Source organism: Helianthus annuus, chromosome 10 (assembly GCF_002127325.2).
Source record: "Helianthus annuus cultivar XRQ/B chromosome 10, HanXRQr2.0-SUNRISE, whole genome shotgun sequence".
NCBI lineage: Eukaryota > Viridiplantae > Streptophyta > Magnoliopsida > Asterales > Asteraceae > Helianthus > Helianthus annuus.
In genome coordinates this window covers 77964229-78036317 of record NC_035442.2, presented here as the reverse complement: position 1 = coordinate 78036317, position 72089 = coordinate 77964229, and the positions used below count along the sequence as shown (strand labels likewise).

At 36.8% G+C, this 72089-nt stretch overlaps 4 protein-coding genes across 6 annotated transcripts; 1 reads left to right on the top strand and 3 right to left on the bottom strand.

The window, feature by feature from the left end:
- Window positions 1-19968: 19968 nt before the first annotated feature.
- On the bottom strand, window positions 19969-26912 carry LOC110885407 (alpha-L-arabinofuranosidase 1). Its single transcript, XM_022133097.2, has 19 exons — window positions 26216-26912; window positions 26056-26142; window positions 25281-25489; window positions 24803-24857; window positions 24412-24614; window positions 24069-24190; window positions 23836-23983; window positions 23552-23621; window positions 23200-23345; window positions 23078-23123; window positions 22937-22989; window positions 22708-22852; window positions 22135-22253; window positions 21623-21694; window positions 21439-21542; window positions 21197-21262; window positions 20907-21105; window positions 20299-20445; window positions 19969-20202 (listed from the first exon to the last, which is right to left on the bottom strand). Exons 3-19 carry the CDS (start codon window positions 25470-25472, stop codon window positions 20050-20052), a joined length of 2040 nt encoding a protein of 679 aa, XP_021988789.1. The 5' UTR covers window positions 25473-25489; window positions 26056-26142; window positions 26216-26912; the 3' UTR covers window positions 19969-20049.
- A 34-nt stretch (window positions 26913-26946) lies between these two features.
- Window positions 26947-30454, bottom strand: LOC110885406 (adenylylsulfatase HINT1). Of its 2 annotated transcripts, XM_035978574.1 has the most exons (6): window positions 30315-30429; window positions 28726-28850; window positions 28539-28596; window positions 28000-28089; window positions 27628-27745; window positions 26947-27217 (listed from the first exon to the last, which is right to left on the bottom strand). In XM_035978574.1, the coding sequence occupies exons 2-6, from the start codon at window positions 28770-28772 to the stop codon at window positions 27150-27152; spliced, it is 381 nt and encodes a 126-aa protein (XP_035834467.1). In that variant the 5' UTR covers window positions 28773-28850; window positions 30315-30429; the 3' UTR covers window positions 26947-27149. The 2 variants fall into 2 exon arrangements, with proteins under 2 accessions (XP_035834467.1, XP_021988786.1); XM_022133094.2 differs by lacking the exon at window positions 28726-28850 and having other exon boundaries at window positions 26951-27217; window positions 30315-30454.
- A 3542-nt stretch (window positions 30455-33996) lies between these two features.
- Window positions 33997-36596, top strand: LOC110885405 (protein PLANT CADMIUM RESISTANCE 10). 2 transcript variants are annotated; one of them, XM_022133092.2, is made up of 4 exons: window positions 33997-34149; window positions 34631-34829; window positions 35397-35623; window positions 36290-36596. In XM_022133092.2, the coding sequence occupies exons 2-4, from the start codon at window positions 34637-34639 to the stop codon at window positions 36455-36457; spliced, it is 588 nt and encodes a 195-aa protein (XP_021988784.1). In that variant the 5' UTR covers window positions 33997-34149; window positions 34631-34636; the 3' UTR covers window positions 36458-36596. The 2 variants fall into 2 exon arrangements, with proteins under 2 accessions (XP_021988784.1, XP_021988785.1); XM_022133093.2 differs by lacking the exon at window positions 33997-34149 and adding an exon at window positions 34235-34524.
- A 1409-nt stretch (window positions 36597-38005) lies between these two features.
- LOC110885403 (serine carboxypeptidase-like 16) lies at window positions 38006-55637 on the bottom strand. The gene is made up of 14 exons (XM_022133091.2): window positions 55481-55637; window positions 55134-55282; window positions 54283-54356; window positions 41149-41271; window positions 40588-40690; window positions 40472-40509; window positions 40120-40221; window positions 39510-39596; window positions 39351-39425; window positions 39057-39128; window positions 38820-38968; window positions 38613-38732; window positions 38475-38529; window positions 38006-38217 (listed from the first exon to the last, which is right to left on the bottom strand). The coding sequence occupies exons 1-14, from the start codon at window positions 55618-55620 to the stop codon at window positions 38083-38085; spliced, it is 1422 nt and encodes a 473-aa protein (XP_021988783.1). The 5' UTR covers window positions 55621-55637; the 3' UTR covers window positions 38006-38082.
- Window positions 55638-72089: the final 16452 nt, after the last annotated feature.

The window sequence follows — 72089 nt, the reverse complement described above, 5'->3', positions numbered from 1 at the left end:
GATTTTTGGAGCAACCAGAGATTCCGGTTTGGAAATGGGAAAACATTTCTATGGATCTCATTACCAAGTTACCGCGCACTAAGAAGGGTCATGACGCCATTTGGGTTGTTGTTGATCGTCTTACAAAGTCAGCACACTTCTTGCCAATCCGTGAGAGTCTATCTGCTGACGATCTTGCCAAAATATATGTTGATGAGATTGTATCTCGACATGGTGTTCCTTTGAACATTATATCAGACAGAGATGCTTGATTCTCGTCTCGCTTTTGGAGAACCATGCAATCTGCCATGGGTACTCAACTTCATTTAAGCTCAGCGTACCATCCGCAGACAGATGGTCAATCTGAGAGAACAATCCAGACACTGGAGGATATGCTTAGAGCGTGTGTGATTGACTTTGGTGGTAGTTGGGATTCGCATCTACCTTTGATCGAATTCTCTTACAACAACAGTTATCACTCTAGCATCAATATGGCTCCTTTTGAAGCTTTATACGGTCGAAAATGTCGTTCACCGGTCTGCTGGAATGAGATAGGTGAAGCTCAGCTTACTGGACCTGAACTCATTCTAGAGACTACAGATAAGGTCAAGAAGATTCGTGAAAACCTTCAGACAGCTAGAAGCCGTCAGAAGTGTTACGCGGATCGACGACGCAAGCCCTTGGAATTCCAAGTTGGTGATCACGTCCTACTCAAGGTATCCCCTTGGAAAGGGGTGATTAGATTTGGGAAGAAAGGAAAACTTGCACCTCGCTATGTTGGACCATTCAAGATCGTTGAAAGAGTCGGAAAAGTAGCCTACAGGCTTGAGCTACCTCCTGAACTTGGAAATGTTCATCCAACATTCCACGTGTCCAATCTCAGAAAGTGTTTAGCTGATGAGAACCTCCACATACCACTTGATGAAATTCGTGTTGATAATACAATGCACTTCGTTGAGAAACCTGTGGAGATAGTGGACCGTTCATTTAAACAGTTGAAAGGCAAGCGGATTAAATTGGTCAAAGTTCGCTGGGAATCTAAACGTGGCCCAGAGTTTACTTGGGAACGTGAAGATCAGATGAAAGCGAAATATCCGCATCTATTCTCACAAGTTTCCTCTAAATAAATTTCGGGACGAAATTTCCTGAAGTAGGGGAGACTGTGACATCTGTGCTTGTGATATCATTTTTACAAACTCTGAACAATACAATATTAATAAAACAGTGTGTTTTGATCCCAATGTTTGTCATTTATGTTTGGTTTTTGTGCCCATGTTGATTTTTGATCGATTTTGAACTCTATATCGTTTTCTGGAAAGTTATACGCAAACTGATGCGTAAACACGATCAGTTTAACGCGACAAACACTCCGGAACATCATCATAAACTTAACATACCTTAAATAACCTTTACATAACTTAGAAATAAGTTTTAAAGGCTTTGGTATGGCAAAAACAAGTTTATTCGCTCTCAGGGACTATTTGCGTCAACTTGCGAAAGTCTGCCGTTTCGTAAGGCAACGTACAGTCCGGAACTTGATCATAAGTTAAACATACCATAAATAACCTAAACATGGCTTAGAAATAAGCTTTGATAGGTTCGGTGTGCGAAAACATGCTTATATGATCTTACAGGGACTAAAAGTGTCAAAAACGACGTAAGTTTGCATTTTCGCGCGTATCTTACGTTCTGGACACATCTGGACATCCAAAATTTTTGTACACACTAAAATATTTTTATTTTAGTGATCGCCATGCAAAAAAAACGCCATTCGTCGCGCATTTTGGATCGTACACATGTCCGTTCAAGTTTCGTCGTAATTAACCGAACAACGCGATCGTACGACCAAACGAACCGACATCCGTGATGTTTTCGAGCATATTTCAGGTCCCCTATGCTTTAACTTCATTTTAGAGCCTTGAAATGAGGTTAACGGGGTTTAAACGCATCGAAAAAGGCTTTAAACACGTGCAGGGACCATTTCTGTCAATTTTGAAACTTTGCTGAACCTGATACATGCTAGCGTAGCGCGAGCCCTAAGGCCTATGCCCTAGCGTTACGCGAGTGCCTCATCTGGGCAGAAACATCATTTTCAGCAACAGTTTGCAAATTCAGGGGCTGTTTGTGCAATTTCTTTGAGTGATTAGCAAGTTGTGTGTTCACCAAGGCTTCTAATCAGCTTGTAACACATGTATGGCTAGGATTAATGCTTAATGACCAAGCAAAACACTTGTGATGATCCTACTAACTCACCACAAGTATAAATAGCCATCCAAACTCCTTCATTCTTTGCTCATTTTTTCTCATTCTCTCTTCACATCTGCTTTGGAGCTCTCTCTCAAGCATTTGGGACTTTGTCTTCTTGTAGAAAAGATAGCAAGGACCTTAAGTGAGCTTCTTTCATTCTTTTTATTTCCTTTTTCCTTTTGTAGTGCAGAAAGTCAAACGTTTGGCCAACAGTTTGACTTTCGGTTTTGACCATCAATTGGTCAAGTCAAAGTTCAATTGAACTTTGAAACGTGATTGTAATCACGATAGCTATAATCCTTCGCGGTTATAGTTGCTGATTACCACGTTAGCTAGTTGTAGTGTCGAGTCAAAGTTTCGGTCAACATGCGTTTTAGCACGCATTTTGCAACGAAACTACTTTAGGGTATCAAAACACTTTGTTTTGATACCAAATCAGTAGGTTAGACATGTTTTGACATGTCTAACTCGACACTATTAGTTTGTGCTTGTTTAGGGTCGTAAGGTAAGCGGTCTAAACAACCGCTTAGACTTCCGAACCCGACCCGTTTGGTCGATCTTTAGGATCCGACCAAGCTTCGTTAGTGATCATAGTTTCATAGGGAATAACCACTGAGGTTATAACCTTATGATCACCTAGGATCGGTTAGTCATATGCTTGTTAGCTTGTATGCCCATAGGAAATGACCAAAATGCCCTTTTGAAGCATAAATCCGTATTTTGACTATGTGAACATAATTTTGACATATAATCTGATTTAGTAACATGTTTAGGGATAATTGGGCATGTAAGACTTGACATAGCACATAGTTAACCATCCGATCATAGTTTTACGCTAACGACGCCTTATAGTAGCTTATGTTACCATAATGTGTCGAAACGGGTCAGAAGCACTTAGGTAGGCCTTCCAATCAGAATGTTGGGACTAATAAATCATACCATATGAGTTCAATTACTCATTTGATTTATAGAACCTCATTCTATCCTATCTCCCGATTTAGGAGCCGATTATTAACATAGTTACCTATACTAGGTGCCGGTTGATTTCCGTGATACTTGGAGCTTAAATTGGTCTTATTCTCAAGACTAATTAGCAATCCCAAGTGAGTACATAGTTCCCCTCTTTTACCGTTTTCAAATACTTTGGGGTGATACACATGTACATACATGTTACTTTTGTGTATTTCATGCTTTTATGACATAAACATGCTACTTTCACCTAGTACATATATAGTACATGCTTTCCATTGTGTTTTGCTATGTATGTCAAGCATGCTAGCACATTGATTTGTTACACATTTGTTGCATATATTTACTTAGCATATGTAACACATTGTTTTACATGACGTTTCTGCTATGTATGTTTACTGAGCATGCTAGCACATTGCTTTTACATGAACATTTCTACTAGGCATGTTTACTTAGCATTCCTAGTACATGGTTTTCACATGCTACATTGGTTATGACATTTGGTATGTTCAATCGGGACAATAATACATTCATTAACATTAGCTACGCCGCTCGGACTTATGTAATGGTACCATAGGAATTGACAACTCCCGTTTCCGACTTCCTGGGTTTGTTTGGAAGTTGGGGATGACAGAATCCGACAACATAATTTAGATAAACCTTTAATTCGTTTAAGGGTTTGTCGCCACAGTCTCAAGGCTTGAATGTATGCGATTAACATTACTGCATAAATGTTTGTAATCATAAAGCATTGTTTTTCTGCAAAGCATAACATTTGATTTAAACTTAGGTTTATTCAAAAACATGTTTTGTACATTTTCTATGGGGTTGAGTAACTTCTAGTTATTCACCATACATGACATTTGTTTTCACATTAGACATCATTACATAGTTGAGTAGATGATTTCCTACTTGCTATGCATCTCATTGGTTTTACATGATACACATGACATTTTACATGGTTTACACATACACATATTGACATGGAACAAGACATTTTGGTTGGTTATTGATAAGTGACTTATGTAACGGGGCTATGTGTCATATGATAAAAGCATGGTGGATACGCCGCTGGTACTTCCTATATATAAGTGCTTTTATCGTATTATACATCGTTGGGTTATATAAACCACTTGGGCAACACATGAAACATTTCATACATAAACATGACATTGTTTTACAAATTACACATTTTTATACAAATTCACTTTTACTTGGTTATTCATTTAACCATGCATTATCATTTCATCATCATTTGATTTTCATTGATTTTCACATGGTTTTACAAAGGAAAACATTTTACAAGGTTCATGACTACATTTTATTAAACTCTCCTTTCAAATACAAGTCATGAATCTGCATAAACAAAACCTATGTATCTCACAGGCATTTTATGCTGACGTACCTATTTTTACATGTGTTTCAGGTGCTAATGCATGATGATGCTTGTGCTTCACTTAGGCGGACCCGGGCCTTAGTGACTTAAAAGACAGTTATTATGTTAGTTTAGTTGAACTCAAAGACAATGTAACTTTAAATTTTAATAATACATAACTTTATTTGCCATGGTTGTTGAAACAATAATTCTGTCGCCACTCACCTCCCCGGCGTTTCCGCCGCGGTTTGTTGTTTTACGCGGCCGGGGTGTGACACGTGATGCTCGGTTTACCTCGCGATTGTGGAAAACGTTTCAAGCTGCTCTTTGTACTACGCTTAACCTGAGTACCGCATTCCATCCTCAAACCGACGGCCAGACTGAAAGAACGATCCGTACTCTTGAAGACATGCTCCGTTCATGTGTCATAGACTTCGGTGGTAATTGGGACAAATACCTACCACTAGTCGAATTCTCGTACAACAACAGTTATCATACCAGCATCCAAATGGCACCATTTGGGGCTTTATATGGAAGAAGATGTCGATCGCCTGTTGTGGGCACGAGATCGGTCACTCATAATTAACCGGTCCTGAGCTACTACAAGAAACGACTGACAAAGTCCCCCAAATTCGAGACAACTTGTTGAAAGCTCGAAGTAGACAGAAAAGTTACGCCGATAGAAGACCGAAGCCCCTTGAATTTGACGTTGGCGACTACGTACTCCTAAAGGTATCACCTTGGAAGGGTGTGGTCAGATTCGGCAAGAAAGGGAAACTAGCGCCTCGATATGTTGGACCTTTTAAGATTCTGGAAAGGATCGGAAAAGTCGCCTACAGACTCGAACTACCGGAGGAACTTAGTAACGTCCACCCAACTTTCCACGTGTCGAACCTCCAAAAATGCCTGGCTGAGCATGATTTAATTGTACCTCTCGATGACCTTTAAATAAACGAAACACTACACTTCATGGAGAAGCCTGTCGAATTCATGGACCGCCAAACCAAGCAACTCAGACGCTCGCGCATTCCTATTGTGAAAGTCCGATGGGAAGGCAAACGAGGCGCAGAGTTCACTTGGGAACTCGAAAGCGACATGAAGGCGAAGTACCCGCAGTTGTTTAAGTGAAAGTCTAGAGAGAGAAAGTTCTCCAAAGTAATTCACGGTGCTGTGCAGCTTTCAGCCTAATTTCAGGACGAAATTCCCTAAACAAGGGGAGGCTGTAACACCCTGTGTTTTCGAAAGGCAAAGTCAAAGTCAAGATAGAAGTCAAAGGAAGAACAGATCGCTAATTGCGATCTATCACTCTTTGCTCAACTACTGTTTTGACTTCTTTGACTGTAGTTAGTCTATTTTATGTTTACGTTAGTTGTATTATGTGGAGTAATTAATTACAATCGAAATAATCAAAGTATATTTCTCAATACAAATCGCTTTACGACTGTGAAAAATAGGAAGTAACAATGCGATAAAGTAAATTAATCAATAACCGAACTAATCTAATCATCATCGAACTCGAAACTCGAATTATGCAACTTTGGTGTTATTATACGTGTGTGTGCGCCTTATGTGTTACTTGTGCATGTTTACGTTATGTTATGTGTGGTAATCAATCAAATCGCAATCGAAACTCAATCGAACTAAATCAAAATCGAATTATGATAATTGGTGGCGAAAAGACGGCGCGAAATATAGATGCTTGTATGTTAGATATAGTAGTTGGGATTAAAAGTAATTTGAATAGGAAACTCTACCGTATTCTCATCAATCGTAATCAAGATCGAAATATCAAAAATCGTCGCACCGAACACTCGAATCAGGCAGCTGAATGATTAGGCTACCAGCCGATCGAATAGCCAGCCGATCGGACTACTGTCCGATCGGACAGGCTGTCCGATCGGACAGGCTGTCCGATCGAGCTGCCTGACCGATCGGCCAACCTTTTACCTCTTTTGGCATCTTATAAATACCCCTGTCATTATCAAACTTTCTACTTTTGGAAACCTCTGTCCGACCAGCACGCTCATCTCACTCTTTCTTAGATTTATCTCGATTCCAGTAAGATTTCATCCTAAATCTTGTACTTTCTTGATCTACACACACTCCTACACCTTTCTATCTTTCAAATCTTATCTTTTAACCGTGAAATCATCAAGATTCAAGTGTTCTAGGATGATGTCATCATGGGTTCTTGAAGAACTTCATGTTTTGGCCTCAATCCACCAAGAATAACTTGGATCTAGCCGATTTCCCCATAAACAAACAAAGATCTTTCATAGATCTAAGCATATACACGGTGAAAATGATTGAAAGATGGTTTTCCCAACTTTCTTTCAACTCTTTTACACTCAATGCCTTCAAACCGATAGAGACGGAGCTTGTGCCGACTTACTAATCACCCTAGTAGTTGTGCGGTTCAAGAACCGGATTCTATCCATGAGGTTCACCAACTTCGGGTAAACGTTAAACTCCGTCCCGAACAGTTCACCAGCCGGATTTGGGTGATTCCTGTCCGATCAGGGGAACCAAGTAAGAACGAGGGTTCTATGGTTCGACGCGTCCTCAAAATACCTCGATAAAACGACAAACAATCAGAACAACCAAGTGTTAGACGAATAGGCTGATCAGGTCAGGGTGCTGACCGATCGGACTGCTGTCCGAACGGACAGCCAGCCGATCGGACAGTCAGCCGATCGACTGGCCAGCCGATCGACTAGCACATGGTCCCACACTTAATCAAATTATTTTGAAGTTGAGTATTGAACGAACTGTTGTTCGATCGGACTACCGTCCGATTGGATTACTCTTCGGATCATGAGATACTATACTTCAACACTTAATCGCTTTTCCAACATGTTCGACGCACTAGGAGTGCCACCCGATCGAACAGCCGTCTGATCAGGTGACACCCTGCTGAGAACTTGTTTTGCTAAGGTACCTAGCCGATCGGTTTGCCGGCTAATCGAACGACCGTTCGATCGACGACCTGAAAGGTAAGGATACTTCAATGTTTTCAAATGCTACAACAAAAACTTCAAAAGTGAAACCATCATACACAAACACATCTTACTCTAAGGAAGAAACAATCCACTCGAACAGCCATCCGATCGGCCTACCGACCGACCGGACAGCTGTCCGAACGGACTGTCAACCGAACGGTCAGCCGTCCAGTTGGACCACCGTCCAATCGCCCAGCTGTCCGACCCTCCAACACTTGTTTCCGTTTTACGCGTTGCTTATCGTTATCGAACTATTCAGGCTAACCCTACTCTCAAGCGCTCCCTTCAATCCATCAACCGCTGTGAGTATACTCGAACCCTTTTTGCTTTCGTACTTTTGGGTGTTACATACGTTACTTATTCTAAATCACAATCGAACACACTACGCAATTACTTTAAACGCTAACCGTTACCGCATGTATTACGTGACTAAATGAATGCTTGTTGTTATGTTTACACGTGGAATGCTGTCTACCTGCCTTAACGACGATAGTACTATAGTTTGGACTCAGCACCCGTTCACACGGGGGTTGTTAAGGACAATTACTTGCATGGATTACAGTGGTAATCATGTATTGCGAACTGCCTCGGGCAGTTAACCCGCAGTCATTGGTATCGATAGATCCATGTCGATAATTAACATGCATCGTTTTCCTCTGTGTACGTGCTGGTTATGCGTAAACTATTTCGGACTCTATTATGCTATTGTCAAACTTGTATGCTCACCTTTACATTTTATGTATTGACTTTATTTTAACGTATGTGACAGGTGTTTAAGATGCATATCTGCTAGGAGAGCAAGGCTAAAATAAAGCTCTAGAGCCCAATAAATAGTTGTCTGTAGTAGTCAAATTAAGGGTCTCTAGAAGCAGATAAACAATTGTTGTTTATTTAAATCTGAGTTGTCGGAACGGAAATATTTGCCTGGATTTTTGTCTGTAATAATTTGATTACTGTTTGAGATACGGTATGGGACGTATTATTTTAAATGAATGGTAATGATAATTGTTATGGAAACTTCTGGACAATCTGTTTCGCTCAGTGCTATGCCCTAATGATTCCGCCATCGGTTGGGGTGTGACATTACATAACTAACAAAGAATCAACTGTAACTAACAAAGTCTGTTTCTTTTTGATCGAAGTATGGAATACAATGGTCGGAGACGAAGGGGATTCATATCACTCGATTATGTTAGTTTGTACACATTGGATATGGGAGCAGCATAAGCGATCAACAGAATTCCACAAATCAAGTTTGTACAAGATCATTCTAAGCTTTTTTGATCTTTTCATTTTTTTGTTAAGACATTTGATTTGTTTGTGTTAATGTGTGAATAAGTTGTTTATTGTTAGTTTAGGTTTCTGATTATCATTTTTTTGGATTAGATGTCAGAAAATGTGTTATGTGTTAGGTTAGGGTTTATGACTTAGGGTTAGAATAGAAGAATTAGATTTGTTGATCTGATTCGCTAAGAATTGATTTGAAGAACATGATACGTGACCTGAACCGTTTGAAAGCTTTTGTTGTATTAGGACCATCATAACTTGAATACATGTAAAATGTTGGATTTACATAAATATGTTGTCATAGATATGTTGTTGCTGAATTTACATAAAATGTTGGATTTAACCTTTACTATATTCAGGGTTATATTATATATATTTTGAAAGTATGTGTGTGCATATTTACATATATTGTTTTGTGCAGAACACTACTTTGATATTATATTATATAGATATAATTTGAATTTTGAAATTTGAAATTCAAAATAGAGAAGGGGCTCAATAAATGCCAGGGAATTAAACCACCCTCTTTTCTTCTCTATCTCTCTCTCACTAAAAAACCTATCACAAATCATTTCAGATTGAAATCGGCTTGCTGAAACTTTCTCAAATCGGTAGTTCATGTTGCCTCCTTCACAAATCATGACATATTTAAAGTTAGATATCCTCCTCTCATATTTGATCTTCCTTTCTGAGTTTGTTTTTTAACACAGGTTTGAACTTCTAGGGTTCATATGTGGGTATCTATATAATCTCCGGTGAAAACAACCGTTTTTCCAGCGTGGAGGCGGTGGAGGAACCGGCTGCCGCGACATTATTTTCTGGAAACATGTTTACTTTTTCGTCATCGTTGAACTTCACAGATGGATTGTATTGATGGTAACTTTCTGTCTCGGATTTTCGTAATTCGTAACTTATTTTTAACAAAGATTGTTAATCTGTTTCATGTTTCAAGTTCAATTTTAGGTTTTGGGTGGTTTTTGTTTTTTCTATTTTTTAAAATACAAATATCTTTATTGATGTTCATTATGTTTTTGTACTAGGTTTTCTATCTTGATTTTAGGTCAATATCGATTCATCCATGATCCATCCATTGTTGTTGTTGTTTTTTCCCAAAATGTTGTTTTTTCCCACTTATTTTGAACAAAGATTGTTAATCTGTTTCATATTATTGTGAAATGAATGTTGTTTACTTTAGAAAGTCAAGTAGGATGATTGATTTTTTAAAATATTTCTTGTGAATTTCCATTGCAAATGAAATGTTGATTACTGTGAAATTCTATGCTAAAGTTAGTGTTTTGGGTGACTGTTTCTATTTTCGCAAGAATGCAAGTCGGTTTAAGTGAAATGGTTTGTAAAGTTGAGTAATGACTTGGGTGAAATATATGGACTGTGTTTCGGGAATGGAAGGATTATCTAAATGGGTTGTTCAGTTAATAGAGATTACATTATTCTTTTAGGTTTGTTTAAAGAATTTCCGACATTTATCTGAGACATGATCCGATATTTGATTACTTTAGGAACTTACATTGAGGCTAAAAGTATGTAAGGATTGTGAGGAGACTTTTGCCCTAGAAGTGTCCTTTCATTGGTGATGTCTCCATTAGAGGTCGTATTCTTGCTGGTAGTTGCCACAGTGTGAAAACGGTTAGGACCAATATTGTTCGTCGGGATTACCTCCATTATGTGAAGAAGTATCAGCGGTTAGATTCAGAGAGTCAAAACCCTTTGCTGCAATTTACCAGTGTTCTTATCCATAATTAATCCAATTTGCAAGATTTATGTGTTGTATGCAGTTATGATAAGCGCCATTTATGTGTTGTATGCAGTTATGAGAAGCGCATTGTTTCCAAGTGAAAAAAGGTGACCATGTCACTGTTGGATCAGTGCAGGCCGCCACTGATTGTTTCTCGATCTGATTATCGGGTAAGTTCTTCATACTTTACTTAATTTCTGGATACTTAAAACAAAAATCTCTACTTTCTACTGTGTTTGCTATCTGGATTTTTAATTTCGTCTTGTACTATAAAGTGATTGGAGGTTTAGGGTTTTAGTTCGCTGTTTAACAATGGAGGAAAATGGGTTTGATATCATACCTGCTTTAGAGTTTTACTTGTATTGTTTAAAACAAAACCCAAAAAAAAAATTGTTTCCGAGTGAAGAACCTATAACAAAACAAAAATTCTGCATTTAAAACAAAGCCAAAAAAAAAATTGGTCAGCCTAAAACCATACCTAAAATTAGAGTTAATTGCCTGGATGGTCCCTGTGGTTTCATGTTTTTTCATGTTTAGTCCCCATCTTTTGAAAATAGCAGGTATGCTCCCTATGGTTTGTTAATTTGTTACTCGGATAGTCCCCTAAGTAGATGTCAGTTAGTTTGGAAATAGCAGGTATGCTCCCTATGGTTTGCATTTTGTTACTCGGATAGTCCCCTGAGTAAATGTCAGGGGACTATCCAAGTAACAAAATGACAAACCATAGGGAGCATACCTGCTATTTCCGAAAGGTGGGGACTAAACGTGAAAAAACGTGAAACCACAGGGACCATCCGAGCAATTAACTCCCTAAAATTATAATGAAACAGAAGCAAAAATAAAATGTCATAAAAAAATTAATACGATTAAAGTATAAAGTATTAAAAAAGTAACAATTACATATAAAAAAGAAAACTAATCTGACACTTAAACTCTAATAGCAAGAATTAAGAAACTTTAACTTCAACTCCATGGAGGACTGAACTTGTCGATGTATGTCATTGATCTTTCTCATGAAGTCCGGGTCTCTGTCTCCACACTCTATATTACTCGCAACACACAGCTCACGAACGGAAGTAGTCGGCATCGCCCTCAGGTCTCTCGAAACTTGGTCTCTTGTCAGCAGACCAAGTTGCAGTCCGTTAAAACATCTCTTCAACTCTTGAAGAGTACACCTATCAGCAAAAACTTGCTCTTCGATTTGTTTAATAAAGCGTTGCTTGAGATCCTCAGATTGGGCAGAAGTATGTGACTCCATTTTAATGTATTTATAAGAACTAAAGCAAAACAATAACAGTTGTTCTTCTATTTCACTGAATGAATCTGGGTATAATGAAACAACATTTGAATTTGCAATGGTATTATATAGGATATGTAACAGCCCAAAGGTCAGATTTAAATGCAACCATTAAATAAAAATTTATATTTAAAAACCTGATACATTTAATGATTTAATAATGAAAAACGTGTATATGGCCAACGTGTCTCTTCATTTACCTTATCAAACATTTTAATGTAAAACCTTTGAAAAATCAATTTTAATGGCAAACCAAGTAAAATTAAATATCTAGAAAACCAAAGAACAAAATTTAAACTTTCAAAAAAAGTTGATCTTTATTAGCAGACGTCTCTTCGTTTACCCTATCAAATATTTCAAACACTATAAAGGATCATGATTAGTCTACTTGAAAACATCAAGACTTCATTTTTAAAAAACCCTTCATCCTAAAATAAAACGTCCAAAACCACTCACAGTCTTTCTAAATGGCAAGCAAAACCTTCTACCACTGGTCGGATACTACCGATCTTAAAATTGAATATTCAAGATGTTCACTCCATGAACAGAGAAAAGCTGAAGAACTCAACAAAAAGGTTGCATTGGTAAGTGATAAATATTATAAGCAGACGTGGAGTAGCATTGCACTGCTGGATGAAGTTGTCTCTTCTCCTCCATCAGAGTTTAAAGAAAAAGCAGAAGAGTTTATCACACATCTGCTGAAACAGGATCAGAAGACCTGTGATATGCTAGCTGATCTGCAAATTAAAACAAAAAATGAAATTGCATGGAAGAAGGTGAGATAAATAGATATCCTAGGAAGTGTTAATTGTAATGTTTAATTTTTAATATTTTTAAAACTCAGAATTTTGTAATACTATTAAATATCGAATGAAGAAGTGTTTATTGAAAACCCCATAATTTTGTAAACTCAGAATTTTCAAACTCATAATTTTGTAATGTTTATGGCAGCCAGGTACAAATCCGACATTTTCATCGAATTATAATCACCGTAACTTTTCATAATTCTGAAAACTTTCATTCCAGTACTATGGATATCATTTGTGATCTTTGTGCTTCTGAATGTTAACGGTATGTCGTTACTACTACTACTACCCATGTCAAACCTGCTCAATATAATTTTCACAACATTTCACCATTAATTCCTTTTCAATTTAAGATTTGAATTTCTTATTCAATTTCAAATTTGAATTTGAACGGTAACTGGGTTTGACTAAAAAAGTCAATACATTTCACCATAAATTCCTTCATAAGTAGTTTGTATTCTGTACATTAGTGTTAGATTTAAAGTGCAATAAATATAGATTCATTCATTTTTTATGATTCATTTTGTAGCAATCCAAAGAGGGGCAAGATGTTCATCTTGATCAGGTTAAAGCAGTGCTGCTGGAGTGTGCCGGGCACTTTGGCTTGTGTGCAAGTCTGGAAGCGAAGGGTAATAATAAAGTGGTTTAGTGATTTGGTGGTTTCATATCAATGTAGTTCTTTCCATTTACGTTTTTTTCTATTCGTATGTAGTGAAATTGGCTGAATTTATGAAATGTTTTTAGAGCTTTATTGGAAGAACCGAGACGAGAGGGTTTTTGAAATAAAGTATACGGATACAACCATGCTCCTGGAAAGTATTAAGGCAGAATGAAATCATACTGGTGGATGGTTAAAAGGAGAAAAATTGCGGATATCACCTTAGATAGCTGGAACAATTTTGTAAAACTTGGATTTTGTATAGGCTTCTGTGTAGTTTGTTTGTTGTTTTTGTTCTATTTGGGGTATTTGCTCTTATGTTATGGCTAATATAGCAGTTTTACATTAATTATGTAAAAGAACAATTGCATCAGCATTTCAATATTCATGTTTTCAAATTAGAAGAAGAGGTACCACCATCTTATTTTTCAATATCATAATATTTTTTATTAACCATCGAAATAGTGTTGTTAATGATGTTTTTTTTTATAGAATGTAAGATGTATTTTGATCTCATCCACTAAAGAAAACCCGTTTGTTACACTTAACTAAGAACAAGTTTTGTTTGGGCTAAATAAGACTGCTTTTAATGAAAGTTTGTGCATTGTTGACATATTGTTTTTACATTATGTAAATAGATGTCTATAATCCATAATTATGGTTTCAAATCTGTTACATGAGTTATTTACAGTTGTAGTACACTAAATATTTCATTTTTCTATTGAGTTGGTATATTAGGATTAAATACTGAACTGATGGAATTATAGCAAGTCCAGGTTATACTTCAAATAATGTTTCCTGGGTTCGTTATGCTTCTCTTGTATTGAATTGGTATACAAGTAACAAATAATGTTTCTTGTGTTAGTTATGCTTCTCTTATGTCTATAGTTAATCAGTCGACAAGTTTAATTTATACTTAACTTAAATGCGAATGTGAATTCATCAAATATTTGTTCACATGATAGTTTACATATTTACATAGACAAAAACTTTTATCATTATGGTTATTATAATACTAACACATACTGTCTTTAACATTATTTTATAAAGATATAGAATTAAAGACCAAAATTTAAATGATATATTATAATCTGAATTTGATGCGCCTTTTTTGTACACGCCTCTTTTGTACACGCCTCTTTACCCATGTGTTTGTTATGCTTCTCTTGTATTGAACTGGTATATTGGCAACAAATAATGTTTCTTGCGTTAGTTATGCTTCTCTTATTTCTATAGTTAATCAATCGACAAGTTTAATGTATACTTAACTAAAATGCGAATGTGAATTCATCAAATATTTGTTCACATGATAGTTTACATATTTACATAGACAAAAACTTTTATCATTATAGTTAGAGAAAAATGCAATTTGCATCCATGTGGTTTGTGTGAAACATCAACCTGAGCCCCTAAATTCATTTTTTCGTTTTTTGAGCCCCTGAGCTTATGAATTCATAACACTTTGAGTCCCTCCGTTAGTGTGCCGTCTGTTTGACCGTTTGAGCCAGGGGTAAGACCGTCTTTTGGCATATATTAATAACACTTTGCGTCCCTATGGTATGAGTGAAATATCAACCTGAGCCCCTAAATTCTTTTCTTGCTTTTTTGTTAAGAAATCATTGATTTAATAATTTAAATTAATTCTTTTTAAATAAATGCAATCTAATAACTAACTCTTTTTAAATAAATGCAATCTAATAATCAAATGTATACTATATATAACAAATTATTAAAGCCTAAATTGTATATTAAATGTAAACTTTTAATACGTACAATACAGAGACAAAACGTCATACCAACTTCGTAGACTTGACGGAACTTACAGACTCAATAACAAAAGACCGTAACATACAATACAGAGACAAAACGTCATACCACCACAAGCAATTGTGGATCTTTACTGACGGGTGCACTTCGGAATGTAGCAGATATGAATGAATATAACCCTAGTGTAGCTAATTACATATCTGCCACTGGGGTTATATTCATTCATATGAATGAATATAACCCTAGTGTAGCTCTTCGATTTTCCTTGAAATTCCAGAGCTCGCTAATTACATATCTTCCACTGGGGTTGTATTCATTCATATGAAATTGATCGTTTTGATCAATCAGTTCCTTATGTGCACCGCACCATCTTCTAGGAGGTTGTCAAGTGTTCTCGCCTTCGTAGTTGGTGTTTTGCGTAACTTTACATCCGCAGCCATTTTGTACAATATTTTCACAAAAAACATCACAAACAAACCTGAACAAAGCAAAACAAATCAACCCTCTGTTTTTTCAAAGCAAAACAAACAAAACAAACAAACATAACAAAGCAGAACAAAAACAAATCAAACAAACAGAACCAGAACAAAAACATCACAAACAAACCTGAAAAACTGAAACCAAAATACTCCAAATCAACCCATTCACAAAAAACTGATTATCATCATCATCATCATGCGGCATTCAGATTATCATTATCAAAAACTGAAACCAAAATACCCAAATCAACCCTCTGTTTTTTCACAAAAAACTGATTATCAACATCATCATGCGGCATTCAGATATCATTAACAAAAACTGAAACCAAAATACCCAAACCAACCCTCTGTTTTTCACAAAAAACTTATTATCATCATCATCAACCCTCTGTTTTTTCACAAAAACATTCACAAAAAACTGATTATCATCATCATCATGTGGCATTCAGATTATCATTATCAAAAACTGAAACCAAAATACCCAAATCAACCCTCTATTTTTTCACAAAAAACTGATCATCATCATCATGCGTCATTCAGATTATCATTATCAAAAACTGAAACCAAAATACCCAAATCAACCCTCTGTTTTTTCACAAAAACATTCACAAAAAACTGATTATCATCATCATGCGGCATTCAGATTATCATTATCAAAAACTGAAACCAAAATACCCAAATCAACCCTCTATTTTTTCACAAAAACATTCACAAATAATTGATTATCATCATCATGTGGCATTCAGATTATCATTATCAAAAACTGAAACCAAAATACCCAAATCAACCCTCTGTTTTTTCACAAAAACATTCACAAATAACTGATTATCATCATCATCATCATCATCATCATCATGCGGCATTCAGATTATCATTATCAAAAACTGAAACCAAAATACCCAAATCAACCCTCTGTTTTTTCACAAAAAACATCACAAATATCAAAAACATATATAGATAAGATGATGATCCAAACCTCTGTTTTGAAGATGAAGATGGATGAAGATGATGAAGACGGATGAAGATGGATGAAGATGATGATGATCGGTGTAAAACAGAAAAAATAAGGTACACAAGATTTGAAGATGGATGAAGATGATGAAGATGAAGATGAAGATGATGAAGATGAAGATGGATGAAGATGATGATGATCGGTGTTGAGAGTTGAGAGAGAGATTTGGAGATTTTTTGAGAAGTGTGATGATGATGATCGGTGCATTTGATATATATTTGAGATTATGTGGATATTAAGGGATAAGGGTATTAAGGACATTTCATACATGTCTTTAACATTACTTTATAAAGATATAGAACTAAAGACCAAAATTTATTATAACCTGATTTTTAGTATTTGATTTCGATCATTATTAAACCTACCCGTGTGGTTACAAGGATCCTACAACTAGTGTATAATAACAAAATCTCAAATGGCATCCCTATCTAATTATCAAATTTATTACCTAAGTAATAACAAAATCTCAAATGGCATCCCTATCTAATTATCAAATTTATTACCTAAGTCTTCGGTTGTTGCAGAACAAATTCTTAGCATCCCATGGTTCTTTTTCTCAAACATTAGATCTTCCTCAGTTTTCTTGTCTGGAAAATGTCTTTTTTACATATAGCACTTGAACGAGAACTTCTTCCCATGGTCTTGACTCCTCTTTGTGTCGTCTCGAATGTTTTTCTGGTAACCTTGTTTCTTTTGATCATTTTGGCCCGGCCCTCTACCTGATCAATACTTACGTTTGGTTCATTCAACATACATGGTGGTATATATATTCTTTCTTAACTTTGCGACACCGACCATCTGTTTAGCCAATGACTCTTGGGCTGCCAACTTGTTCTCGAATTCAGCCATAGATGGTTGGTTGTATGGCTGCATCAAAGCTTTGAACTCTGGATTTAGTCCATGATTAGACATTTCATCCTAGCTTCACCGATAGATTCGAGCCTCAGGATCTAAATCACATATTTCTCTACAAAGGGTTTTAATCTTATGAAATTATGTGGGATTTTAAGTTCCTTTTGACTCACCGAAAGTAGATTGTTTTCGAGAAGTTGAAGCTTGGCATCTATTTTCTTTGAGAAAAGTGCCACCAAGACATCTCAGGCTTTCTTGGGGATGAATAACTTTGACTCTTCACTTGTGAATCGCTCCATTAATATCTTTTCTTGGTTGTCCGGTTGAATCTCCATTGACAACTTCATACAGATCTAACCCTTGTAGATATGAACTCATACACGTAGACCACAAATTTTAGTTTGTGTTCAATTTTTTCATGCCTCCAGCAGCTTGGAATTCCGCCATACTTAATGGATTCTTAGCTCTGATACCAATTGTTAAACCAGGAAAAGTTTCACAAGTGAATCACTAATTCACCAAACACAAGAACCGGTTTTGCACAAACAAATGTGCGACACTTTATTTGAACCAGAAAACAAAGAACAAGAGAATACAGAAGAAAATCGATACCTAGCTACGGGTTTATATAAGCACCCTTCCATTACTACGGAATAATAATTTAGACCAACTCAAATACTAATTAAAATATTTAACCAGATAACTAGACTTGCACACGAAGTTATCTAACAAACAAATATTATTCCATAAGGTCTCCTCCATCCACCCAATGAGGCCAACCGATTCACCCTTATCTCTTTCCCAAGGTTGCATACGTTGTTCACTATTCCAAACGTCAAGCTATTGCCTGTCACTGAATATCGGGAAGTTGCTAATGTTGTTGCTGAAACATGTCGTCTTTTGTTTGAGCTTCATTGTCCTTTGCTTTATGCCACCTTTATCTACTATTTATTCACTAACCATGTCCAACATCAACAGACGTATTAAGATGGACATTCACCTTGCTCGGGAAAATGGTGATGGGCTAGCTTCACGTTCTTCATGTTCCATCAAGCTCTCACTATGCTGAAGTTGTTGGGAATTCTGAACAATAAAACAGGCTTGGCGTGCAAGGCTAAAGGAGTGGATAATTATAGATAGGGGTGCAAATGAGCCAAGCGGCTCGCGAGCTACTCGGGATCGGCTCGAGAAAAAGCTCGAAACGAGCCGAGCCTTATCGAGCTTGAGCCTCAAAACAAAGCTCGAGCCTCACATGTGAAGCTCGTTAGGCTCGTCGAGCCTTAGTGTAAACGAGCCGAGTCAAGCCGAGCTTATTTAAACTTGTTTACAAGCCGACCTCGAACCTAAAAATAAGCTTATTTAGTAAATGAGCCCGAGCCCGAGCTTTACTTATGGAGCTCACAAGCCTAAAAAGTCTATTATTTATATTATTTTTATTTAATATACTAATTAATAGATAATAAACGAGCCGAGCTCGAGCTTGATAAAATACATACGAGCCGAGCTCGAGCTTTGAAAACAAAGCTCGAATCGAGTCGAGCTCGAGCCCGAGCTCTCATAAGTTAATCGAGCTCAAGCTCGAGCCTGGCCGAGCTCGGGCTTGGCTCGTTTGCACCCCTAATTATAGATTATTAAATGTGATTATGATTTAATACTTAGTTATAATTATCATGTCCTAGTTAATTGATTAGATAATTATCTAGGATCCTAAATGAGTTAGGTTTAGATATCTTTAGGATGATTATGTGAACAATCCTAGTAGTCTACGCGTTAGGTTAGCTATATATACCGCGTATTGGGTAGGGATTTGTAATTAAGTTTTTGAGTAGTTTTCTTGATCTAATAATATTGTGGAGGATTTGTGTTTAGAAGAGGAGGAAAAGAGGTTAGAAGACTTGAGTCCACATCTACTCCAAAAGAGGACAGGCAGACATTTTTAATGAAATCATTTCGAGAAAACATACTGCAGACTCAAACGTCTACGTATGGTCTGCGTGGGGCAGACATAAGAGGTCAAGAAGAGCTTTTCAAAAAAAAAAAAAAAAACAAACACCCCTCAAGACAAGTGTATGCCATCAATTATTATTTCTTGATTTTTGTTCCAGTTTGAATATTTGGCTTCCTCCCATTCAAAGTGCGGGGGTGTAATAGGGATTTGTGTTAGGTTAGGGTAAAGCCCAATAGACTTTAGCCAATTAGGATTATGTGTGTGTTTATAATCAAATCTTTCTGAAATTTAATCTTACTACTAGAAATATGAGCTACTTTCAGCTTTTGTTTATTTACTGTATAGAGAATGCCTAGTACCTCTATATCTCAAGGAAATTCCTATTTTGTAACGTATATGAATTTGAAAGAGTTTAAACACATGTTGTCTATATATCTTCATTTAGTTTGTAGATCGTTAATCATGGTGATGTAACATGTTAACAAAAGTTATGCGTTCAGGTGACCTACTCAGTTAAATGCCTGAGACGACGACATACACTAGGATCGACAAATAAATACGTTTATTTATGCCAACTGTGCCTGTCACAGTTACATTTTATTTTGTAAATGATATACACTTTTATATTGATGATGCATAAGAAACATCATTTTTTGTATCAATCTGTGCGATATTTTGAGACGATATTTGCAAATCTAAAGAAGACAAAGAATTTGGAGAGACTGTGACACTGATGTCCTTACTTTTCTTGAATAAGCTTTTAACTGGCGAAACCTGCATTACATTCTCAAGAATAGTTACCAACTCATGACTAGTTGAGAACTTTTCTGGTAAAGCAAAAACAACGCACAGAAGATTGAGTATATGTACCTTGGTTGGATTTTGGAAAGAATTCTCATCCTTAACATTAGTCGAGGAGAGCACAGTTGTTGACGACTTAGAATAATTTATTAAGCGAGGATCGAACCCTTTAAAAGTTATCTTCAAATTTACTTTGTTACTCCCATAGTTTACCACCTGAAAAATGTATTTTAAAACGAGCAGATTAGGGTATTGGGGCAAAATGGTCGAACACGTTACTTCTTAATCAATACAACTATTGTTTTTCATCATTAAGATTCCCTATCTTTCTCATCGTTTATATTAGAGGTAGCAAAACAGGCAGATAAGGTAATGAGTCAAAATGGGCATTCTTTTTTTAGCCATGAGAACTCGTTACCAGAAAACTCACCGGCACTTTTGGTTTATATGTTTTATATAAATAATTTAGGTATTGAGTATGATAACAATAACTATATAAGTAAAAAAGTTTAGCTCATTTTTCTTTTTAACACAATTTAGGAGGTTGTAACTTGTAAGTGTGCTTGAACAAACTTTAAGCGATTTCGACCCTGCTAGCCCGTTTGACTCAGTTTCTTTTTCAGCTGATATTTTTATTTACACATGTGCCACATTAGAGATAAGAGGGTTTATTTTACCTTAACTCTTAAATACTTTTTATCATCTACCGGGTTCTGGAACCAAATAGCGGATGCCATAAGTGAGGTTGGTGTATCAGTTTGAAGGGTTGAATCAAGAAGAGTTGCACCATTTGACATTGAGAAAAATTGTTGCATCCAATAACTTGGCGTACCGTAAGTCTGATAAGAATCAAACACTATGGCATCTGGTCTAAACCTGAAAATAAAAAACAAGTTTCAGTCACTAGAAGTTCTCAAATGGTCGATGAATTTTAGTTGATAATAAAAGTCTTGAAGAAAAACCATACCCCTTATCGCCAGGAGTATTAAAATTCAGAAACAAAGGTGCATTGCTTGCCATATCCACAACATCACTGCAAACAAACCACATTAGAACACTAAGATTTTTAAAAATTGAGACAATGAAATAAAACATATGGCATGTTTTCTTATTATTATAAACCTTAATGACAGTTTATTTATTTATTTATTTTTTCACATTAGCATATAAAACTGTGCATATTCATGAAACTTTAAAAGAATGACAGACCAATTTTTTTCTATGCCAATAAGAAATCCAGCTTGTGCTAATGCTGCTAAAAGATTTCCTAAACGGGCATCGTTCCAAGTCACAGCGTATTCACTTACAAAAGCCTGCGATCATTGTGTTACAACTCATAACTTTTTACACGTATTTAAATAAAATATAACCATGTGGAATATAAAATGCAAACCTTAGGACCAGTACTTGATGTGAGATCAAATGTATGACCCATAGAAAACATTGTGTTCGCACCAGTATAAAGCTAACAAGAAAAAAACAGACGTCTTTAGCAAATCCAAATCTTTGCGGAATTACAGTATCAACTAGATGTGCAAAAATGGATGGTCCACGCGGGTCAGTCAGGTTGGGTTGACCCGAAATTAACTTTTGTCCAAAAAAATTAATTAAAAATAAATAAAAGTAAATAACTAATGTGCCAAATATGATCACAAAAATTTTGTTATATCAAAAAATCATGTAGATTCTAAATGAAATGATATAAGCGTATTAATGAACTAACATACACATTATGCAACTTTCGATCCATTTGGCCCGTTTCCTTTTAAGCTATTTTTTTTTCTATTTTAACCATATGGCCCATTAGAGATTAAAAAAACATATTTCAGCCATTTGATTAATAAGAAAATGGGTCGAAATTTGCATAATATCCAGTGAAGAATAATGTTAAACAAAGAATCTTACATGATAATCATACAGATCTGCTGGGTGATCAAGCTTTGTGCTTGATCCATCACAGTTAGAGATCACTTTAATGTCTGGATAATCTTTTTTTATTGCAGCATAGAACTTACGGTAATTTTCTGAGCAAAATAAGAAATAAAAGCGTCTTTTAGATCACCCGTTCTATGAGGGTAGTAATTCTTTATATATTTTCCGTTGGGTCACTAAACTCGGGCAGCTGAGCATATACACACATGACTAGCTGCCTGAAACGGGCCATTTTCTAGTATAGGTCAAAACATACGTTGTCGGGCTAGGTTGACCCCAAAAACATTTTTTGCCTGTTTCTTTAAAAAGTTTTGTAAATATATAAAGGGTTAATCATGGTTTGACCGATTCCCTTCTTAATGTATTTTTCTGATTTGACCCGTTTGAGTTAAACCACAATTGAAACCATCACATTCGTAAGTAAATGGCAACCTCGAGCAACAAAGTAGTTATATTCTACTAGCTTCTAAAACTTGGTTTATGTTCTTTAACCGCACTCACAAGTATGCACAACTAAAACAAACAAAAAAAGTTAGACAAACATACCACGATAATTTCCTCTCCAACAATCTTGATTCCCGATAGCAACATGCTTTAATTTAAATGGTTCCGGGTGACCCATATCAGCCCGAAGAGACCCCCATGTAGAATTTGGATCACCTCTAGCAAACTCAATACCGTCAAGGGCATCCTAAATTACATAAAAAAAAAACCTCTCATCGTCTAAAATATCAATGTATTAACAATATAACGAAAGAAAAGGATAATAACATGCCTGCACCAAAGGTTTAATGTTGAACGGATCGACCGCTTGTTCTTGGCTGAATCCTTTGAAATATTGAAACGAGGATTAAGAACCATCAGAATTTATATATAGAAAAGATTAATAGAATCTATTTTTGACATTTCATATTACCACTGTTGAATACCCATATTGGTATTGCATTTAAGTCCTCTGCCAACTGTAAGAATACCAGATATTTCAAACAAGTATGAAATTTAAATATCAAGAAATGCATAGTGTCAAACTTATGTCACCTGGAGAAATTCCAAGTAGCCAAGCCCATCATCGGTCCAGTAAGCCCATACATCGTTCATATGCCCGGGCCTCTCTTCCCAAGGGCCCACAGTATCTTTCCACCAATATGCATTTAGTAAAGACTTTCCCTCAGCAAAACTACCACCTAATGTATACAACATCGAATATCATATATGATAATTATTATAAACTTTTTGGGGTGGTGACGCTAACCATTTACTTATTATAACTTATGAACAGTTTTATCTTTAACGGGTCAAATGTATCAAGTAGAAAAAAAGTTTATAAGGTAACCGGTTTAAAATCACCATAAAAGTTGACAACTTTTTAATACAGAAAATTCATATTTACCTGGAAACCTGATAAATCCTGGCTTCAAATCTGCAACCATCTTAAAAAGATCATTTCGGAAACCGTGCCCCTGGTCCAAAAATAATAATTTTTTTAAGGTTTATCTGACACGTTAAGAGACTAAATGTCAAGTCGATAGGCAATAAAAATAAAAATGTGTATAAATAGTACTACTAACAGACTAAATATCACGTACGTCACAAACGGACTAAATATCATGTACATCACATAAATGAACTAAATATCGCGTACATCACATGGGGGGGGGGGGTGAATATATATACCTTGTATGTATCCATGGGCATTAGAGAAACTTGATCAAACCATATGGTTCCTTTTCTGTTTGTTTTTAACTCTAGTCTTGAGTTATGATTAGTTGCATTTGCTTTCAATACAGTTTCCACCTTTGTCCAGTTTGAAACATCGGTAGCACTTGAAAAAAATTATAAAATCTATTTAATATAGTCACTGCTTAATTTTTATAAAGTGGATTAATTAAAATTCAATAAACACTTACATGATGCTTGTAGCCGCAAGTGTTTGCCCTCCGGTTGAGTTGGTTAATGACACTGTCACATTTATTGAATCTAATGAACGAATATACAAAACTATCTTGTAGGTCTTCTCTTTCTCAATATTCTGCAATACGGAAAAGATTTAAGAATAAAAATCACACTGAAGATAATTATATAGTTGAGCAAAAAGAAGTTAGCTAAAACATAAAAAGGGGACGAAAGCCACCAAAGCACTATTTTTAAAGACATGAAATCTCATTAATACTCATAGTTGAATAAAAGTGTTTTGGGTCAACCCGGCCCAGACAGTATAAAAATGGCCCGTTTGACAGCTCTAGTTCTTACCATTCCCCAGTATCCAGGATTATATATACCAACCCCGCCAGCTGGACAAGCATTGCTGTCACAAAGCACCTCCATCCGAAGTGCAACAGGGTTTCTCTTGAAGCATGAAGAAAAGTCGGTCGCTACTCGTACCAACGAGTAATCCCCGATAACTGACCAAGGTTCAATAAGGGCTGGAGAATGTAGTCCACCAGCTTCAAAACCTAGGTTATCAAAGTTTCATTAGAACACACTCTATTAATACCTAAAATACCCTTCAATAACCACTGATATTATCAATCTATTTGTAATATTATGATGGGAAATAGACAATTTCTACATGAATATGTTCCAAAGATGATCATTTATATTGCACTTCTTGTTGGAGATCAAAAACGATTTAAAAAATTACCTCTGTTGCTTACTAACTCTGCCCACAACCCGCCTGCACCGGCATTGTTGATCTCCTATGACATACAAAATCAACGGTAACTTGCTCTTTCTATACATATGCAAAGGATTACTTAACACTAAGACAAAATATATTTAATTTACAAGTTCAGCATTTAGGGGTGTTTGACGGTCTGGTTCTGCCAGTTTTGACGACTTCGGGGCCGAATCTACGGTTCTAAAAAATGATAAACCGTACCGGCATGTTGGTTTAGTGGTTTGAACCAGTTTTTTTTCCAATAAAATCATTAGTTTATATAATTTTTTTAAATGGCAAAAATGGTTCATAAAAAATAATACTTCATATTCCCAAAAAAGTAATAATAAAGGTTAAATGGTTGTTTCGGTTTACATGGCCACCAACTGATTTGCTTTGGTTTCTGTGTTTCAATCGGTTTATGAACACCGCTAGTTACATTAATGGAAAATACAAAGTGTACCTCAAAAGAAACACCAAACAGATTTTCCGGCATCTTTTTTGTGGATCCTTGAGAAGCATTAACAAGCAGTAGCGCGTTTGTATCCGACAAAGTTGGAGTACATTGAATGAAAGAACGAAATCCAATAAGAAGCCCAAGTATGAGAACTTGAACAATAACATTACTTGAACCCATTACTTCTTTGAGAAACATTGAATATTTCCAGTAGCCTATTATAAAAAAAAATGTGCAGTGTTTGAGTTTGGCAAATAATTGTATAGATTGTATTCTAGATACATCTTTACATAAGAGCAAAAGCAGGTCGGGTCGGGCTGACCCATATACACTTTTTGTCCATGCAGTTATGACAAAACAAAACAATACGATGATATTAAACTCTTTGACTAAAATTGACTCAGGAAGTTGTATGCAATCAATCAAAATAGACCATAGGCGCGCGACTTTCGAACCGTTTAACATTAACTATCGCTTTTTTTACCCGTTTGAGATAAAGCAAGACCCAGATTATCATTAACACCAGTGGTATACAATGATATTCAAGATCTTTGAATAAAAACGATTCAGGAAGTTGTATGCAATCAATCAAAACAGACCATAGGCGATTTTCTACCCGTTTGACATCAGCTATTCCTTTTAACTTTGACCCGTTTGAAATAAAACAAGACCCAAATCATCATTATCACCTCTAGTGATCTAAAAGTCAACCCTCTGATCGAAAAACTTAAAATAATAATAACTAAAAAAAAAAAAAAACTAGCTGTGCTTAGTTTCTTACCTGGTTACATGCAGTAGAAAGTCATGAAGGTGGTGTCGTTTAAATGCAGAAGTTGACCGGCAATGGACGGAAGTTTTATGTTATTGCCTGAAAAATATAGATATGATTATTAAGTTTGAAGTGAGTTGGTTAATTAAACAGGCTTTTTGTCTTTGCTTACACGTAAGCAAAGCTTATCCCTTTTGTTTATGGGTAGACAGACTTGAAAGCATCAACAAAGTTGTTATTGGCTGGCCCCCACCAACAACCATTCATCAAATGTTTATATTTCTTGTAAACCTCAAAAGTACATTATTATTATTATTATTTTTTTTTTTTTTTTTTTTTTGTTAAAGAAGCTGGTTCGTCAGGCCTATGACTTTATTTTTTTTGAAAGATAGGCCTATGACTTTATAGCCTAGTGATATTTTAAGGGTAGGATAAGGCTTTGAGACCAATAGGTCTTGAGTTCGATTCTCACAAGAAGGGTTATTGGGTTTCCTCCTGAATTGGTATATAGACATTATGCCTAGTGGAGATAGATATGATCAGGTGGTTCCGCGGGTGACACGATGATACTCCAGTGGTCCGTCAGTGATCCAAATTTGCCGTTCAAAAAAAAAAAAAAAAAGAAGCTGGTTACGGCAGTGGTCGTGTTGATTGTGGATGTGGTGGCAACATCAGTTATGGCGGGAAAGAATTTGAGGACGAATGCCATTCCAATTATCCTAAGATTTTATTCATCGACCCATTAATTGAAAAATGCTATAATAACAATACTTGGAAAACACGTTTGGTAAAATTGTTTGTAATTGTGACCTGTAACAAAATAGCTAATTATGTAAAAGTGCAAAACCAAAAAAAAAAAAAAAAAAAAAAAAACTTAATAAGTTATGTTAGAAAACCGACAAGAACATAAACTGGCAGCCAATCACAAACAACCATGTTAATAAATACTCGCAGCCTATTTGGTTCAAAGAGCTTGCTATTTGGTTCAAGATGTAAGACCCAATCCATAACTATATAGTTAGTTCACTTCACAAGTTTAGCATTAAACAAGAAGAAAAGATGTGATCGAAATCCGCTAGGCTTTGAGTTGTAGAGCAAGTGCCAGATTAGCCAGGCGGCCAGTTCATTTGGCGTCCCCCGAGTACGTGGACATGAATGTGGTCAACAGATTGGCCTGCCCAAAAAAAAAAAACAATGTAAACTGAAAATGTACCAACAAAAGCAATATATTTTGGGGCGTGTTCATTACACAACCGATTTAAGTAGAGAATCGCATAAGGACTTGTACATGGTACTTTGAAGATATAGTGGGAGAGAAAGATAAGTGGTTACATAACTGTCTTATGCATCACAATTGAAGCAAAAAGTACAAGCGTCTATGCAGTTCCCGTAGTTTTCTACTTAAAATTGGTTCTATATTGAGTGACCCTCTGCATATACATATATGCATGTATATAGTGTTGTTCAATACAAACCAACTCACAGTCCCACTATGTCTTGTAAGCATATGTTTATGCATTTCATTACATAATATTAGTAATGTACTGAACGCCCCTATGTGAGTGTGTTGAGAACTATGCATACCTCCATTTGGTCCATCGTTGATGACAATTCTGAATCCTTCTTCAAGACCTTCTTGCTTTGCTACAACCTTTGCAGTGTAGAGAAGATGGCCAAGAATCTCAGAATGCCTCTCCTCAGCCTATAAGATCACACAAGAGTATATGAACTTACAATAATCTTTTAATTGTTTCTTACTCCTATCCTATCCAAAGTCCAAACCAAGAGATTTGCATTTGGACTCTACACGCAGTTACAAGTTTTTAACCATTAATCAGTAATTACAATACATGAAACCCGGGAAGTATCCTCTAAGCACCCATAGTGTCTCTAAACAGAGCCATGGCGCTTTTAATTATTGTATATAAATATATGACTGTGTGAATATATAATTACCTTAGAAAGACCAGTCAAGCCATCCTTAACTTTTGGAATAAGCAAAATGTGTGTTGGTGCTTGAGGAGCAATGTCCCGGAAAGCAAGAACCTGACAAGAAGAAGCATTGAAGGATTTCATTAGTTATAAATTTACAGTATATGATAATGATTGTAAACTTATAGTATGATTTATAAATGAGAAAACCATACTGAGACATGGCATTCTCTTTTAGCTACTTAATCACAGAATCTTAGAATACACAATCTTGGTTCAAAATCATCATCATTATACTCAGTAAATCCCACCAATAGCAAAGCTAAGGTAAGGTCTGAGGGGGGTAGGATGTAGACAGCCTTACCTCTACCCTGTAGGAATAGAGAGGTTGTTTCCAGTGATAGTAGTTTTGCATCAAGCCTTGGACATAAGGCACATGACACTCAACACAATCGGGACAAAGGCCGATTAGTGCATGTATCCCCATGTCTTTCGGCTATCAACGCCACCACATGATGCATGATTATAGAAACCCTTAACAATTTAGAAAAGTAAGGTGGTACCTTATCATCCTCGAAAACCACATTTGCTGGGATTTCCTTGTTAATAATCTTGTCAAAACTGCAATAACAAAGGAGGCTAACATTAACATGTTTGTAAGGCTTTCATGGAAGAGACATTTCAGAAGAATATAAAAAGTCAAAGATATCTAAAACTAGAAAGCAAGCAAAAGAGATGTTTGAGTCTTACATAAGTATAAACAATGAGGTGACACCGAAGAACAAGGATAGGGGCATGATAAGAAAACTCAATCCAACCAGTGTTGTAGAGATCGCTAGGCGCCAGTCAGGCGGTTGAGATTAATCGAGATTAATCTGATCGGAAGTTTTATATATAATTTTTAAATTTATATATATACACGTACATTAATATCAATATAATACTTAAAAATAGTTCAAAATTCAAACAACTAAGTTTAAAACATAGCAAATCAAGTATTTAAACATTCAATACACACATTAATATCAATATAATACTTAAAAATAGTTCAAACAACAAAGTTTAAAACATAGCAATTTAAGTATTTAAACATTCAAACATTAACATATCAGTCATGGTCTCACGAAATATGTTATAATGGGTTAGAAACTTGTTTTTTTGGGCAAGATTGGAGCTAAACAACTTGGGTCAAGTATTTAATGATTAAAAACATTTGTTTGGGCCATAGTTAAACTAAAAAAAAGTGGGCCGGACTTTGGCCGATTTGGGCCGCCTTGCACCAACTAGGACCGACTAGCTCAAAATTAATCAGCCAACACCCGACTAGCGCCTAGGCGCCGATTAATACCGATTTTTACAACACTGCTTCCAACAAAATAAATGGATATGTAACAACATAGCTCTCACTTTTATATACAGTTTTTACTAGTTTTTCATTAGCTTCTAGTTCTTGGGCATAAGCTTATTCTGCTATAACATCAAAAGCTTGTTGTTCATATTTAAACAATCACTGGCTTCCTGAAGATGTAACAGTGTAACACCATCCCTCATCCGGACCATCTGAAATACCATACCACCATGTGAGGTCCCTAGAGCTAGTTACATCTGGAGCGCCACATATGTCCAGAGCTGCTTACTATCACGTGTCTGGAGCTGGTAACATCCAGAGCACCTTATGTCCGGACCTGATTACATCCGAAAGACCAGTCACAAGAAGGTCCCCGTGGCGAGTCTAAATGTGCTTACATTACCCTTGGTTTTTAAAAGCGAAAGCGCACAAAAGTGACAAGGTCTAAAGCTGAGGTGCCCAGCGCACCGCTTTCCATACCCGAGGTACAAATAACTATATATATTTAGAGACAAGTAAGCTTAATATATGTTTCAATATGAAAATTACATATATGTACTACGGAAATACAGAAGGGGCGAGACTTGGGGTGAATTTTAAATAAACTGTGACTTTGCAGGAAGGCGAATCGATGAAAAGGTTAGGTCTTGCTACAATGGAAGTAAGGGGGGTCTTGCTAATTGATAAAGAACAATCAATTTACTTTGTTTGTTTTTAACAAGCAGAATAAGCTACTAGCAAAAGCCTTTGGAAACCCTAAAGCCATCCCTATTCCGATCTAGGGCATAAAACACAATCAATCTATTTAGCAGCATAAAAACATTGATCAAGCACGGAATAACATATAATAGGCTCATGACAAGAGTCGAATCATCGTGGCTATGAACGTTGAGAAGGAAATTAATAATATACAGAAAGAAAGAAAGAAAGAAAAAAAGAAAGAAAGAAAGAAAGAAAGAAAGAAAGAAAGGGTAAAAGAGAGAGAGAGTACATGGTGGGAGAATCGGAGGGAACGGCCGCAAGAGCGGCGTCTTTCTCGGACGCCATCGCAGTAGTAGTAGTAGGGTTTTGGTGATGTGTGAGAGTTGAGTACTTGCAGCCTGCTCATTTTCATTTTCATTTTCAATACTTAGAAAAGAAAGTGGCCGGCGGGAATAGTCGGCCAAAACTGGCGGCCACTTTTGTCTGTTTTTGGTTTTTGTTTTTTTTTTCTTTGTTTTTTCATATAATAGTTACTTACATGTCATGTAAAATTACAATTGTGTAAAAATACGATTTTGCCTCCGATTCAAAAGAAAATTTTACTTTTGTCCCCTACTTAAATTTACGATTTTGTCTTCAGTTAAAAAATACAATTTTACCCTCAGTTCAAAATAAAATTATGATTTTGCTCTCTGTTAGAGTCCTGCCAAATTACGATTTTACCCGCAGTTAAAATATTACAATTTTGCCCCCAATTGAAAATATAAAAATGGTTTTGCCCTTATTTCAAAATAATATTTTACCTCCTTTTTATAATTGCGATTTTACCTTAGCTAAAAATTGCAATCTTGCCATCGTTTTTTTTTTTTTTGATAAAACCATGGTAGTGTTTTATTTTACTTGGTTGACTCAATTTTGTTTTTATTTATGTCAAACAGCTGCCTAGCACTCGCTAATTGATCCTGACAAATTATTATTTTGCCCCAAACTCTAAATTACACACTTGCAATCATTTTAGTTATTTTTTTTATCATAACTATGGTATTGTTTTTCTTTAATTGATTAACTTGATGTATCTTTTTTTATATCGTGTAATAAGTACCATGTATAACTAACCGACATAAAGACGTACTTGTTATTAAACTAAGAAATACTCGGTTTAGCGCCCCGCAACGCGGGCGGCCATAACTCTAGTTCGGATACATAAATCAATTTATATGAACTTTTTTTATTAGGTAGGAGACAAATCACTTGTTTTTGTCAAACGTTACAAACGAGGTGGAGGTCCATATCAATTTTTCAGGGCCGGCTAAACCGGGCGACGGCTCGATGCCCAAACGGTTAAAAGGCCCAAAAAGCTTATAAAAAGTTTTATATATTATAAATATTATAAATATTTCTTATTGTAAACTACTCTAGCTCAGTTGGTGTCACACCCTGACTTTTGCGGAAGCGTGGTTATTTGGTGTGACTTCTTAATACCATATAGGGCTGTTCAAATTGCTCGGCGCTCGCCGCTCGTTCGATGCTCGCTCGGAAAATGCTCAGAATTTGCTCGTTCGATTCGGCTCGATTAAAAAAATGCTCGGTTCAGATCGGTTCGGTTTGTAAACGAACCGAGCACGAGCAAAGGTCCGCTCAGTTCGGTTCGGATCGGTTGGCTCGGTTTATGTTTTAATATATACATATACATATAAATATATATATATATATATATAGGGAGCCGCTAGAATGAGAACCACCTCGAGTTGTAAGAACCGCGAGAACTACACCTCACGGAGCGCCGTTCGCCATGGTTTTTTTTTTACAAGTAGATGTGTATAGTATAAACACAGCCGTAAAAAATCATGGCGAACGGCGCTCTGTGGGGTGTAGTTTTTTACACCAAAAGTTTGGTGAAAAAAAAGAAAAAAGAAAAAAAATTAAAAAACACCAAACTTGTGGTGTAAAAAACTACACCCCACGGAGCGCCGTTCGCCATGATTTTTTATGGCTGTGTTTATAATACACACATCTACTTGTAAAAAAAATCATGGCGAACGGCGCTCCGTGGGGTGTAGTTCTCGCGGTTCTTACAACTCGGGGTGGTTCTCATTCTAGCAGCCCCCTATATATATATATATATATATATATATATATATATATATATATATATATATATATATTTGTGTTTGTGTGTGTATCATTTTTAATGAAATGACTAGAGACCAACATTAACAATGTTTGGTCCAAGATCCAAATTGAGTTCATTTAAGTAATTAGAATTGAAATCCAATACCAATAGTCCATTATCCAATACTTAAATGTCCATTTGAGTAATTGAATCAAAATTTCAAATACTAAAATGTGAAGTATCGATCAATACTCAAGTCTCAACCCGCCATCTGATTCAGAAGTGCAAGACCCTAATCAAAATTCCCCATTGGCCATCGTTATTCGATTTCTCCATCGCCACTCGCCAAGACGCCAACTCATCAGGGTTTTGCTTCAATCGATTCATTCAATTTCAAACTTCCGATAGAACAAGGGTATGTTTCAATGGTCGACGATTTATCTTCCCGCTTAGTTAATCTCGGTAGAACCTAGTTGAGTGTTTTTGTATTCCTTGTTATTTGTTAAATTTTTACTTGTGTTCTATTGGACGAAACATCATGGACGAAAACTGCACTTTATTCTAATAATTAGCACTCCCATCGTCACTTTCATTGTTTATTCTGCGACGCTCGATACTCGCTCGACGTTCGTTCGAAAAATGCTCGGCTCGAAAGACGCTCGCTCAACTTTGGCTCGGTTGAAAAAACGCTCGGTTCGGTTCGGATCGTTTTGTAAACGAACCAAGCACGAGCAAAGGTCTGATCGGTTCGGTTCGGCTCGTGAACAGCCAGCATTCAATCATAACAACGCTATATGATAAAACATAAGATGTTCATCTATTAAATAAGTTTAGAAAATACCACAATACCATTGTCTGGAAACATCGACTATCAACTATCAATGATTAACACAAATAATCATTAAACAATTACCTTGGATTGATTCTAAATGGATTAAAAGATCAAGGTTGATGCAGAAGACTTGTGCCAATGATGAAGAGGATGGTTGTAGAGAGAATTGGAGAGGAAATCTTAGGTACGTATGATGATTGTGTGAATGATTAGTGAAGGGGATTAGGGTTATGAGTTGTTAAAGTTTCACTATTAGCACTAAACACCCTTAAGTATTATCTATTACATGTTACATGCACAAGATATACAATTTACAGTTTCATTACCACATTCAAGTATTTGCCAAATCATTCATAAATTTTATCAAATCCAAAACGTATACAGTTACAAAGCAAACCAATTGTGCAAGTAAATAACTAACCAAACAGTGAACGTGCAATAAATGCGAAAGTGGAATTTCGGAAACTCGAGTTGTCACACTTACCGCACTCGATATACTTTTTCTTGTAATGAAAACTTGACCCTTAGGTGAGTGGAATGATGCTCTGTTCCATGATCAACCAAATATGGTTTTGAAGGGAATACTCCAATACAAGGAATGATGGTGGCAGTGGCGGATGAGGTTGAAGATGACTGTGGGGGTGGGTGGTTGGAGGTGGTGTTGGATAAAGAAGAGGTGGGTGGTGATTTAGGTGGTGGCAGTGCCCGGATAGTCCTTGTGCTTTAGCCTTTTTAAGGAAAGGGCATTTTAGTAATTTCACACCCTTTTAACAGAGAAAACAAACTGAAGTTAGACCTAGGGACTATCCGGGAACAAAAAATGAAAACTTGGGGACTATTCAGGTAGTTTTAGAAAGTTGGGGACTATAGGTGAAAAAAGGCGAAACCACAGGGACTATCCGAGCATTTTTCTCAAAAAAAAATTATAACACGTGACCAACCCACGCGGACTAGCCACGCCCCGCCATACCGACCCAACATACAATTGACTAACGGTGCCCCTCGAAGTTCACGTGTCAACCCATGCCCTAAACCGCAGTCCCATCGTACCCCAAGATCTTGCAAGTAGACGTTCCTGCGATTAAATCCATTCCCTAATAATTATTATTATTCTTCCGTCAAGCCTCTGTCTGCCACTGCATGACTTAACAACAATCGAAATCAAGAAAACACATTCAGGCAAGTTTCTATGATACTCAACTGTGAATAACATTCATTTTGTAATCAAGCCCTAGGTAACCATAAACCATTGATTCGAGAACCCTTGAACAGTTTTGAATTACAGTGATGTTGAATTTGAATGATGAGTGAACTTGAATTTTGATTCTAGGGTTTGAAAATACGGTTGGTTGCTTCAAGGCATTCTCTGTCTCTGTGTATGTAGAAACAAAAACTGAATTTATCTTGTCCTGTTGCCTTTGGATAACCAGTGATGACACATTCTAAATCCCAACATCTTTATTTACGATTTCTGAAAGCTACACAATTCCATGTTAAGAGTTGTAATTGGAGAGGAAGAGTCAAACCCTAAAAAGACAGATCCTGTATTTGGATGTATGTATGTCTAAGGGGTCAAAAGTTATATATCTTTCAAGATTATTACTTGAACACCATTGTTTATCTAACCTTAATTTAAATGCATTGCTTATTTATTTACCAGACAACAATGAAGGAGCATCGTGGTTACATACCACCTCCTTACATTCCCCTTGGACAGTCCGATCGAGAAGAGTCAGATCTTGAGAAAAGAATACTTTCAGATGTATCTCCCACAAAGAGTGAACCTGTTAACGATGCTGCTGAGGCCCCACTTCTGTGGTCCTCTGGAATATGTGCTTGTTTTGACGACTTAGAGAGCTGTATGTTGACTAACCTCTACCTTTTGCCATTACGACTTGTTTGAATGTGCATCTGAATAGAGTAATCATTATATCAGTTCTCAGCTACTGTATTCGTCCCTAACATAATTAACATTTGTATAAAAGTGAAAATTGCTTTCGATTCATTTCTTGTATAGGCGAATAATATGTTGATGTAAAAAGATGTCTGATGATCAAAGTGTGCAGCTTTTGTTTGGTTATCAGAAAATACATAATGAAAAAAATGCATACAGATGTTAAATCGCAATTTTCTTCATACAAGCTTGTCTGTTGAAAAATACATATTTTGGGTTGAAACTGCCAAAAAAAAAAAAAAAAAAAAAAATTGGTGCACTTTTCTTTGACCCATTTTGATGATGTTGAATTTTTCAACCAGTAAACTATAATTTTATGTCATACACACAATCCAACTGGAAATTTTTTGTTCAACATCATTTTCAGATAGACTCTTAATCTTTTTCAGCATGTATTTATTAACTTTTATGAAATGTTGCTTCTGACTGCTAACACGAAAATTAATTAATACTTTAATTTCTGCTTAATTAGGCTGCATTGGGACGATATGCCCTTGCTATCTTTTTGGAAAGAATGCCGAGTATTTAGGATCCAACACTTTCATGGGATCATGCACAACACATTTTATCATATGTGGTCTCATCAACTCCTGCTGCTGTTTGCTAACGGGCGGTCTGCTTCTTGGCTTTCCGGGATGCTTTGCTGCATGTTATGCCTGTGGTTACCGCAAAGCACTGAGGACAAAGTATAATCTGCAGGTATTTTTTCTTTTCCTCTTCTCCATTTTTCTTAATAATTTAGTTTTTTATAATCATAGTTACCACGTTAACGCTTTAAAAAGAAAAGTTAGATAGGTAGAGTTCCTGGGTTGTCACATCTTGACCCATCCCATGGTTGTAAAAAATCCAACTAGCCTCTCATTAATCGCTAGTCGGAGGTTCACCGAGTAATTTTTATCTAATCGGCTAATTAATCAGTAGGCGGTCAACCGTGGTCAAATCCAATCCTAATTGGCCAAATATCGGTGGCAGTCTAGCGATCCGGCCAGATTATTGAAAATATGGGTCGAAGAAGGTGTTAAAACATGTCTACTTAAAAAAATACATATAAAAATGTGTGTATATACATATAAAACTGGAAATTACATATAGAATCTCAATCCGATTAATCGCTAGTCAGTTCCCCGCCGGCCGACTAGCGCCTACCGATTCTTACGACACTGGTTGTGACCAAAAGAAAATTATTTGTTTTGACACGTTACCAACCAGCCCATTGCACCATCTCTAAATTTCACCGTTTAATAGAGAAATATGCGTAATCTACATGTGGGTTTTTACGGAAACAGTTTGCATGTGCATGGTTAAAATTTTTGTGAAGAATTTAGGAAGAATAAAATAAAGAATATATTGTTTGATGCATTGCAGGAAGCTCCATGTGGGGACTTTATAACACACCTTTGTTGTCATATGTGTGCTGTATGTCAAGAATACAGGGAAATTCGTGAAAGGTCTGTGAACATAAACCCGAACGCAAGCATGGTAGAAACGACAGCTCCTGAGGTGCAGTCAATGGATTTGGCTGTGCACAAATAATTGTTTTGGTTTTGATTTGACAAGAATGAAGTAAAATCTGATACTTAGTAGGTAGAATAGAATGCAAATCATTCCTATGTTGTAGGAGCACTTTTTTTATACAGAAGTTTATGGAGACTCAGTTTTTCCTTTGGTTATTTTTCTAGTTTTCTCCTGACAAAGATTCTATTTCTAGGTGTTTTGTTCCTATGGGTTTACCGGTTTGTAAATATCATCAAACATTCTAACTTTTGGTATTGACCCGACCTCCAGAAACCAGTAATTCGAGTTGGACACTCATTGGGTACCCAAACATGGTCACACTTGTAAAAAAATATTTGATTTAGCAACTGATTTAAGTACCTTTTAACGCTTACTACTATTATTATTAAAAAAAAAAACATTTTTTTTTTCAGTCCGATCCAGCCCCCCTCCATTCCGAACCCGATCCTACCGGTTCAATTTATTACTCTCAAAAACCAGATTCAACCTAATCCGATCCGGTTTTGACCGTCGTTGACCAAATCCAATCCGGTTTCAGAACCGATCCAGTTTGACCGATTGCGCAACTCATCTGCTCTTTTTCTCTTTATTCACCAGCGGCTTATATGCCTGGCCCAAATTTAAATAATTAGTGCTCTTTTTCTCTTTATTCACCAGCGGCTTATATGCCTGGCCCAAATTTAAATAATTAGTTTGATGGCTGCCTAGGCATATCGTGTCAGACACTACCTGTTAAGACACGAACACGAAACATGATATGAACACGACACGAAATCTTATCGTGTCAATTTTTTTCAAACACAAACATGAAACTGATAATAAACAGGTTATACGAACACAACTTGTTAAGATACAAAAAAATTTACAAGCGTATCACACGATTTGTTAATGACACGAGTATTACCTGTTAAGACTCGAACACGACATGTTAAGACATGAACTCGCCCTGGAGGGGTGGTGTGTGGAGTCTAGGGCTGGCATATTGTGCCAAACACGACTTGTTAAGGCACGAACATAACCTGTTGCGACAAGAACATGACCTGTTAAGACACGAACACGATAAGACACGAAAACGAAACAGGTAAACACGACACGAAAACTAACGGGTCTTATCGTGTCGATCTGTTTAAGACACAAAACCTGTTATGGGTCAAACATGGACATGTTAAGGTCATGTCGTTTCGTATCACGTTTTCGTGTCCGTGTCTAAAATTGCCAGCACTATGGCTGCCATTTAATCCTTTTATTCCATTTATGCAAAAGCCGAAAATCCAATACAATGAAATCTCATTTTTGTTACATACATTGTGTGGGAAAAAAAATATAGCAGCATTTCTTGTACCTTGTGTCTTGTTATTGCATGTTGCTTTGATTAGTCTAGTGGTTTGGACATTTTTATTTTCAATCACGGTTAACTTTGTGTCTAGTGGAATAAACCATGACATAATCACACTGATGTAGTTAGTATACTCATACAACAAACCACCTGAAATCAGTTCTAATGACAATTTTTTTGTTACAATCAAGAAAACGGCATAAAACGAACATGTTGCATTATCCACATAATCTTTCTAAATGATTTAATTAATAAACTTCACAAACTACACACGTCAATGATTTTATTAGTTACATTTTTATTGCATTTACGTTGATGCAGCGTAGATTGCACGACCTTCTTGCATACGAGAACTCCTTGAATAATTTTGTGAAGTAAGCCACCTGCTTACCACATCAAACGATTCTTCAGGTTTGTACACTGGCACCGAGTGTCCAGCACCCTACAAATCAAAATAATGATTCACTAGTCCTGAAATCATAAGAAACTACCAATCAAAGACTTCCATTGACAATATATCCGTTGAAAGTCCATGGGAAACCAGGCCTTTGTGGATCACCACTGGATTTACCAATGTATCCCAAGCGCCAGTGAAATAGATTGCCGACGCTGGCTTTGCGATGGATCACCGAAAGTGGTTTCACTGACAGTGAATTTTCGTTAGTAGAAGTTTACTTTCTAGCAGTGCAAGTTTCTTACCCTAACAGTGGCAAATGTCAATGAGAAATCCTTTTGCGCATATTTAGTTTCATATCTGCAAGACAAATAATTGTGATATAATTAGAATAAAAAACACAACTTAAATAAAAAGAATTCACTAGTGGAAAATTAACCTACCCTCCAACATAGCCATAGCCTTTAATAAAAAAGGGTGCCCATGGGGTTTCAACACTGATATTAAGTAAAGCTATCCATTGCTCAACACCGACATAAGGGAATGCCATATCATGATCCCCGCTACAGACAATGAAGTGCATTATGTCGTTTCGAGTAGTGATCAGTTGAATAAAGATAAGCGACGAAGCATATAGTTAGTTACGCTACCTAAATACCAAAGCTTGACAACCTTTGGCCACAAGTTTCTTATGATGGGAAAAGCTACTAAAGATATCATAAGAATAGCAAAACGTGTCGTTTTTCCCTTCAGCGTAATGCATGGTTGAGTTGTGCAAATACCATGTTCCGATTGTTCCCTAAATATATATATAACAATAGGGAATTATGTTTAATGATAACCCTTGGTTTAATAATAATTTGAAGAAATCAAAGATGATCACATACCATATGAATGTTTAAAGCACGTTGCACAACTTCATTGTTCCCCCAACTATGCAATGCACGATCGGAGTATTCCTACATATAACATGATTAAAGAATACAATAATTTGTTGGTCATTCGAACAGTGGCGCAACTTAATGGGAACCGGAGGGTGCCCCCCCCCCCCCCCAATGTTTTGGTTAGAAGTGTAAAATTTCCGATTTTTCGTCCGAAAGTTTTAAATACCTATATTGTCTTAATCGAAAGAATCTATATATATATATATATATAGAGAGAGAGAAAGAGAGAGAGATTACCGTACAATACGGCATTGGATTTGATTCATTACAAGGTGGTAACAATATGTTATCAAGGTTAATTTGACTTGTGCACTACAATTCAAAACATTAGCTTGTATCATATTGTGTTCACTTAATTCATATGATTTCATATATAAAACAATTCGAAATGCTCACCTCTTCATACCGTTGAAGACTATGTGCACATAATGAGTTGGATGTATGAGTGTTGATATAATTACCATTACAATTTTCTGTACCTAACTGCAAAAGAAAAGTATTATGCTTCAAACTCGTATATAACTTCAGGGAGTGTTTGTACGTGTTGGCTTATTTAAAACAAGTGTATTTATAATCTTTCGTGTTAGCTTATTTAAAACAAGTGAACTTATTATCTTATGTTTGAAGAAAAAACAAGTAAGTCATGAACTTCTACGAAAACAACTTGTTTAGAACGCGCAAACAAACTATTAATTTAGGCATAAGATAACTCGACCCAAAAGGTGATTATCACATTTAGGTAAAATAACAAACAGTAATTAAGCTGTGTAAATAAGTTAACCCTTAGCTTATTTAAAACACACACAATATGTCTGTTTGTGTTTATGTATGTATATAAGAACTAAATATTTAATAATACCAAATTTCGACCTCATTTCAAATACGCTTGTGTACTTTAAAAGCATATGTCACGTATATTGTATTCAATTATAATTCACATTCTACTTTGAATGTGAATCAAGTGGTTAGGAATAAGTCTTACCAAACATGTTATGTCTACACTTACCTTATAGATATCATCTGATATTAGTGCCATACGGTGAGCAAATTCAAATCTTGAATTGAAGTCCCTGAACTTATCGGTAAGAGGACCACAAAGAATGTACCCCTAATATCCAATTTAAGAACAAAATAACTAGTTTCAGTTTTACTGTTCAAGACTCTTTCTTGAATAAACCAATTAGGAATAGGAATAGGAATAGGAATGTTTTGTTTATTAAATCATCCCATATTTGAACACTAGTTACACTATGATGGTTGATATGATTGCTAAAGTAAATTTATATCTGCGGCCGATTATGTATATGGAAAATGAACTTGGTGTTTTAAATTAAAGCTTATTGGGTTTGATCACTTACTTGAATATTTAGCCATGGTTGATCCCCGCGTTCATTACCTAACACAATGTTAAAACAACCATAAGTCACTCATGCAAGAGTGAGCTAGCATATAAGAAATTAACTACGAGAAATACCTTCATATAATTGTAGAGTAACTAAAGGATTGATGAGACCCATGTAAGATATCCCCGCTATGTAGAGTGGATTATTTAGAAACATAGGATGGTTAATGAGAAACTGTTCATCAAAACATGTAGAAACTCAGAGGATGTATACAATCAAACGCCTTAAAGTGTAGAAAAAGTGGGTGATCACATATCTTAGAACCAACTTGAGGGTTGTTTACCAAATGTTGTATGTATATATAGTGACTATTAATTAATATTTCATATCTTCTATTTATTTCATGCAAAGGCTAGAGCACACAAAACATGCTGGATTTCTTGCAAATTCCTAAACTAGGGCTCCAAATTACATTTTTAGAAACCAACATGTTAATGAAAAATAGTTTTTTAGTTAATTTATAAAATTCATTTGTACAACTTGACAAAAGAGAGAAATTACATAACCCTCCGACTTAAAAGAGTCCTTTAGTTATATAGTTATCTTAAATAATATGTTGCTAAGCATGCAGATAATTTTTACAGGAATTCACTAAACTATTATAATTTAAGTAAAAGATTATGGACTATAACCTTTCTTATAAAAGCACTAGCGTGTGAAGCCATAACGCTATCACTGCTAAGCCATCCTTGTGTTGTTTTGGCATAGGAAAACCCAACACCAGCAGGAATATCCAAGAATATCATATTCGCCACCTACAAAAACACAAAACAAGCCATTACTCACAGAACACCAACTGAAAAAATTCAAATAAAAATCTATAAATATTTTTCCGTAATAGATCAACCGATCGAAACACCAAAAAATAAATACACAATATATTTTATAATACCCGTCGGTATTCAGTGATGGTTACTGAGGGGACTTTGTTGGTGCGATCAATTATTACAACATACATAACATTTGTCGGTAACCTGTCAATAATTATGAAGATAACATTTTGGAAAAGATATCCGCAGGTACTATTATCCTTTAGTGATCTGTTGAAAATACTACTTATTACAAATGCTCTCCAAACCTCCCTGGTTTTCAAGTGCATTAATTGTCCGTCTCCCCAAACCTTTCTAGTTTCAGATAGACTTCCGAAACCCTCCTGTTATAGTTTCAGAAGTTAAACCTGGCAAGTGTGAGGTTGAATGAGCTATATATTGCAATGGTAATGGTAACTAGTTTGCACATTTTCTAGAGTGGACAATGAAATCACTGGAAAATGGGTATGCATGTGTGCGCATTTGGAAACATATGGTGTACAAGACAGACTACATGTTGGTTTCGACATTGTTTGGAACCAGTGTAGATTAATACTAGAATTGGTTGTCTCCAAAGTTTTAGGTCTTTGTGCGCCACATAATGGTTTCTACTTGTGTGTTTAAAATGTGCTAGCTAGCTAAGAAACTTGTGGTGTACATCATTGTCCTATGTTTCTTTTTATCTTTGGAAATGATCCTTTGATGAAAATTTTCTTGAGTAGAACAAACTTCTATTTTATATCTTATGTCACGCTTGTGTTACAATGTTGTGGATGTGGGGATCAATTAATAGTGTACATGTACTCACAACATGAGGATATTTTTTGTATTTATTTGTAAGATCTAGACATGTAACATGTGGCAACAGAGAATGTTTGGTGAAAAGATTACATTTCCATTCACAATTTACAAAGATATAAATATACTGTACATGAGGAATTCGAGGAGTACAACAAGGAAATCTATAACTACTTTGACTAGCTAGCTTTGAATGAGGATTATAAGATATATATAAATCTAATTGTATTAGAAGGTTGTTATTTATGTTTATCCATAATACGCCCCCGCAAGATGGAGGCTCCATTGGAGACGCCAATCTTGGACCGAATATGAAGAACTGGAACTCGGCCGAGAGGTTTCGTTAGAGCATCTGCCAGTTGATCCTTGGAATTAATATGAAGCACTTGTAAGGAGCCGTTGGAAACCTTCTCACGAACAAAGTGGTAGTCTAAGGCCACATGTTTCATACGAGAGTGATAAACAGGATTAGCACATAGATAGGTGGCACCCGTGTTGTCACAAAATAGTGTAGGTGGTTTGTTGAGCGGGATATTGAGTTCCAATAGCAAGTTTTGTACCCACGATATCTCGGCAGCGGCATTTGCAAGAGCTTTATATTCGACCTCAGTAGATGAATGTGACACTGATTTTTGTCGTGCGGACCGCCATGATATTATATTAGAGCCTAAAGAATGTAGGCAGTGGTGGAGCGACCGCCATCATGAACTCCTCCCCAATCGGAGTTAGAGAACGCGGTGAGATTGAGAGGTTAGCCACGGTGAAGAAATAAACCAAAGTGAATGGTTCCTTTTAGATACCGAAGAACACGTTTGAGGGATTGCCAATGAGATTGTTTGGGAGAGTGCATAAACTGAGAGAGTTTATTGACGGCGAACGAGATGTCGGGTCTTGTGAAAACAAGATATTGGAGCGACCCGACTAATTGACAGTACGGGGTTGGGTCGACGGAAGGCGACGACGAGTCATGTGGGTTGAGCGGGTCGGATGAACCGAGAGGAGTGAGGACCTCCTTTGCGCCATCCATTTTAAAATGGGTAAGAAGGTCATGGATGTGACGATGCTGGGATAGTAGTATGCCATTTGAAGTGGGAATGACTTCTATCCCAAGAAAATGATGAAGGGGACCCAGGTCCTTGATTGAGAATCGATGACTAAGAGACTGGACAAACTGATCCAAAAAGGAGGGTGTATAACTGGTAAGGACAATGTCGTCAACATAAACCATGAAGTAGGCGATGATGGCGTTGTGTTGGTAAATGAAAAGAGACGCGTCAACTTGAGATTTTCGGAAACCGGCATTTAAGAGAAAACCGGTTAATTCCCTGTACCAAGCTCGAGGAGCTTGTTTTAACCCGTATAGGGATTTCTGAAGGCGACAAATGTGATTTGGAAACTGTGGATGGGAGAAACCTGGAGGTTGTACCATGAACACTTCTTCTTGGAGAGTTCCATGAAGGAAGGCGTTGTTGACGTCTAGTTGTCGCAATGGCCAATGTTTAGATAGGGCAATGGATAGGATTAGACGAATCGTGACCGGCTTGGTGACGGGGCTGAAAGTGTCAAAGTAATCCTTCCCATACTGTTGGTGAAATCCCTTCGCAACAAGGCGTGCCTTGTATTTTGCAATGGACCCATCCGGATTACGCTTAATACGGAAGACCCATTTGCAACCGATGGGCGTTTGGGAGGTGCGAGGAACAAGCTCCCAAGTGTTATTTTGAATGAGAGCGTTGAACTCGGAATCCATGGCGCGTCGCCAATTGTCATCTTTGAGAGCTTGGGTGTGGGTGGTGGGTTCGATGGTACAGGGAATGGGATGAAGGGTGGTGGAGTTAACAAAGTTGGAGTTGAAATATCTTGGGTTGGGTTTTTTGGTTCGAGTTGTAGGAGCAGGAGGTGGGTTTGTAGCAGAGATTGAGGTGGGTGATGGTGGTATGGAATCAGAAGGTTGGGAGGTTGGTGATGACGGTGTGACGTTGTTGGAGTTTTCGGGTGAAAAATTAATGGATTGAGTAGTGGAGTTAGCAGGGGTGTTCGATGTATTATGGTCCTCATTCAAAGCTAGCTAGTCAAAGTAGTTATAGATTTCCTTTAAAGAGGATTCAAAATCAACAAGTTTTTCGAATAGATCGGGGTAGGAGATAGTGGTGTCGCGGGTTTTAACTACTGCAACGAACTGGCTGTATTCATCTCCTAGTTGATTTAGGATGTGGACAACTAGATCTTCTTCTTGAACCGGCTCCTGAGCAAGGGCGAGTGCATCGGCTACGGATTTCATGTCATGTAGAAACTCAGTGATGGACCGAGTGCCTTTTGGATTTTTGGCTAGTTTAGACTTCAGGAAGATAATCCGAAACCGGGAAGTGCTAGCGTAGCTGGTGTTTAGTTTATCCCATGCTTGACGGGCGGTCTTTGCGGAGGCAACGATAGGTTGAATGGTGTCGGAGAGACTTCCAAGCAGAGCGCTAATGATGATTTGATCTTGTCGGAACCAGAGTGTGTACTTCGGATTCGTTTTTCGAACATCGCCGACAAGCAGTTTTATGGGTTGGTTTGAATGGCCTGTGATATGGCGATCCAGATCAAGTCCTATGAGAGTGGAGAGGACTTGTTTTCTCCATGTGGTGAAGTTTGATGGTGTTAATTTGATAGGGAAGTGTTGGGTTGCAGTGAGTTAGATGATGGGATTGGAAGATGCCATGAGAAGTGAAATTGGGATTTTTGGTAGTAGGATCGAGAGGGACTCAGTGGAGTGTAGGAGGCTCTGATACCATGTGGCAACAGAGAATGTTTGGTGAAAAGATTACATTTCCATTCACAATTTACAAAGATATAAATATACTGTACATGAGGAATTCGAGGAGTACAACAAGGAAATCTATAACTACTTTGACTAGCTAGCTTTGAATGATGATTATAAGATATATATAAATCTAATTGTATAAGAAGGTTGTTATTTATGTTTATCCGTAATATAACATATACAAACAATTATCTGTCTCTAAGGCCTTCGGGTGTACCCTAACACATGGAGCGTTAACGATGACATGACATGTTAACCGGCATTGCACCCCACTCCCTCCTTGTGTTAAGGGGTATTAAAGAGGTTTTATGTTAACATGTTAACTGGATGTTAAGAAATTAAATTAATTTTTCTTTTCTTTTTTAACCAAAAACCACTAAATAGGGTTTGATGGAGTTAATGAGATTAAGCCGTTTCCTTAGAGTAAAACATAGTTAAGAAAGCCAAACCATTGGAACGATTTAGTTTATCATCATACTGTTTAATTATACCAAATAAATACTTTATTATAAGTACAATTCGTTTTTAACAAAACTTATAACGGAATGTCTGGGAAAAATCGATCATAACTACGTACTTAAGTTTTTAGAAAAAGTTACAAACGTAAAATATTAAAGAAGTATCAAATTAACTGATAATATATGTTCTAAAAAAAGAAAAGAGAATTATTTAAAAAACGGTATAGGAAATATATGGTTTTAAAAAAGGAAAAAAAGTTAAAAATTCTAGATATTGGAAGTGGATATCCGATATGAAAGATTCTAGATCTACAAGTGGTTATGTGTTTACCCTTGGAGGAGCAGCTATATCTTGGAAGTCGTCCAAACAAACTCTTATAGCTAGATCCAGGATGGAATTTGAGTTTATCGCGCTAGATAAAGCTGGAGAAGAGGCAAAATGGTTGCATCAATTCTTGGAATATGTTCCAAGATGGCCTAAGCTTGTGACTGCTATTTGCATACATTGTGATTGCCAATCAGCTATTGGTAGAGCTCAAAATGCAATGTATAATGGCAGATCAAGGCACATACGACGTCGGCATAACACGATACGACAACTACTCTTAACTGGAGTTATCACGATTGACTATGTGAGGTCAAAGGATAACATTGCTGATCCGCTTACAAAAGGCTTAAGCAGAGAGGTAGTACATAAGTCTTCGTTGGGAATGGGACTAAAGCACTTGGAGTAAGTTTGTACAACGGAAAACATATCCTAGAAGATTGGATATCCCATGATCTAGGTTCAATAGGATCACCTAACTGTACGAACTCAGGTCACTGTGGGGGAGTACCTCAACATACAAAGGGAGTTACAAACTTCCTAGTCCATTCCTACTTAAAATCAGTGATATCAAGAGAGGTTAAGCATATGGATTTTAATGATTTGTAAATCACCTATGTTAGAGAGAAGTGAGGTCACTTCGAATGGAATTGGGGGCACAATTCCTGGAGCTCTCGCAGAACCAGGATGGTGTTCCATGACCATAACGGACACAACTATGAGGGGTTAGCCAGAACAGGAAGAGTAATGTGTAATGTGTAATAACGTCTACGTAAAAAGGGGTTGGTTCAAGGACATTATGTCTACTTACCGATAGGAGACTAAGTATATGTCACAAAGGAGGGTTCAAAGGGAAACCTACCTATCCTGCATTACTTAACTGCAGAAATCTTATCATGACACTTGAGTGTATGAGACGATCTCCATTCATGTGGGGGATTGTTGAAAATTTTATAAATAATATTATATTATGAGTTAATATAATGATTATTTATAATTAAGCCAAGATGAATGAGAGATCTTGTGCATTAAGTTTGTGTGTTGGAACCATAAGCATGTGGGAAATTGAGTTTGTCCCATATAGGTGGAGAGATAAATCTTTTGTGGATTTATAATTTATAATTAGAATTCTCTACACGAATGTATTCTTGTGTGACAACTCACACCCAATGGTTGCCAGGAGGGTGCTAAGCACCCGACACGCGCACGCGCTCGGGCCCGGGACGAGGGCGATGGGCGCAATGTGGTGCGCTTTGTACGCTCGCATCGTCGCGAGCCGCTTGGAGCCGCCTTTACTATTTTTTAGATGCGTCTTGGTGACTGTTTAGATTCCTACTGGTCAAGTTGAATTAAGTTCTCATTCAATTTGAGACTTAATTTTTATTGAATTCTGTATTCAATTATGACCTTTCATTTGGAATTCTAAACAACATTATATACAAAGCTGTGTGCTTTGTTTAGAATACACAGAAATTCGTATGGTTCATAGCACACATAGAATTTCCTAACCTTGCATCATTAAGAACTCTTATTTCAGGTGCTTGGCTATCCCCGGCAGTACAATCTGCTCAGACTGTTGTACCCTAGGAAACAGACGGGTTCATCTGGGTGACCCAAAATCTGTTTTAAGGGAAGCGTGATCTTCACGTGCCTCAGTCACCATTGTTTTTATGTTTCTTAATTTTTCTTTTGTAATATATTCTTAGTTTAACTTCAATTTCTTGTACTGTATTTCCTTTCAGTTTGGTTAAGTTCTTCTTTATGTATTGTAATCAAAATATTGATAAATAAAATTGTTATTTTATTTATTTCGTGAACGGTTGTCCTACAACCAACACATAGTCAATTAGAGGACTTAGCACCAAACACGTTTCATTGACACCTAAGTGACTTGTTATGGCGTAATGTGACTCCATGTACCTAAAAAATAATTGACACATGACAATACCCATTGTGTACATGTGTAATTAGTATTTATTGGAACTTGATAATATATTTTGTTTTATATAAAAACAGATATCACCAAAACTTAGTGACACACTAATCTGCTGGAGAAATATGCTTCGCTGATCTACTGGTTAATTATTCGTTGATCAGTCGGTGAGTCTTCCATCGCCAGTGAACTTACCACGGCCATATACGTGCATCAGCGATGCATTCCAGTGGTACGACCATATACTTGCATCAGTGATGCATTCCAGCGATAATTCTTCCTTTAACTTCATCGGTGGTTTTTAAAATACAAAAAAGATTAATGTAGAAATTTACAAAAAATGCTATGGTAATAAATACCAAGACTCTTCTCTTTTAGTCATTATGGTAGGCATATTTTCCATCTGAGTTGCTAAAAAAACTGCCATGCTAACATGCAAGTAAAACATCATCAAGACTCAAATGGGACACAATATATGCATTTTAGAAAAAAAAAGTGAAGTTACAAATTAAAAAGAAAACTACTCTTTTAACATATTAAACCAGAGTTAAATTTGCAATAACTTGACAGATCAGTAATATAATTCGTGGTTTCATTTGACTGATTATATTAAGAGTAAAGAAAAATCATTACCTATTAGAGTTTAAAACATATAAATCAATGGCTCAAAACTAGGAGGGGCATTTTTGTAAATCTCAGTTCAAACAATTAAAGAAACAAATAGAGAAAGAATATTCTGATCCCGTCTCACTTGAACCCTTTCCCCTTAGTTTTCAAACGACTATAATCTTTTCATACATTAGTATTTACAAAAAAAAGTTACATCATATTGACAACCATTTAATTCTTTTTAATTCGAGCAGTCTATTACTATAGTTTTCTTAAAAAAAATTACATGATTTTGAATACCCATTACGTGATTACGTAATTTTGAATACCCATCACATGACTACGTGATTTCGAATACCCATTACGTGATTACGTGATTTCATTATAGTATGTAAAACCGCAGTAAGTGATTACACAATTACGTAACAATAGTTGACTATGTATTTATTACGTGACTACGTAATTTTGAATACTCATTCATGATTACGTGATTTTATTAAAGTATTTTTTATGTGAAACTACACTAAATGAATACATTATAAGCATAATTGTAATAACAAATCATATTGAATGCGCAATCACGTAATTGATTTATATTGAATGTGTAATCACGTAATGGGTTATGTTGAATGTGTAATCACGTAATGAGTATTCAAAATTATGTAGTCATGTGCTGAGTATTCAAAATCACGTAATGAACTAATGAGTATTCAAAATCATGTAATTTTTTTAAAAGACTATAGCAATAGGCTTCTCGAATTAAAGATAATGAAGCGCTCGTTATACGGTGTATTTTTTTAAACAAAATATTAACGTACGAAAAAGTTATAAACGTTTGAAAATCAAGGGGAAGTTATTTAAGTGAGAAATAACTAAATTACCATTCAAGCCAAGAACATATGTTCTTCTTCTCATGGGGTCATACTATTTACACCAAAGCTTTTGCTATTTGCACAAAGTGATCTAACATTAATAAATTCAAAATTGTGTTTTTCTTTTATTACTTCCTAACAGTAGATAAAAAAGGAAATGACAGCAAATTATGTAAATTGTGATTGAGTCAATATTGATTATTTAATTAGAGATGATTGAGTCGATACTGTTATTTACTTAGAGAATATTTCTCCTAGAATAGTGGTTTCTATACTTGTATATATTGACATGTTGTTAATGGAAATGCAAGGCTTGTCATTCTTACATGGTATCAGCCTAAAATACCGATCCTTATCTCTCCTTCCTCTTCGCAAATCTCCTTTTCCCTTCTCATGGCTGCCGATCCAAATACCCTTCCCCTTCATTCCTTCTGTCAACTTATCAACCTAAAACTCAGCTCCACCAACTATCTTTCATGGAGAAATCAAGCATACCTTGTTTTCTCTTATCTAAACCTTGTTAAACACATTGATGGCTCTTCTGTGCCTCCATCCGAAACCATTACTACCAATGACAAAACCTCACCCAACCTAAATATCTCGAATGGAAGCAAGCTGATCAACGAGCCATCCTACTTATTCACTCGTCTCTAACAGAAGAGGCCATGGCTGAAACTATTGGCCACTCTACGGTTCACCAAGTGTGGAAAGCCCTCGAAAATGCATACAGTCATCAGTCTCTTGAACGTGTGCATACTCTCAGAGACACTCTCAGCCAAATGAAGAAAAATACGTCTATCGTATCCGAGTTTGGTCGTAAGTTCAAATCCATGTGTGATCAGTTGGCTGCCATTGGTCATCCGGTTACAAAAGAAGATAAACGCCATTGGCTTCTTCGTGGTCTTGGCACCAAGTTTGAAAACTTTTCTACTGCCCAACGTACCGTCCAACTGGCTCCTGCCTTTCGTGATTTATTAGCCCATGCAGAAAATCACGAAATCTTCTTGCAAAATTTACACGGCGACCAAACTCCTCAGGTTGCGTTCTCGGCACAATCGTCCCGCACATCAGCAAATTCCCGGTCCTATCGTGGCAGATCCAGAGGTGCTCCCTCAAATCGAGGTCGTCCCACATACACTCGGCGTTTTCCTCATTGCCAACTCTGCCAAAAAGAAGGCCATTATGCCTCTGCTTGCCCCGATCTCGCCGGCTATGCACAACGGGTTTCATCTACTCCTCTTGATGCACATCTTGCACAAGCTTTTCAAGCCCAATGCACCATAAACTCGGATCTACCGGACTGGACCGCTGATACAGGTGCTACTACTCATATGAAATCTTCCGAACACGGTCTTCACAACCTTCATGCAGATTCTGGTAATAATTTTGTGACCTTTGGTAATGGTCAGTCCCTTCCTGTGACACAAATTGGCAACACCACTCTTTTTAAATCTCTTCCTTTACAAAATGTTTTGGTTGTTCCCAACCTTACGCGAAATTTGTTGTCAATTAGCAAACTCACAAATGACTCTCCAGCTGATGTTCTTTTCTCTAATAATTCCTTTCATATTCAGGATCGCAAAACAGCAAAGATCATCGCTAAAGGAACCTGCGAAAACGGCTTCTATGTCCTCTCGCATGGTCACAAGTCTCTTGTTGCTGCCTTGTCTGCTTCTCATTTACGTGCTTCGGTTGATAAATGGCATAGTCGTCTAGGGCATGCCTCTTTTAATGTTATCTCTTTATTGAATAAACTTGGACATGTTTTACTTACATCTATTTTACCCAAACCGGGTTTATGTTCATCTTGTCAATTATCTAAATCGCATCGTTTACCATTTGATGAAAACCCGAAACGTGCATCTCATGTCCTTGATCTTATTCATTGTGACCTTTGGGGTCCGGCACCAATCATGTCCACTGATGGCTATCGATATTACGTTGTCTTCATAGACGATTTTTCCTGTTTTACTTGGTTTTATCCATTACAAGTTAAATCGGATTTTTTCAAAACTCTTGTGGCATTCTTAAATTTTGTGCAAAATCAATTTTCCACAACAGTTAAAGTGTTTCAAAGTAACGGGGGCACGGAGTTTACAAATAATCAAGTGCAAAATCTTTTTCGACAACAGGGCATTCTTCATAGACTATCTTGCCCTCACACCCCTCAACAAAATGGTAGAGCCGAAAGAAAGCATCGCCACATAACAGAAACCGGACTAGCCATGATGTTCAATGCTCATGCTCCGGCTAATCATTGGCTCGACGCTTTCACCTCCGCCACTTATATAATAAACCGATTACCCACCCCTCTACTCGACAACAAATCACCTTATGAGCTAATCTTCAATCACCCACCATCATATGCCAACTTTCGTGTTTTTGGTTGTCGTGTGTTTCCTTACCTTCGAGACTATACCAAGCATAAACTATTACCACGAAGCACCGAATGCATCTTTCTTGGTTATAGTCCCCGGTACAAAGGTTATAGGTGTTTTGACCCCACTTCCTCTCGCATCTACACCACTCGTCATGTAAAATTTGACGAGGACACTTTTCCTTTTCGGGTCATACCTCTCCCATAACTGATGCCACCCTAATTCTCTCTAACTTTGATGATACTCTCCCTTTACCCACCCAAACACCTCCGTCCAAACCCACTATAAATAAACCAAGCACACCCACATCCACACACTGTCCATCTTGTTCTGATTTCACCCCTACGGCCCAAACAAACCCAGCCCACCCCGGTCCTTCGCCTTCCCCAGCCCACACAAACACCTCCACTTATACCTCTCCTTCTGCGGCCCACTCTCATGACCAGGCTCAATCCCCACCTCTAGATCAGGCTGTAGACTCCCCACACCCCTCACCACTCCAACCCGATGCCACTCACTCATCAGAAAATCTCCCACCAATCACCTCTTCTCACCCAATGACCACACGATCAAAATCGGGAATTTTCAAACCTAAACACTTTGTCAACTTAGCTACTTTTTCTCCCAACACTCTTCATCATGCGCTCCTTTCCACCACCATTCCCAAAAGCTACAAAACAGCATCCAAAAATAGCAAGTGGACCGAAGCTATGCATGATGAACTTCTTGCCCTTCATCGAAATCATACATGGGATCTTGTACCACGACCACAACATTCAAATATTGTTGGGTCAAAATGGATCTATCGTATCAAATACAAAGCCGATGGTTCACTTGATCGCTACAAAGCCCGTCTTGTCGCCCAAGGTTTCACTCAAGTTCCCGGCTTAGACTTTTCTCACACCTTCAGCCCCGTTGTCAAATCTTCCACGGTTCGTGTCATTTTAAGTCTAGCCACCATTTTCAAATGGAAACTACGTCAACTTGACGTAAATAATGCATTCCTTAACGGAAGCCTCACTGAAACTGTGTACATGGAACAACCACCGGGCTTTATCGATCCCAAATTCCCTCATCATGTTTGCCGTCTCAACCGTGCTCTCTATGGCTTGAAACAAGCACCCCGTGCTTGGTTTCAACGCCTAAGTGCCTTCCTCATCTCACTCGGCTTCACCTGCAGCAGATCCGATCCATCGTTGTTTGTCTACAACAAAGACAACAATCTCATCTATCTCCTTGTCTATGTGGATGATGTTATCGTCACCGGTAACAATGAATCTCTTATCACCACATTCACATCTCGTCTCAATACCGAATTTAAGCTTAAAGATCTTGGTTTATTAAGCTATTTTCTGGGTATTGAAGTTCTTCACTCTCCTTCCGGCCTCTTTCTAAGTCAAGCTAAATAGGCCTATGACATTCTTGCTCGTGCCGGTCTTCTGGATTCCAAACCCGTTGCCACCCCTCTCTCTTCCACCGATTACTTCACTACACCAGGTACACCTTTTCATGATCCTACCCTGTATCGATCTCTTGTGGGTGCTCTCCAATATCTCACCATCACTCGACCTGACCTATCTTATGCCGTCAATCAAGCCAGTCAATTCCTTCAACATCCTACCACCTCCCACTTTCAGCTCGTAAAACGCATTCTTCGTTATGTTAAGGGTACACTATCTTATGGTCTTTCTTTTTCTAGTCCCACTACTACTAATCTTGTAGGTTACTCGGATGCTGATTGGGCTCGGTTCATTGAAACACGTCGTTCGACTTATGGTTACTCGGTGTATCTCGGTGGAAATTTAGTCTCATGGAGTGCAAAGAAACAACCCACCGTGTCTCGCTCAAGTTGTGAATCCGAATACAGGGCCATGGCAAATACGGCAGCAGAAATTGTTTGGTTATCCAATCTGTTACGGGAGCTTCATGCCTTACCCTTTACAAAGCCGACATTGCTATGTGATAACAAAAGTGCAATCTTCCTATGTCAAAATCCAGTGGCTCACAAACGAGCTAAGCACATTGATATCGATTGTCACTTCATTCGAGAGTTAATATCCAGTGGTCGTCTAGAAACAAAGTTCATTCCAACCAAGCTCCAAGTGGCCGACATTTTCACCAAGAGTCTTCCAAGACCCCTGTTTGAACGCTTCCGCAACTTACTTCGTGTCGGACCACCACCGATTCGCTTGATGGGGGGTAACAGCCGATAAAAAAGGAAATGACAGCAAATTATGTAAATTGTGATTGAGTCAATATTGATTATTTAATTAGAGATGATTGAGTCGATACTGTTATTTACTTAGAGAATATTTCTCCTAGAATAGTGGTCTCTATACTTGTATATATTGACATGTTGTTAATGGAAATGCAAGGCTTGTCATTCTTACACTTCCGATATATAATGTTTTATAAAAAAAACGAATATGGTTTTATGATGTGCTTATTTTTATCTACGTTTTGATATAAATTTTATAAAAACGGAGCCATATCAAATATAATGTTTTATAAGTCGTTATAGAATTTATATTCCGTTTTTTTATAAAATTTATATCAGAGATAAAAATAAGCACATCACAAAACCGTTTTCGTTTTTTAACAAAACATTATATATCAAAAGTTATAAAAGAAAAACATAAATTTAAATTTATTAATTTCATATCACTTGATGTAAATAATAAAAAGTAGAGTATAAATAGAATCACCATTTCTCATGTATACTTTGTTTGAAATTGTTATATTGTAAAAGATCCAACCTTTAAATAACAGAAAACAAACCTTTGTCCATGAGTTTGGATTCAATGTAAACGTGATATTATCTAGACCATGCTCATCGTTGAAGCTAAGTGGACCTACAACAAAAATCATGAACCAACTTTATCAGTGGCGGAGTCAGAAATTTTTTCTTATGGTGTCTTTTTTTATGGATACCTCGGTTTATAGTAACCTGGATCAAACTTTTGGATCGGTTCGGATCTAGTCGAGTCAAATCACATAATAAAAGAAAATATCATAGTAAAACTACAATGTCATTGAATAAAAACACATTTGAAATATGTAAAAAATGCATTTAATAGCTGCTCTGTACGCGTTTTCATTTTTGATAAAAAAATTCATTATGTTTTCAATGGCAACTTGCAAAAAAAACCTCTTTTTCATTATAACAAACAAGTGCACATATCATTCAAATGATCATCAAACATCCTCTTAGGTTAAACAATTGAAACAAAACCAACTAGACATGGGGCTATAATGCTTATTGGATTAGAAAAGATAAAAATTAAGCATGGACTTTTATTGATTTAAAGTATACTAATTAAATTGAAGTAACTGGGCTTAAGTTTTGAAATATAAATTTGTTTATTATGTAATTCTTTTAGAAGAAAACAAAACAATAGTGTCGTTTGTAAAAAGACAATGGTGTCGCTCGTAAAAAACAATGGTGTCGCTTGAATTTTTCCTATTATACGTTGTATTTGCTACACAAAATTCAATGGTGTCGGACGACACCATTGTTCAAAGTGTGGCTCATCAATTTACATTTAACAAATCTTATAAATCCCATCCCATAATATATAATATATAAAAAAGTATGGGTTTTGAGTCAAATCCCAATTAAGAAATAATACCTTCTCTCCCATATGCAAAGGAATATAAACCAGAGTAGCCTGGTCCTCCGGGCATGTTAAATATAATAGGGTCTTCTTCTGGATTTCTTTGCGACTCAGCAAAATAGTAGAATAATTCTACTTCTTCATTTTCTCCCACTCCAACATAACTAATTTCATACCATACATACATGCATAACGTTACATTAATTAATTAATTAATTAATTAATTAGTAGCTACAAGATCGAATACATATACGTACGTTGTGCTAGATATATAATATAATACACACCCGGTTACATAACTTAGAAGTTTAAACGAAATAGACCGACGAATGGATGAATATATAATATAATATAATACACACCCGGTTTCAAGTTTGAAAGGAAGGTCTCCATGATATCCTGGAAGAGTTTTGATGATTGATTGTGAATTTGAAGAAGAGGTTGTTAAGACTAAAATCATCAGAAGAAGAGGGGAAACCAACAACTTCATTTTCTGGCCCATCCTATATTAGTGTAAGGGAACAAGTATAAATACAAATATTGAGCTTGGAATGTCTCTTTTCTTTTCTTTCTTTCTTTTGTTTATTTAATTTAATTTTCAGGGCAGATACTAGTCGACGAAAGTCATCATTTTGTGAAACTAAAGGATTCAATTCATATTCATAAAATAATAATAAGTGAAATTATAATGTTTAGTTATCTACACACATTTTTGGTTACAGACCTAACATTAACAATATGTTATTTAAGAAGATAATCAAGTAGTCAAAGTACAAAAGTGTAGTGGTCACTAGATACGGTAGATTTTAAACTTTTAAATAAAGGGGTTAAAAGTTTTATTGAGAAAAAATCAGGAAGTACATACTCAATACATACAAGATTTATTCGTTAAATTTACACTTCTAAGCGAAAAACACCCCAATTAAAATTCGCCCCTACACGTATCCATCTTATGTATCACATTTAAAGAACAAATAGAATTGTATTATTCGGTTTTCCTAATCTTCAACACATTACTGATTTTCTGAAATGAAATGAGTTGTTAATCTTTTATTATGTACTATTTATATAAACTAATCTTCCTTAAAACCCCATCCCATTGGGTACTATATATTTATATTTATATTGTTATATTAAACTAATAATCTTCCTTAAAACCCCATCCCATTGGATGACAACAACATTTTTGGTTAAAAGAGATTTTGTGATAGTTGATTGACACCGTCCAACATATTATATAATACATCATCCTGGGTGAGACACACACGTGGAGAAAGGAAGGTGATGATTTTAAATGCCGGTGTCCAGTCCAGTGTACACTTTGCTTGAGTATGTGATCTCAATATGATGACTAAGCATCTTATAACGTCAATACATGCAGGCGTACACTTGTAATTTTATGTAACCGATATGAATGAAAAGTATGAATTACAAGTGAAAGCAAACAAAACGCAAAAAAGGACGAAATAACGTACGATGCTTAACTAGTTTGAGATGTATATAGGTTCACGTGAATTACATATAAAAGATATCATATATCCGTATAGATTTTTGGTGTTAAGTAAGTGCGAAATAATCTAAAGATCCTTGCTGTTAAAAATAAAAAAATAAAAATAAAGGATGAAATTAAACTTTAAGTGAGCCCAACAAATAATAAAAACAAATTAGTTAAAAAACCTATAAGCCCACCACCCTCATCTCCATTACCCTAACACCATCACCATCAACCACCGATCCCCACCTTCTCCTCACCTCCACTATCACCCTTTCTCCCCCCCCCCTCTCTCTACCATCATCTCTATTTCTTTTTCAAACATAAACACACGGCAGGGCTAAAAACAAAAAAAAAAAAAAAAAAACTTGTATCAATTTCCTTCCTGGAATACACAAAAAATTAAAATAGTGTTCGTTTCACATAACGGAATAAAATTTTTAATGGAATTGGAATGTTGATTTCACTCATTATTTTGTTGGTTTTAACAAGAAAATATATTGAAAAAGAAAATGAATTGAAATTGAACAACATAAGGATGAGAATCTAAATTCCAATTCTATCCAAAATTCATTCTATTTTGCAAAACACACCTAAATTACTAATTAAATTTCAATTGTTGCGCAAATTTCCATTACAATCCATGAAACGAACACTACCTAAAACTATTGTAATTTGTCTACTTCTACTAGTTCATTGAGCAAGATCTGAAATCTAAATTGATCACAAGCTCTAGGTGTTGATGTGATATATATTGGAAATTACTCACACCTACTCTCGTAAGAATTAACAAACCTCTTTGCTTTTTTATAATTTGATGCAAGTGAGATCAAATAAGTAAACAAAACTACAGTTTCTTGTTGTTGAGGTTAAACCCTAATGATATAATAAAAAAAAGCAAGAATAAGAAATCAAGAAAAGTAAACAATATTGAGTAAGATCAAATCCATTAATTGTCGATTGACGTTCGAACTACTGTTGTGGTCAATGGTTAGAGTCGAGCTGCCAATGGCCACGAAACCTCCACAAGTGGCCGCTTGTCACACCCCGACTGCGTTAAAACAACAAACCGCGGCGGAAACGTCGAGGAGTGTCGTAACAGAATCATTGTTTCACAACACATGGATTTGAAGTTTCGTTTTATTGAATTAAGTTTATTACATTGTATTGAAATCAGAAGCAAAACATGAACAAATTGTCTTTCATTGTTATTGAGTCACTAAGGCCTCGTCCATTCCTATGTGAGCATGCATCATAAATATCATCAAACATCATCGTATATAGTACCTGAAACATAAGTGAAAATAATTCAGCATAAAAATGCCGACGAGTACATAGGTTTTGTGAGTGTGTTAGATTCATGGCTTTAAGTACATATTGCAATACCTCGTCCAACTACGAGAGTTGTCGAGTGTGTACCTTGAAAACAAAAGAGTTCGATATTGCAGTATGTTTCTATCAACTTTACAAGCTGATATATGTGTAAACCAAAACCATTGTAGTCATGAATCTTAACTGAAAACATTTGCCTTTGTAAACCAAATAGTAAATTGTCGTTGAAAGTAAACATTGTATGGTTTATGTCTTTAAGTAAACCTTGTAGTGTAACTTCATTTTGAAAACATTCGTCCAAGTGATCTAGATAACGCAACGACATGTAATGTGTTAAAATCACTTATATATAGGAAGTACCAGCGGCGTATCCACCATGCTTTTATCACATTACACCCGCCCCGTTACCTAATCACTTACCATAACCCAATCGTTCAGTAGCTCAAATAGTTCCAATCGTTCAAATAGTTCATATAGTTCACATAGATCAAATAATTCCAAGGGTTCAATAGTTCAAATCGTTCACATGGTTCAGATAGTTCCAGTGGTTCAAATAGTTCAAATAGTTCACATAATTCAATAGTTCCAGTGGTTCAAATAGTTCACATAGTTCAATAGTTCCAGTGGTTCAAATAGTTCAAGTAGTTCACATAGTTCAATAGTTCCAGTGGTTCGTGTTTAAATTGTGAAAACTAACTTTTGGTCGTTTCATTGAATACATTCAAACCTGTGTGACTCGTCCTAATCGTTCAACTCGTATTAACAAACCAACAAAGGTAAGTTAACAATCATCAGGTTCTGTCGTTACCCACATTACCCCCATAACCATGGTGAAAGTCCGGTAACGGGATTTTTCAGATCCTATGGTATCATAATATCCTATGGTACCATAACGCACTACTGGTCGGCTTAAAAATAGTTAATGAATGTCATTCAATTGTCTTTCGACCAATGTCCAAACAAGTTCGTTTATATTATTGAAATCGTTGTGTTTAACATAAACCATAGCATTCGTTTAGAAAACTCGAAATCATTTAGCACATATGAATCACCCCAAAAATGTTTGAAAACAGTAAAAGAGGGGACTATGTACTCACATTTGATTGCAAGGTATCCTCGATTAAATGAACTTAACAAAGCTCGGGCAACCAAGGAAATCAAGTAGCACCTAGTATCGGATCACTATATTAATAACTCGACACCTAAATCGGGAGATCGGGTAGAATGAGGTCTCGTAAACCAAATGAGTATTGGAACTCATGTGATATGGTTTAACAAAGCCTACATTCTAAATCGGAACCTATCCTGTGTGCTTACGACCCGTTATGGCCCGTTAAGGTAGTCTACGCTACATTAACGCGTCGTTCGCGCGAATGCGCGTTCGAGACGCCTAACTAGTCCTATGACAAGTATTATATGCCCTAACATGTTTAAATATGTTGCATAATCAGTTTAAGTGGCAAACAAAGTTACATATGCTTAAATCAAATTGCATGAAAAGGGCATTTTGGTCATTTACCTAAGGCATATAAACTACCTATATACAACTAATTAAACTAAGTGACCATAAGGTATAACCTCGGAAGGTTATTCCCTATACAACTATGGTCACAAAATATGTTTGGTCAGATCCTAACGATCGACCACACGGGTCGGGTTTGAAAGTCTAAGCGGTTGTCAAGACCGCGTGCCTTACGACCCTATACAAGCACTAAACTAAAAGTGATGAGTTAAACATATTAAAACATGTTTAACTAATTTAGAAAACAGGTTTGATATCAAAACAAAGTGTTTTGATACCCGAAAATAGCTTCGTCACAAAATGCGCATAATCGGCATTTTGACCGAAACTTTGACTCGTCACTTCGACTAATCGACGTGGTAATCAGTAGGTATAGTAAGGGACTATAACCATCGTGATTACGCTCACGTTGCAAAGTTCATACGAACTTTGTGTTGACCAATTCATGGTCAAAGCAGAAAGTCAAACACTGACTTTCATGCTTGAAAAACATAAACAAGCATGAAAGAATCTTATAAAGGGTCCAAGCTAGGAAGAATTGAACTAAAAATGCTCAGGTAGGTGGCTTTCAACTAGTGAATGCCTCCACTTAGAGCATATTAGATCAAATGTGCAAATGAAAGTGGCAAACTTGATGGCTATTTATAGGAAACCTTGAATTCATAGGATGATTACATGTGTTTTTGCAAGGATCAAAGCATAATCTTGGCTATACACATGTGGCCTATAGTTTCTAATACAAGGGGAGTCCAAAAACAAGCTCGTGGTATGCCAAATCAGTGGTTAAAATCAGTGGAAACAGGCTGTAAAGCCAGATTCATTATTTCTGTCTGGTAAGTCCGTCGCGCCCCGCGTAAGACTCAACATGATCTTACACGGCGCGTGAGGTAAGTTTGAAGATTTGGCAGAATTGGCCCCTGCATGAAATAAACTTTGATTTTGATGCATTTAAGCCCCGCTAACCCCATTTCTTGGCTCTACAATGAAATTAAAGTATAGGGAACTTAAAATATGCTTGAAAACATCTCGGATGTCGGTTCGTTTGGCCATACGGTTGCGTTATTCGGTTAATTACGACGAAAACTCGAATGGACACGAAAACGGTCCAAATTGCGTGACGAATGGTATTTTTGTATTCCAATCACTAAAATAAAATATTTTAATGATTAAAAAAATTTTTGGATGTCCGGATATGTTCAGAACGTAAGATATGCGCGTAAATGCAAACTTATGCACTTTTTGACGCTTTTAGTCCCTATTGATCAAATAAGCATATTTTCGCATATCGAACCCATCAAAGCCTATTTCTAAGCTATGTAAAGGATATTTAGGGTATGTTTAGCTTATGATCATGTTTCGGAATGTTCGTTACTATAAGAATCGGCAGACTTTCGCAGTTTGTCGCAAATAGTCCCTGCGATCGAATAAACTTGTTTTCGACACACCAAACCCTCCAAAACTTATTTCTAAGTTATGTAAAGGTTATTTAAGGTATGTTAAGCCTATGTCACTATTCTGAAGTGTTTGTCGCCTTAAACTGATTACGTTTACGCATCAAGTCGCGTATAACTTTCCAGAAAGCGATTTAAAGCTTGAAATTGAACAAGAATTGATATGTGCAATTGTCACAAGTATTTGTACAAATCCCAAGAATGAAACACAAGATTTCATTGGATTCATATATATACGATGGTCGAAATGGCACAAATGTCACACCGCTGATCTGATTTAAACAAAAACCCTCAACCATAACCGCCTCTGCCGTTAGATCTACTTATGAAACCCAAGAATTGTCACTTAATTTGGGTCAATTTGGTCACCTATTGATGCACATATGTGCTCCAGAAACCAACTACATGTTTTCTTCACCACCATCATTGGAAATCGGAGGGCCATCGGAAGTTCTGCCGGATTTCCATCTCTCTCTCTCTTTCTCTTAAGTTAAGTGTTTGAGAGAGAAATAAAGATGATGGTAGATAGAGATGGTGGAGAGAGAAATAAAGATGATGGTAGATAGAGATGGTGGAGAGAGAAATAGAGACGATGGTACATATAGAGAGAGGGGGGGGTGGAGATAGGATGATGGTGGAGGTGAGGAGGAGGAGGTGGGGATTGGTGGTTGATGGTGTTGTTGTTACTTGTTAGGGTAATTAGGATGAGGATGGTGGGCCCATAAGTTTTTTTAATTAATTTGTTTTTAGTGCTTAGGTGGGGCTCATTTAAAGTTTAATTTTATCATTTTGTTTTTAACTTTTATTTTTAACAGTAAGGGTGTTTTTGTAAATTCACACTCACTTAACACCAAAAACTAATTTCCATCCATGTTAGGGACTATCCGAGAAACAAGTGTGCGAAAGTTGGGGACTACAGATGTAATTTTAGAAATGTAGGGACTATATGTGAAATTTGAGCAAACCACAAGTACCGTTCAGGCATTTTCTCTTAAATTTAGTACAAAGTCTCCTAAATATAAAAACTCATAAGAATAGTATCAAACAGACTTCGATTAACCTCATTCAAGCGGCATTGGAATCGTCTCATCCAACTCTGTGATATGAGATTTTAGGTTTACGCTTTTGGATATTTAGCTTGTAGATTTTAGATTTTTTGTTTAGATCATTGTGTCTTACTATTATCATTGTGTCTTTTATATATTTGTGTTCCACATTGTGTTATATTTTGTGATCCATTATGTCTTTATACAATTCTCACTTTTAGGAGACTTTATAAGATAACTTTACCTACGAGAATAAGAACATAGATATTATATAACTGTACAAGAATAGTATAAGTAAAAAGAAAACAGTTTGTGTAAAGAACCACACAAGAATATTATATGTAAATTTTTTTAATTATAAATTAATTTTCGAGTTAATTACATAGTTAGTCCTTGTGGTTTGCACAAAATAACATACTTAGGTACTAATAGTTTAAAATCACCTTCTAGGGTATTAACTTTTCATTTTGTAACGTTTGGAGGTATTAACTTCTAGGGTATTAACATAGTTAGTCCCTGTGGTTTGCACAAAATAACATACTTAGGTACTAATAGAATGTGATTTTAAACCTAAAAATAACGTTAATACCTCCGAACGTTACAAAATGAAAAGTTAATACCCAAGAATGTGATTTTAAACTATTAGTACCTAAGTATGTTACTTGGTGCAAACCACAGGGACTAACTATGTAATTAACTCTTAATTTTCACTAATAATTCATCAGGGCAAATTACATAAGGATAACAGGTAGACGAGCAACAAACTGCGTCGCCATCCCTTTTTGAAAACAATTTGTGTAAACAAATATATACGAATATGATCCTAAATTCGGGTACTAAAGTTTTGATGTAACTGATTATTAAATAGAGGGTAAATAACGCAAAACAATAATAAAATATATAATTTAATTTCTAGATATAACTGATTATTAAATAGAGGGTAAATAACTCAAAAATACAATAAAATATATAATTTAATTTCTAGATATATTTATGTTTAATTCTCCCTTTTTTGATTTGTGTAATAAAACCGATTTGATTTACCTTATATAAATTTAGTGTTAAATTAGAGCAAGTATCTGATTTATTCTTATTTGTGTAATAAAACAGATTTTGATTTACCTTATATAATTTCATTGTTGAATTAGACCAAGTATCTAATTATTCTTGTAGAGTTATAGTTACCAATTTTAGCGACGTACTAACAGCGACCTAAGCTCTGTGTTGGCCGAGTGTTCCTTCATAGACCAAAAGGATAGCCGAGTGTTCCTTTACGAACCAAAAGGATGATCGGGTGTGGGAGTTGATGTGCTTGATTTATGGGTTAAGTCGGTTGGACTGCATATTGACCAATATCTTCTTCCGATGGAAGTAGACTGACGATGGAACTGTTTTATTCCTTCTAAGGTTAACATTTTGCTTGGCGGATGCTTTTTGATCGTCTTCCTGCTCGTTTAAACTTAGATAGGAAAGGTTTTAATGTTCCTTTGGTGCTTCGCCGGTTTGCTCTAAAGAAACAAAACTGATAGTCCATATTTTTGCAGACTATAATATTGCTCGTAGGACTTGAGATTTGGTTGGTTGGTGGTGTAACACCCCGTGTTTTCGAATGTCAAAGTCAAAGTCAAAGTCCAAGTCAAGTTTGACTTCTTTGACTGTAAGTAGTCCATTTTATGTTTTGTATTATGTAGAGTAAGTGTTGTCTATCAAAAGAATCGAGGTAATCGAATTATGTAATCGACGCGAAACGATTTACGACTGTGAATAGTAGGAAGTAACAATGCGATAAAGTTAATCAATCAATAATCAAGCTAATCGAATCATCAATCGAACTCGAGACTCAAATTATGCAGCTTTGGTGTTATTATACGTGTGAGTGTATCTTATGTGTTACCTGTGAGTGTTTACTTTATGTTTTGTGTGGTAATCAGTCGAATCAATCAAATCGAAACTCGAAACTCAATCGAACTCAATCTAAATTGAAATCGAATATGGAATGTAAATGCTTGTATGTAGATATAGTGGTTGGGATCAAAAGTAATTTGAATAGGAAACTCTATCATATTCATATCGTCATCCATCGAAATCGAAATATAAAAAATCGTCGCGCCAAACACTCGAAACAGGCTGTGGATTGATCAGGCCCCAAGCCGATCAAATAGCCCAGCCGATCGAACAGGCTGTTTGATCGAGCAGGCTGTCCGATCGGGATGCCTGGCCGATCGGCCAGCCCTTTCCTTTTTTGGAAGCCTATAAATAGGCCTGTCATTGTCATTCTTTCCACTTTTGGAAACTCTCTGACCGACCAGCTCGTGCTCCCCTTCTTTTCTCAGATTTCTTCCGATTTCGGTAAGTTTTCATCCTAAATCTTGTAATTTCTTGATCAATACGCACTCCTACACCTTTCTATCTTTCAAATCTTGATTTCTAACCGTGAAATCATCAAGATCTAAGCATTCTAGGATGATGTCATCATGGTGTTCTTCAAGAACTTCATGTTTTGGCCGCAATCCACCAAGAATCACTTGGATCTAGCCGATTTCCACATAAACAAACTAAGATCCATCACGGATCTAAACATTTACATGATGTGAAGGATTGAAAGAATAATTTTCAACTTTCTTTCAACTCTTTTACACTCAGTGCCTTCAAACCGGTAGAAACGGAGCTTGAGCCAACTCACTAATCATTCTAATGGTCAAGTGGTTCAAGATTCGGATTCTATCTACGAGGTTCACCTATTTCGGGTTAAACGTTAAACTACCGTTTCGAACCGTTCACCGGCCGGACTTGGGTGATACCTGTCCGAGCAGGGGAAACAAGTAAGAACGAATGTTCCATGGTTCAGCTCGTTGTCAAAATACCTCGAAATAACGTCAAGCAATCAGAACAGCCAAGTGTTAGACGAGCAGGCTGACCAGGTCAGGATGCTGACCGATCGAACCGGCTGTTCGAACGAACAGCCCAACCGATCGGACCTGTCAGCCGATCGACCAGGCCAGCCGATCGGCTAGCAAGTGGCCCCACACTTTAACAATTTAATGAAGTATGGTATTGAATGAAGTGATGTTCGATCGAACGAGCTGTTCGATAACATTACTCATCGAATCATGAGATACTATGCATCAACCCTTAATCGATTTTCAACTCGTTCGACGTATTGGAGTGCCACCCGATCTGTCACACCCCAACCGATGGCGGAATCATCGGGGCATGGCACTGAGCGAAACAAATTGTCCAGAAGTTTCCATAACAATTATCATCACTATTCAGTTTAAATTAACACGTCCCGTACCGTGTCCCAAATAACAAACAAATTATTACAGATAACAACTAGTCAAAATTTCTGTTCCGACAACTCAGATTTAAATAAAACAAATAAATATCGTTCGGATGCTCCTAAAGACCCAGCCTGACAAGATCTACAGACAACTATGCTCTAGTTGCTTTTTCCTGACAGACAACTATTTGTTGGTGGGCCTCTAGAGCTTTATTCTAGCCTCGCTTTCCTAGCAAGCAAACATCTTAAACACCTGTCACATACGTTGTTGGATCTGAGTTTCTTTTTGATTGTATTTTGTGTTTGAAGTTAAGATGAAAATGGATGAGTTGTGCAGCGGAATTAAAATGAAAACAAACTTTGCATACAATCAAATGAGAGTAATACTTTAATCAAACATCTTTTACACTATGAACCGAATGATTGAATTTAATTTCAACAACGATTACAAAGATAGATGTATGAATGCAAACTCCCCCTCAGCCCGAGCTCAGTAGTTTGTTCGTGCAAAGAAGACGAATGATGCAAAGAGCTAATAGAACAGTACAAAGTACTGAACTATTTATAGGCACTTGCAAACTACTGAGCATCTTTGCTGACGTCACCATGAAAATGACATCTAACCTCCTAACAAACTCTAACCTCTGATCTATACAGACACTGCTTATGTTAACTACTGCTAATACATTCTATTACAAAACAGACTTTAGAACAGCTGCTGCAACCTTCTACTGCTGTGAACCCAGCAGCACTTGTCCGGATCAGCAGTGCTTGACTCAAGGCAGTAGATTGAATCAGCAGGACTTTAGTCTTCCATCAGATCTTTAGTTGAGCAGCAGTTATGAGACAGCAGTTTGGTAAGATCAGCAGATAGGAGGTCATTAGTAGTTGTAATCACTTTCAAGGGGATAGATTTGTGTATCAGCATCTGCTTATTAATAATCCACTGTTCTGATCCAGTTTTGGCTTTAATTATCTGTTCCTCTGATAGGGTTCAATCCCAACATACGTTAAAATAAAGTCAATACACATAATGTAAAGGTGAGCATACAAGTTTGATAATAGCATATAGAGTTCGAAATAGTTTTGTACTTTGATTTTGCCATGATGGTGATAATGGAATCGAAAACATCTGTGGTTCCTGGTTTTGTGAGAAGACCCAGGAGATTGTGAGATTTTTTGAATGGAATTTCAGTGGTAGTTGCCTTTTGAGAGGCTGTTTTCGATGATTTTGATGAGGGTTTTGCAGAAAGCTTCGATTTTGTCATTTTTGAAACGAAACGATCGAAGAAATTTGTGAGAAATGAGAAGAAAAACTGCTTTGAGAAGAGAATTTTTAAGAATTCAGTTCGACAGTAAAACCCTGTTTTGATGGTGAGTGGGGATGTTATAGGAAAGAGAATGAATGCTGACGTGGCAGCCGTTACAAAAAGGTCTGACTGTTATGTACTGCCCACGTGACAACCACTGGTGAAAATGAAGGACAGTACTTTTGGTGAAAGCAACTGATGAAAGCAGTGGAGAGGAGGCAGTGGATGATTTTCACTATCAGTGGATAGCATATCAGTGGATAAGACACTGCTTTTGAACAACAGTGGTTATCAATGGAATGAGAAAACAGAGGTTGCCTTTCAGCAGTGGGCAGTCTTTTTGAAGTAGAACAGACTTTTGAACAATCAGTGGTTATGGCAGACTTTAAGGATTTTAATGAAATTTTCATTTTTAAGCTATTTTTAAGGATGGATTTTTGATTTTCTGAAAACATTTTGTTGCTTTTATTCATAGAAAAACAAGATGTTGCTTGTTATTCCATGTTTAGCATCCCAATCCTAGAGACCAAGCTTTCAAAGGTGGTTGTATCAAGTGCTTTTGTGAGCACATCTGCCAGCTGGTCTTTAGTTGGAACATGATGCAGAGAAATCAAACCTTTTTCATAGCAATCCCTCACAAAGTGATGTCTGATGTCGATGTGCTTTGTGGTAGAATGGGAAACTGGATTTTTGATGATATTTTCTGCTGCCTGACTGTCCAACATGAGTGGTGTCTTTAAGGCAGTGATACCAAAATCCAATAACTGATTTTGAAGACACAGGAGTTGGGCTGTACAGCTTGCAGCAGCAATGTATTCAGCCTCAGCAGTGGATGTTGAAACTGCTGCTTGCTTGTTGCTTTGCCAGGATACTAAGCAATCACCTAGAAACTGGCACCCTCCTGAAGTGGACTTCCTTGTGGTGTGACATCCAGCAAAGTCACTGTCTGAAAAACCTGAAAGCTTGATATTCCCATTAGCTGGATACCAGATACCAAGTGTGGGAGCACCTTTTATGTATCTGAGAATCCTTTTTACAGCAATGAGATTTGATTTTCTGGGAGCTGATTGACTTCTTGCACAGACACATGTTGCAAACATGATGTCTGGTCTAGATGCAGTTAGGTACAATAAAGACCCAATCATGCTTCTATAGAGTGTTTGGTCAATCAGCTCATCCTTTTCATCAGACATGACCAGCTTATTTGTGGCCATGGGTGTGCTGCATGGTTTACAATCATTCATATCAAATTTGGTTAAAAGTTCTTTAGCATATTTGCTTTGATGAATGAAAGTTCCATTTTGCAATTGCTGTACTTGGAGACCAAGAAAACATTGCAGCTCACCCATTGCACTCATTTCAAACTCAGCTGTCATGAGTTCTCTAAACTCTTCACACATTTTGGTACATGTGCTTCCAAAAATAATGTCATCCACATAAATTTGGACAATCATTAAATCTTTCCCTCTCCATTTGAGAAACAGTGTTTTATCAATGGTACCTCTTTTGAAACCATTTGAGAGAAGAAAGTTGGAAAGAGTTTCATACCAGGCTCTAGGTGCTTGTTTCAGGCCATACAAGGCTTTGTTTAGCCTGTAGACATAATCAGGATAAAATGGATCCTCAAAGCCTGGAGGTTGACATACATATACCTCTTCTTGCAATGTACCATAGAGGAAAGCACTTTTGATATCCATCTGAAACACCTTCATGTTGTGGTTGACAGCAAAGGCCAGGAACAGTCTGATAGCTTCCAATCTTGCAACAGGGGCGAATGTTTCATCATAATCAATCCCCTCTTCCTGTCTGTAACCTTGAACCACAAGCCTGGCTTTGTTCTTGACAACAATGCCCCTTTCATCTGTTTTGTTCTTGAAGACCCACTTTGTGCCAATGGGACTAACCTCTTTTGGCAGTGGTACAAGCTCCCATACTTGTCTCTTAAACTGTTGGAGCTCCTCTTGCATGGCTTCTACCCAGCTGTTGTCTTTTAGTGCCTCTTGGTACTTGACTGGCTGATGGAGTGATAGAAAACCAGCAAAAAGACAAATGTTTTGGGTTTGGCTTCTTGTGAGCACCCCTTCATTGATGTTGCCAATGATTTGATCAGGTGGATGAGATCTCAAGAAGATTAAATCTCCTTGGTATGGTATGATGGCATTTGTTGGTGAAGGCTGCAAATGTGTATCATCTGAGCTAACCACTGCTGGTGACTTTGATGACCCAGCAGTGGCTTCAAAAGGTGGTGGAATGGGTGGTAATGGAGTGGACCACTGCTGACTTTTATCCACTGTTTGAGGACTTTTGTCAGCAGTGTTTGAGGATGTGGAAGCAGTGGGAAATGGGCTACTTTGGTCAAAAACTGTTGATGTAGCAGTGGTTGAGCTTTCACAGATGTTTTGAACAACTGATGCTTTCCTTTTTGTGGCAGACCTTTGAGGGATGATGACTTCATACCCATAGTCTGGTGTTGTATCCTCTGATGGACCTGCACTGTTAGTCTTGACAGCAGTATTTTCAAAAGTGAATTTTTCAAGATCAAATAGTTCAGCAAGATTTGCTGGGATTTTCATTGATGAAAGTTCATTGAACTTTACATCCAAAGTCTCCTCCACTACCTTGGTCCGTGCATTGAACACTTTGTAGGCCTTGGCAGTGGTTGAGTATCCCAGAAAATAACCACAATCTATTTTGGCTGCAAATTTTGAAATGGAATCTTTTAAGTTCAAAATAAAGCATGGGCAGCCAAACACTTTGAAGTATGAGATCAGTGGTTTGATTTTATACAGAATTTCATAGGTAATCTTTTTGTGCCTGGGGTTTATTAAAACTCTGTTCTAGACATAGCAAGCAGTCTTTACTGCCTCTGCCCAGAAAGTTAATGGCAAACCTGAATCTGCAAGCATGGTTCTTGCAGCCTCAATCAAAGTTCTGTTCTTTCTTTCAACAACCCCATTTTGCTCTGGTGTTCTAGGGATGCTGTACGGCCTTACAATCCCTTTCTTCACACAGAAAGCATCCAACTCCCTATTTTTAAATTCTGTGCCATTGTCACTCCTAAAGCTTTTCACTGGAAGGTCAAATTGCTTTTCAACCTGTGTCACAAAGTCTTGCAAAATGCCTGCAGTTTCATCTTTAGAGTGCAAAAAGAAAGTCCATGTAAACCTAGAAAAGTCATCAACTATTACCAAACAATATCTTTTCTTTTTAAGGCTCATGACTTGAACTGTGCCAAACAAATCCATGTGTAGCATTTGCAAACACTGGGTTGTTTTGGACTCTTCAATGGACTTGTGGGAACTTTTATGCTGTTTTCCTTTTATACAGGAAATGCAATGTTCAGGACATGAAAACAATTTTTGTGGCAGGCCTCTCACTAAACCATTTTTTGAAATTTCTGTTATTGTCTTAAGATTTGTGTGCCCCAGTCTTTTGTGCCAAAGTTCTGTCTCTTTGTTAGAGGCAGCTGAGAACAGACAGGCATCAGCTCTGGGACACTCTTTTGACATGTCAACAACATACACATTGCCACTTCTTTGAGCAACAAGTTTAGTTTGACCATTTTTGATTATTGCTTCAATCTTTTTGACCATTTCTGGTCCAACAATCCTACAACAATCTTTTGTGAAGAATGACCCAAACCCTTTGTCACTTATTTGGGATACACTCAGAAGGTTGAATTTTAGATTGTCTATTAGATTGACATTTTCAAATTTTACATTGCCAGATTGCACTGTTCCAGACCCCAAAACCTTTCCTTTACTATTATTACCAAAGGATATATCACCCCCACCATGGATTTTAAAGTCTTTGAGGAGGGCTTTACATCCTGTCATGTGCCTGGAGCCTCCACTATCTACATACCAAAGACTATCAAAGCATGCAGAAGCTCCCTGCACATGAAGTAAAAGGATTAGTTCATTAAGGCTCCAAAGCCAACAGGGCTTTGGATGGAGTCTCAACAGTGTCTGACATGGATACAGTGTGATGAACAGTGGTTAAGTCAGGGGTTTGGACAGTTTTAGTACTGTTCCTTTCTAACCACTGTTGAGGGTCTTGCCCAATCACCTGCTGGTAACCGAAAGGATGCCTATTCACTCTGGGTTTAGAGGGCTTTTTGTAGACCTCATAAACGTGTGGAATCCTTTGGTAAGACTGTTTTTCCTTGCCTTTTCTGAACTGATTGGCAAGGGGTACATCAGTAACCTGAACATCTCTTTTAACAGATGTTTGGTTCAGCTGTTTTGTGACAGCTGTTTGAACTGGCACAAACAGTGGTTGTTTCTTTGTGAACTTGACAGATGGTGATGCTGATGGACTCAAGGATGTTTTAGCAAGGTACTCATTCTTTTTGATGTCAAAGTTTTTGAGATACACACATGCTTGAGTTTTGTGGTTTGTTTTACCACAAACAATGCAGCTTTCAGCTGACACTATGACACTTGTTTTGTTTATATCATAAGCTTTTAAGTGGAAACAATCTTTTGTTAGATGGTTCCTTTTCTCACAAAATTCACAAAACAAGTTATCAATTTTTTCTTTCTTCTTCCTCTTTTCAGACTCCTTTGCAGCAGAGGTTTTAACCACTGCTGGGATGTCCTTAAGAGGAATGACTTTAGCTTTTGGAGCTTTAACACCATCAGTTGATGTAAAGTCCATTGGCTTAAAATTTTCAAGAATATCACACTCATCAGACCATTTTGGTTTAAATTGATGATTTTCAATCTCCTCAAAAGCAGAGGGGCCCATTGGTCTGTCAAGTGTGATTTTGTTACCAAGTTTGTCAGTGATTTTCACTTCTTGGCCATTCTTGTTTGTGGGGATGTACTCAGTGGTTACATCAGTGGTTGAAACAGATTTTCCAAAAGCAGTGTTTTCATCATCATGTTTTCTATAACCAACCCCAAATTTCACATTGCTTTTTATCTGTTTCTCAAGCATAACCTCATACCCTTTGCATGATTCCCCCATTTCTCACATGTGATCTGGGTGGACTCTAACTCCTTTTTGCAAACTTGGTATTTTTCTACCATAGTTTGGAGTTGGATTTTGGTTATGCTTTGCTCTTCTTTCATGCTGCTAATCTCTTTCTCTTTTTCAGCCAATTTGTTTTTAAGTTCTTTTAAAGATCTTTCAAATTTGACTTCATCAGTTAAGATTTTGTTCCTAAGGTTTTCATTCACCTCTTTGATGTTAGCAAAAGCAATTATGCAATTGTCAGAACATAGTTTTTCTAGAACTTGAGGTGATACCTTGGCAGCAGCCATCATTGCACAATCACACTGAGTATTCTCTTCATCACCAGCTCTCTCTTCTTCTCCACCTGCCTTTTCTTCTTTCTTATCTTCTTCAGACCATAGATCTGTCAGTGGTTCAATCAGGGTACCTGAGCTTTCTTCCAACAGTACTTCATCAGCCACAGCAGTAACCACTGCTTCAATCACCTCATCCACTGTTTCAGAGACCAGCTGTTTCTTTTCAGATTCAACACCCTCCTGTATTGACTCTAATGCCATCAAACAAAATTCATCATGAGAA

What these genes read in the sequence shown, in the direction of transcription:
- LOC110885406 (XM_022133094.2), bottom strand. Translation starts at nt 30,370, where the DNA reads ATGGCGTCCGAGAAAGACGCCGCTCTTGCGGCCGTTCCCTCCGATTCT. An exon ending in TGGTTTTCGAGGATGATAAG is followed by an intron (nt 28,090 to 28,538) that starts GTACCACCTTAC and finishes TCTTCTTGTCAG; the next exon opens with GTTCTTGCTTTCCGGGACAT. An exon ending in GCTTGACTGGTCTTTCTAAG is followed by an intron (nt 27,746 to 27,999) that starts GTAATTATATAT and finishes GTGATCTTATAG; the next exon opens with GCTGAGGAGAGGCATTCTGA.
- LOC110885407 (XM_022133097.2), bottom strand. Translation starts at nt 25,472, where the DNA reads ATGTTTCTCAAAGAAGTAATGGGTTCAAGTAATGTTATTGTTCAAGTT. An exon ending in CATCAAGTACTGGTCCTAAG is followed by an intron (nt 21,543 to 21,622) that starts GTTTGCATTTTA and finishes CAATGATCGCAG; the next exon opens with GCTTTTGTAAGTGAATACGC. An exon ending in AATACTCCTGGCGATAAGGG is followed by an intron (nt 21,106 to 21,196) that starts GTATGGTTTTTC and finishes TTTTATTTTCAG; the next exon opens with GTTTAGACCAGATGCCATAG.
- LOC110885405 (XM_022133092.2), top strand. Translation starts at nt 34,637, where the DNA reads ATGAAGGAGCATCGTGGTTACATACCACCTCCTTACATTCCCCTTGGA. An exon ending in TTTTGACGACTTAGAGAGCT is followed by an intron (nt 34,830 to 35,396) that starts GTATGTTGACTA and finishes CTGCTTAATTAG; the next exon opens with GCTGCATTGGGACGATATGC. An exon ending in GGACAAAGTATAATCTGCAG is followed by an intron (nt 35,624 to 36,289) that starts GTATTTTTTCTT and finishes GATGCATTGCAG; the next exon opens with GAAGCTCCATGTGGGGACTT.
- LOC110885403 (XM_022133091.2), bottom strand. Translation starts at nt 55,620, where the DNA reads ATGGGCCAGAAAATGAAGTTGTTGGTTTCCCCTCTTCTTCTGATGATT. An exon ending in AACCATGGCTAAATATTCAA is followed by an intron (nt 40,222 to 40,471) that starts GTAAGTGATCAA and finishes ATTGGATATTAG; the next exon opens with GGGTACATTCTTTGTGGTCC. An exon ending in GGCTATGGCTATGTTGGAGG is followed by an intron (nt 38,530 to 38,612) that starts GTAGGTTAATTT and finishes TTTGTCTTGCAG; the next exon opens with ATATGAAACTAAATATGCGC.